At 49.2% G+C, this 71,239-nt stretch overlaps 2 protein-coding genes across 2 annotated transcripts; both read right to left on the bottom strand.

Moving 5' to 3' along the window:
- Positions 1-29,461: 29,461 nt before the first annotated feature.
- HEXIM1 (HEXIM P-TEFb complex subunit 1) lies at positions 29,462-30,569 on the bottom strand. Its single transcript, XM_056863323.1, has one exon. It carries the CDS (start codon positions 30,567-30,569, stop codon positions 29,469-29,471), a length of 1,101 nt encoding a protein of 366 aa, XP_056719301.1. The 3' UTR covers positions 29,462-29,468.
- An 11,780-nt stretch (positions 30,570-42,349) lies between these two features.
- Positions 42,350-70,725, bottom strand: ACBD4 (acyl-CoA binding domain containing 4). Its single transcript, XM_056863325.1, has 9 exons — positions 70,644-70,725; positions 68,785-68,908; positions 68,209-68,293; positions 66,063-66,183; positions 54,284-54,384; positions 51,068-51,200; positions 45,429-45,590; positions 43,027-43,079; positions 42,350-42,460 (listed from the first exon to the last, which is right to left on the bottom strand). The coding sequence occupies exons 1-9, from the start codon at positions 70,723-70,725 to the stop codon at positions 42,350-42,352; spliced, it is 972 nt and encodes a 323-aa protein (XP_056719303.1).
- Positions 70,726-71,239: the final 514 nt, after the last annotated feature.

Below are 71,239 nucleotides of genomic sequence, written 5' to 3'. Positions count from 1 at the left end.
TAACCAGCATCATGGGGCATTCCTTCCTTCTCCGTTTGTGTGAAAATCATGAACTTAATAGTTGGGAAAAGCCTGCCTGACCTTTGCACATCTCACTGCGAGGCCTGCAAGGTTTTATCAAGATGATGACTTGGCCAATACAAAACAAATAAGGCTTACAAATATCCGAAGGAAACAGCGATTGTCTCTGAAACACACAAAATGGGAAACTTACTGGCTAAAAAGCTGGTGTGGTTTCCCAGCATATTTCAAGGTGTGTGTGTGGGCGGGGAAGGGGAGACAGGGATACCTTGTGAAAAGTTCTGTTGACACTGCAGCTGGTGAAATTATCTATCCTCTCTCCCTCTCCCTCTAAAGATCATTGCCAGAAAGAAAGAAAAATGTTGCCTCGGGCTTCAGCAAGTTATGCTGAAGAATTATTTTCACCATAGGGAGAGGCCAATTCCTTGACAGTTGGAGAGACTGTACAGCAAGGACTGATCACCGGGTCCTTTGGCATGATACCGTAGGTCAAGGCAGCGTGCACCAACTGGGGTTAAAGACTTTGTTAGTTTAAAAGGACAAGCGTGGCACAGCTTTCTTTCTTGACAATTCTTTATGTTGTACAGGCAGGAAAATTCAGGGTAAGAAAGTGGGTTTAACTTATTTAATTGCTTTGCCTTCTTATTTTTTAAAGCAACCTAGTTGAGGGAAGAATTTGATTGGGACTACACCACTGTACATAAAAGACTGTGCCTTTCCCCACAAATAAACACCATCCCCGAAGCTGTGACCCTCTGCAGCTGGAAGAAAGACCTGCTGGCAGGGAAAGAGAGAGGAACACAACTTGAACATGGAAGCCAAGGACAGCCCTGGCCTCAGAACAGATTAGGGCAGCATTTTCTGGACAAGATTGGCTAGTCCATATTTTAGGCTTCAGGATGCTTTTACGGTTACTTGGGGTTGTTGAGTGCACTGAGCTTTACTGGCTTTGGTGTGACTGGTGTGAACTGCTGAGTGAGGCTTCTGTCTCTTTTGCAGCTGTAAGCCGGCAGATACAGCAGTGGGAGGGAAGAGATTTATCAGAGATGGCCAGTGGAACCTGTCCCTGCTCTCCGGTCATCTAATCTCTGTCCCATCCTGAGAGAGATAGGTGCAAGGGCCCCTGTTCCCTCTGATGTGGTGCAATACTCCTGTCTGGGTTGTTGGAGGGGGATGAGAGATCTGCCTTGCATGATCAAGACATGGCTGGAAGGAAAAAAAGGAGGTGTACTTATTTCAGTTAACTGTGCGTAGAGGGCCGGCATGGTGTAGTGATCAGGAGCGGTGGTTTGGAGCAGTGGACTCTGATCTGGAGAACCGGGTTTGTTTCCCCACTCTTCCACATGAAGCCAGCTGGGTGACCTTGGGTTAGTCACACTCTCTCAGCCCCACCCACCTCACAGGGTGTCTGTTGTGGGGAGGGGAAGGGATTGTAAGCCGGTTTGATTCTGCCTTAAGTGGTAGAGAAAGTGAGCATATAAAAACCAACACTTCTTATTTCTTTATTTCCTTCATTTATACCCCACCATTCTTGCCAGCTTAAGTTGCTCCCCCTCCCTCTCTTCTATTTTATCTTCACAACAACCCCCTGAGTCAGGTCAGGCTGAGGGTGTGTGGCTGGCCATAGGTCACCCAGCAAGTGTCCATGGCAGTGTGCGGACTAGAACCAGGAGTCTTGATCCTAGTTTAACACTCAAACCACTACATCACACTGCCTTTGTTCATCTTTTTTAAAAAATTGAAAACATTTTTTAAAAATTAAAGTGGCAGAACATTTCTGGAAAACAGAAGGTGCTGTTGTGATATTGCAAGTGCTAGAAAAATTGGCATTATCCATTGCTGCCTTTTGCCACAAAGTTGTGGAACTTTTAAACAGGCCATAAAGACTGGCCCTGAGGAGAGACAGAGAGAGGGATTTGCAATGAACCCTGTAAATATGTGCCCTACACACTTTGTGAAGTTGCCAGCTGACCAAAATTCCTGGTCCGGCCTGTTCTTCATGACTAACAGCAGCGTGAGCCGCAGAGGTCACAGGTGAAGATCACATCACACAAACATTGTAACCTGCTAATGGACTCACGTTGAGTTTGGTTAAAAGGTTCAGGTATAGAGTCCAACTGCAAAATGGCCACCTCCAGCATTGTTAGGGTTGCCAACCTCCAGGTGGGCAACAAACCAAGAACCAGCATGGTGACCAAGTTGCAATTAATTATGTAATGAAAACCTCATAATATGCAAGTAACATACAAAATTACAAAAATCCACAAGGTGGATAATTTGCAAAATCTATAAGAAAGTTGTGTAGCAAACTGTGACTCTACAAATTGCATGGAGTGCTATATAGCCAAACAAGTCTAACATACAGTATGCATTATAACATGCTCCATGGCAGGTGGGGCCTGGAGATCTCCCGCTATTATAGCTGATCTTCAGATGACAGAGATCAGTTCCTCTCGAGAAAATCGCTGCTTTGGAGGATGGACTCTATGGCATTGTACCCAAAAATCTCTAGGTATTTCTCCACCCAGAGTCGGCAACCCTGTGCATTGTGAGTTCCACTCTTCATCAGGAGCAAATTTGATAAATCGCCATAACACCAAATGGAGTTCTGCCTCTATAGTATTCTTGACATTCTCAGTCAAACCATATCCTTATTAATAGAAAGTTTCTCTTCAGAATCACAAAGGATAAAATACAGTTAGAAAAAGGAAGTAAACTATAAATCAAGAGAGCAAGGTCATTTCCTTAGAAGAGGAAGGTTCACCTGTGATAAAATAGTTGCCTTGTAATGTCACATACAGTGGCAGGATACTCCACATAAATATATCAAGTAATATTTTAAAGAAGAAGAAAAAACCAAATTAACACGCTGGCAAGCAATTAGTTGTGAGATACTTTTTATATTTAAATTCTAATTATAACACATTTACAACAGAGGGACGGGGCGAGGAACAGAACCTATTTTTATACTATAAAGATGGGAAAGTGTGATCTTACAGTTTCTTGTCAACCATACTTGTATTGTCATATATTACAACATTTTAATAAACATATAGTAAAGCTATAATTTAACTGCGTATAACTAAATTTAGATGGACATACCATATTCTTTCAACAATTCTGGATATGAAATAAACTGGAACAATGTTTCTGAGAAATCTGAGGTATAATTGGGATTTTTCAGACTTTCCAATTGTGTCAAGATCTTTTCCATTATGATTTTCCACATGTCATTATACCAGCTTGGGTTAGTTGGTGTTTTTTCTTCCATCCCTCTTCTTGCACCTAGGAGTTTGACTGCTGTCTGACTTGAGGGATTGTTTTATTGTCTGAAACACTCAACAGAATTATGTTGGTTTATAGAAGAATGGATGTAGCTGATCTGGGGAGAGGTACCATCTAGTATATACTTTAACTGTTCTCTCTTATGTTAATAGAAAATGAGGTAAAGACCAAATTAAAGGCCACATCTTAGGACCTACTGGAGAACCAAAATATCTACCCCATTTACATTTGTATCTTGCTCATATATGATCTCCGAAAATTGTATTTATCAGAGATGGCCTTTTGCAGATGTATAGACCCGTTTTGTAAAATGGCCTCAAATCTTTTAGGGTCTTCGTTAAGCTGTTTTCTATTTATTGGACTATTTTAAATTGTATCTCTGGAGATACTGATAAAAGGGGATTTATTTCCCAGTGTGGTGTAGTGGTTGACAGCGGTGAATGCTAATCTGGTGAACTGGATGTTTCCCCACATGAAGCCAGCTGGGGGATCTTGGGCTAGTCACAGCTCTCTTAAAGCTCTCTCAGCCCCACCTACCTCATAGGGTGTCTGTTATGGGGAGGGGAAGGGAAGGTGATTGTAAGCTGCTTTGAGACTCCTTAAAGGTAGACGGAAAGCGGGGCATAAAAATCAACTCGTCTTCTTAATTGCAAAATCGTTTTGGTAACATTATTCCATGTTTTTGATCTCACATATTCTATGTATATTACTCCCCCTCCCCGTTTAGAAAGATCCCTTAATATATTGGGGTGGGGGGGAGGACATCCTGGCTCCAAAAAGTAGGAACTGGGGATAGACCGAGTGCAAGAATTTTTCACCATCTTCCCCAGATCAGGAATACTGATGGTAGAAATGGGTTGTTGATTATTTCTTTAAGATGTTGTCCCGTTTGCATCCAAGTTACTTCTAATGAGTGGTGCATTACATGTTATTTTTCTATAGCCAATACATTGATTTCGGGGACTACCTTACATTTACATCAACAAGGTTCTCAATTACTGGTAGTATAGTTGTAGTTATGTGGCTCCCACTTCACCTTTACCAGGTGGACATCTGAGGGCTGGACTAGTGAACTTGGGCTTTTCCCCCTCCCCGTATAACATTATTTATGATTCTGTGCCATTCTTTGAAAGTTTTAGCAGGCACATATATTGGTGGATATAAAGCATTTTGGGAAAGAACAGCATTTTCACTGCTGGAGTGTCCCTTTTTAAAGTAAGCATGGGGTAGACGCCCAACACCCCACCCCCTGCACTGGCAGCCCATGTGAGGAGCAAGTTCTGTTACCAACGATGCAATTTTGACCACATCAGGAGCCACAGGCCACAGAGCAATGTTCAGTTGTCTGGTTGGCTGCACCAATTCTGACCGTATCAGTTCTCCCAGAATCCTCTGCAACACAGGAGTTTCAGGTACACGGTGATGCTCACTCCTTTTGAACACATGAAGCTACCTCATACTGAATCACACCCTTGCTCCATCAAAGTCAGTATTGTCTACTCAGACAGGCAGCAGCTCTGCAGGGTCTCAGGCAGTGAGGTCTTTCACATCACCTACTTGCCTAGTCCCTTTAACTGGAGATGCCGGGGACTGAACCTGGGACTTTCTGCGTGCCAAGCAGATGCTCTACTGCTGAGCCATGGCCCTTCCTGTGGTTCAATGGGGGGGCGGGGGGAGGGAATACCCCTTTGGCTGAACCCCAAAAAGCTGACTCTCAACTCAATGACAGCCTTCTCCAACCTGGCTATTTAATTTCTGGTGATTTAGTAGAAACACACAATTTCCTGTTTTTGGAGACTTGAAAGTGCATACAAGGCTCTTTCCCAGCAAAACCCACCATGCAGATTCTGTTCAGTGCCAACACATATGCAATTTGTAAGTTTTTTTTTTTTTTTTTAAGCTGGCAAAGATCTCCAAATCTTGGCACATTTTCTTCTAGGACCTCTCCTACTCCAGTTGAGACAAGAGTTTTTTTTCCTGAGAGCACACAAGAAGGTTTGCGTGTACCGGCCCAGGCTGGTGAGGAGACGTTTGGTGATAGCAACACTACTCACAACTTGGGTTGCCAGGTCGAGGCTAGGAAATTCCTGGAGATTTGGGGGTGGAGCCTGGGGAGGAGGACAGGGACCTCAGTGGGGTACAGTGCCACAGAGTCCACCCACCCTCCAAAGCAGCCATTTTCTCCAGGGGAACTGATCGCTGTAGTCTGGAGATGAGCTGTAATTTTGGGGGATCCCCAGTTCCCACCAGGAGGCTGGCACCCCTTGTCCCAATACAGAGTTTTGGAAAGTCTGTGGCGTGGCGCTTGTCTTCCCATTTTACCAATTGGGGGGAGAGGAGAACATTGGCAGCCCACCCCAGGCCAAGAGTTCAGGAATGGCTACAATGCATGACTGCTTTTATTTGCAGAGGTATTTATAGCACTCATCCATCTTTGCTCTCAACAAAGAATCAGAGTCATTTGGGCAAAAAAAGTGAGAGAGGTTTGGAACTGGGGCACCAAAGGCCTTCTCCTTGCTCCCCCCTGCATTTAGAATCATAAGAACGTAAGAAGATCAGAAAGGCCCTGCTGGATCAGACCCAGGCCCATCAGGTCCAGCAGTCTGTTCACACAGTGGCCAACCAGGTGCCTCTAGGAAGCCCACAAACAACGGCTGCAGCAGCACCATCCTGCCTGTGTTCCACAGCGCCTGATATAGTAGGCATGCTCCTGGAGAGAATAGGTATGCATCATGACTACTATTCATAGTAGCCATGGATAGTTTTATCCTCCACGAACATGTCCACTCCCCTCTTGTGTGTGTGTGAAGTGCCGTCAAGTCGCAGCCGACTTATGGCAACCCCTTTTGGGGTTTTCATGACAAGAGACTGAACAGAGGTGGTTTGCCAGTGCCTTCCTCTGCTCAGCAACCCTGGTATTCCTTGGTGGTTTCCCATCCAAATACTAACCAGGGCTGTCCCTGCTTAGCTTCTGAGATCTGACGAGATCAGGCTAGCCTGGGCCATCCAGGTCAGGGTCCACTCCCCTCTTAGGGCCTTCCAAATCGGCAGCCATCACCACATCCTGGGGCAGGGAGTTCCACAATTTAACTATGCATTGTGTGAAGAATTACTTCCTTTTACCTGTTTTGAATCTCTCACCCTCCAGCTTCAGCAGATGACCTCACATTCTGGTATTATGAGAGGGAGAAAAGCTTCACTCTTTCCATACCATGCATAATTTTATAGACCTCTATCATGTCTCCTCTTAACTGCCTTCTTTCCAAGCTAAACAGCCCTAAGCGTTTCAACCACTCATCTGTCCCATGAGACTCATTGTGGCCCTTCTCCATAAATATGCAGGAAACACTGTAAAAAAAATTGGTAGGCAAACATTCGGTAGCATTCAGTTGTGACAGGATCATGTTTTAATTTTTTCAGCATTTCAGAGGCACGTGAGGGTCCCTGCCAAGACTGAGCAGTGGAGCAAGAGTGCCAGTGGAACCTGCAACTCTCTAAAATGAAAATAATAACCCAGCACCCTGCATTCTCAGAACAGAAGATCTGAACTGTGCTTAATTTCTCAAGCAAGCAGGGCAAGGACTGAGCCCTGCAAGGGAGCCCTGCCAGCCACACACAATCCCTAACTGCACACATTTGAACAAAATCACTGTTTGTAGCCAAAGCATGGATCCACTGCGGTAATGAAAATGGCACACAAATATCACAGCCTCGAAATGCAGACACATTGGATGCTTTTCCAGCTCCTTGTGTCGCTTCTGAAAGCCAAACATGATGCTGTCCTCCTGCACGGCTGCGTCTCTTTCAACAAGAGCAGGCATCCCACAAACGCTGGTGGTGCACGGCCTCTCCTTCCGGTTTAATCAATGTTTCCATTGTATGTACTTCCCACATGCCTCCACACTGGCTGGCTCTCAAGGCACTCACGTCAACTGCAGGCAGGAACTTGGCACACCAGAGGGGGCAGAGTCCAAAAGGAGGAGAGAAAAAATCCCTTGTAGCTGGCAGAAAAAGACCTTCCCAGATGTGGCACGTTGGCTGTAAAGAAATCACAGTTCTCTGCAGCGGCAACTACTGTTGCCCCTCCCACACCAACACACCACCCTTCCAGCCTCCTCTTTTGGCACCTTTCTTAGCACTGCATGTGGACCGAGGTTGTGCAGATTTTGGTGGAATGACTGCAAACCGCTTTGAACAAGCAGGCTAAAATATTTCGTCAACAGTAAATGCCACGTGCACTTTTGGGGGTCATCACTAAAGATCTCTGCCCCCTTGCCGGCTTCCATAACTTTAACAGCAGGTCGAGACATCAAAATATAGCAAGTAAAGCTTTTCATGTCACGTCTTTCTCCATGGCAGGAAAAGCTTCACCTGGCCAACTTGCAACAGCATGGCTGACATACAAAGATACAGGAGCAGAGCCGGTTTCAGAGGAGAAATACAGGCTGGCTTGTGTGGACTCAGGCTGGTGATCCCGGGTCTTTCGAATCTTGAGGGTCTCTTCATGATCGCCTGGCATCTCTTGGTTGGGGTTGCCCAAGGCCTGACTGGCGATTACTGAGTTATGCTGCTCCTATCTCTGGATAGGAAAAATGAGGTGGGGAAATGGGCTGCACCTAGGGTTGCCAGGTCCCCTCTGACCACCAGCAAGGAGGGGTAGGGTTGCCAGCTCCAGGTTGGGGAACACCTGGAGATTTGGGAGTGGAGCCTGGGGAGGACAGAGACCTCCGTGGGGTACAATGCTATAGAGTCCAGCTTCCAAAGCATCCATTTTCTTCAGGGGAACTGACCTCTGCTTTGGATTACCTCTGTAATCTGGAGATGAATTGCAATTCTGGGCGATCCCCAGGCCCCATCTGGAGGCTGGCATCCCTAGCTGCACAGAGTGTGACTACAGGAGGAAGAGGATCATGTTTTGGAACATTCCTGCTTGTTAAAAACTTGCTCACAAACAGAAAATTTGCACCTCAAGCAAAGGTGGGGAGCAGAAGCTTTCTACCTGCTGTGCTGGCTTTCTGCATGCAAGGCTTTACTAATTTATCTTCAAGTATTTGAAGGGTTGTCATAAAGCGGATGAAGTGGAATTGTTTTAAGTTGCACCAGAAGATCAGACCAGAAACAATGGGTTGAAATTAAATCAAAAGAGTTTTTAGTTAAACGTTAGGAAGAACTTCCTGGCAGTTAAGAGTGGTTCCAAACCAGTGTGGTGTAGTGGTTAAGAGCGATGGACTCTATTCTGGAGAACCAGGTTTGATTCCCCACTCCTACACAGGAAGCCAGCTGGGTGACCTTGAGCTAGTCACAGTTCTCTTATCTCTTTCTGCCCCACCTACCACACATGGTGTCTGTTGTGGGGAGTGGGAGGGACGGAGATTGTAAGCCAGTTTGGTTCTCCTCAAAAGGTAGAGAAAATCGGCATATAAAAACCAATTCTTCTTCCTCAGTGGAATAGGCTTCCTGGGGGGGGGTCTCCTTCCTTGGAGGTTTAATACGGAGACTAGATGGCCATCTGACAGCAATGCTGATTCGGTGAACTCAGGCAGATCATGACAGGGAGGGCAGGAAGGGTTGCGTCAGTGCTCGGCTCTCCTGGCCCTTTCTTGCGTGCCCAGGGTAGTGCCAATCGCCACTTTGGGGTCAGGGAGGAATTTTCCTCCAGGCCAGATTGGCCAGGGATCCTGGAGGATTTTTGCCTTCCTCTGGTCACAGAGCAGGGGATCCCTGGGGGAGAGGGGGAGGCTGTGAATTCCCTGCATTGTGCAGGGGGTTGGACTAGATGAATCTTGAGGTTCCTCCCAGCTCTATGTTCTGGTTTCTATTTTTTATTCAAAGGAGCACTCAGAGGTAGAGTCCATCCACAGTCCGCTCTCCTGCAGGTGTAAGAAAGGGCCCAGGTCACAGCCATCCTCCCCCCCCCACACACACATTTGTATGTTTTATTCATCATGTTTCCCCATTATACTGTGCAGAGTCTGAGCCCCTCCCTCCCCAGCTACTTCCTCACTCAGGAAAGGGGGGAGGAGAGAAAACCCTAAGCTTTAAGGAAGGGGAGGGCTGCCTCCAATGCACCCCCTCCTCCTTTGGCAGGGGTCGGGCGTCCCACCCGTGGCACAGTTTGCATGGCAGGCAGAATCCGACGGGTCTGCCTCCCCCTTCCCAGACCAGAGAGTCAGTGGGCGGAGGTCACACCTGTTGCACCGTTGCCCGTCGCGCACAGCTGCCCAGGCCAGCGGGCAAGGAGGAGGAGCGAGGGATGCCAGCCTCCAGGGGGGGCCTGGAGATGCTCCCAGAACCACAACCCATCTCCAGACCTCAGAGATCAAGTCCCCTGGAGTAAATGGCTGCTTTGGATGGTGCGCCCCACTGAGCTCGGTCCCCGTCCTCCCCAGGCTCCATCCCAAACCTCCAGGAGTTTCCCAACCTGGAGGTGGCAACCCTAGCCCCTTCCCCCCCCCCCCCCCGCCCCGAAGAGCAGGCCACCGTCTCGCTCACCACCGTGCCCTTCCTCTCCCTCGAGAGGAGGCGGCGGTGCTTCCGTGCGCTCCTTCGCAGTGCCTCCTGGAGGGTCCCCCAGCAGTGCGGGCGTGGGGGGGTCAACCTTTCCTTCCTCCAGCACATGAACACACGAAGCTGCCTTCTGCTGAGGCCATCGAAGTCAGTATCGTCGACTCAGACCGGCAGCGGCTCGCCAGGGTCTCGGGCAGAGGCCTTTCATATCCCCTGCTTGCCTGGTCCCTTTAACTGGAGACGCCGGGGATTGAACCTGAGACCTTCTGCAGGCCAAGCAGAGGCTCTACCGCAATCCCTTCCCCACAGCGCTCCCCAGGGTCTCAGGCAGGGAGCTCAGGCTCTCACGTCACCTACCTGCCTAGTCCCTTTAACTGGAGATGCCGGGGACTGAACCTGGGACTTTCTGCATGCCAAGCAGATGATCTACCACTGAGCCATGGCCCCTCACCATGGCTCTCCAGGGTCTCAGGTAGAGGTCTTTCCCATCACCTACCTGCCTGGTCCCTTTAACTGGAGATGCCAGGGACTGAACCTGGGACCTGCATGCCAAGCAAAGGCACTACCACTGAGCCACAGCCCCTCCCCTAGCCTTTCCCTAGCCTTAAACGACTGGTGGTTTTGGGTCCTGCATCCGCCCTGCTGGGCTGCCTGTTCCTGCATTCTTGCTCCTTTTTTGTTTAATTTTTATAGTTACTCTGTGGTTCAGTCTCTGCCCAACCCTGACTTTCACCTTCCTAGCATGGCAAACAGATCTGTCACCACACTACTATATGCAGATGATACCATCATTCTTTCTGCCATCAAAATAGGGCTAAGAAGAGCCCTTTGGGCATTCACAGCTTATTGTAAGGAGGAGGAGCACTTCACTATCATGCTTTCAGAAACTAAAATTATTGTTTTCTCTAAAAGATCTCCGACCATAGATGGCAGATTGATGGTCACAAGACTGAGCAAGTTCAAACGTTCAAATATTTAGGTGTTGTGTTCCAATCATCTGGCTCATGGTCAGTCCAGTTATCCCATGTATCCGAGGCGGCCCAATGATCGGCCTCAGCAACTTTAAGATTCTTTTTTGTACAAAAGGGGACTCCCACATACCTTGTGCATTGAAGGTTTTTAAGGTAAGGTGATTCCACAACTCATATATGGCTCCCAGATATGCTTCTATAAAGACTATCATAAGCTTGAAGAAATTTAGGCCAAATTTCTCAGACCCTTATTCTGAGTACCTTGCTGTATCCTGAATGCCTTGCTTAGGTTAACTTCATTAATTCCTGTTGATCATTTCCCATCAAGCTGGATGAGAGCAATAGAGGACCAGCTCCATCATCTCGGCTATAGCTTTATTACAGCTTGGGTACCAAAGAGCCAGAACATTAATTAAACAAGGGCTATGGTTCAAGTTGATAGATCACGGGCTCACTCCTTTTCAGCAGTGAAGGATCGTAATAAAAATTTTGTTCCTTCAAATTATCTTTATATACTAGAATTTCCCAAGCAACTAAGAGCCTTTACCTTAGCCTGATTGAATGCACTCCCATCTGCCCTTATTGAAGGGAGATATGCACACGCCCCTTATGCACAGTGCCCCTGCCCTTCTTGCTGACTGCATTAATGAAACTACCCTTAAGGTGACCAGATTTTGCTCATTGGCATGTCTAATAAGGCAGAAGAAGGTGGCCTAAGGTATTATTGTTAAATTTATCGTTTAATTAACTGCACTCTCTGTATAGAGCTCTATGTGTATTTAAATGTAATTATAGTTAACACTAAATGTAATTTTAGTTAACACCAAGTGTATGTGTATGTATGCATGTAAGCATGCATGTATAGAGATATGACTATGCCTGTAATGTTGGAGTAGCACCTAGTAGCCTATGCATTTAGATCAGGGAACGATTATATTGCTGTATTAATATTAGACAGTTTTAACACATTTTTGGTATTGAATCAGATTCTGCTGGTCTTTGACTGTAAATAAATTTGACTGCCTGTTCTGGGAAAGAGCATTTTGTTTTTGAAATGTGAAACAGCAAATGAGCCTTGGAAACACCTGAGTCTGTGGCCTTTTATGCACAGCTGTTTCCCTCGCCGACGCCCCTCCAACGACTTTGGGTCTTTATTCTGATTCTGCACGCCGTTTGTGGAAGCTGAGCCAGGAGACAGCTGTCCAGCCCAGCCACCAAGAAAACTGCTTGGGGTGGCACAGTGCAAGGCATGAGCCGCACAGATGGAGGTGGGCATCCCCTCCTGGACCTGCGTCACTGCCAGCCTGGTCCAGGGGTTGACTGGGGTGCCAACGTCCAGGTGGAAGCTGGAGATCTCCCAGGATTACAAGTGATTAAAGAGATCAATTCCCCTGGAGAAAATGGCCGCTTTGGAAGGTGGACTCTATGCCCTTTTATGCAGGGATGTTTCCCCCCCACCCCGGTCACCCCTGCCAACTGCTTTGGGCTTCCTTTTGATTATGCATGCCTTTTCCACCCATCAGAGGTTGCCTCGCTCCCCTCACACATTTTGCCCGTGTGATCCAGATGCCATTTTTGACAAAATCTGGAAAACGCGGGCAAAACGCATGGGGAGAGCGAGGCGACCTCTGACTGGCGGAAAAGGCATGCATAATCAAAAGGAAGCCCTGAAGCAGTCAGCGGGGGTGACCGCAGGGAAATGTCCCTGCATAAAAGGCCTATGGCATTATACCCCCTTGAAGTCCCTCCTCAAACTTCTCAGGCTCCACCCCCAAAATACCGTAGCTGCGGCTTCAATGGCCCAAAAAAGAAGCATCCACAGAAGCCAAGCAGTGTTTGCCTTGTAAACAGGGACAAAGACTTTGGAGTCTTTGCTTCTCCATTGGAGCAAAGGGAGCCCACCAAAGAGCAACCAGAAAGACTCTGAGACAGGTATGCAAGATGCGGGAGGGAGAGCAAAATGCTCCCATTTGCAAAATGCTCCCACTTCCCTGCCTGCCTCACTGAGGCCACATCACCAATTGGAACTCAGAAGGAATCAGATACACCTCGTACTACAAGCACCTTATACACAAAGTGGTTTTGGGAATATTAGTCTTGTGGCAAAGCTTTGCAAAAGATTTCCTTGCTTTACAAAAATCGCTCAACACCCCTTTTGGGGAATGGAATCTGAGCCCCTTAGGTTGCAAGAAAATTAGTACAGAGCTGCCTACCAGCAACCGTGAACAAAAGATATCTGGTAATGTCCGGACTCCTCCTACCGTAAGTGTGATTCAAAGGCAGAACAAGCCACGAGTGACCACACTTTGGCAAAGCAGTTGGCTTATCAATACTGCAGCGGATGGATTGCGCTGTTTTTTCCCGGGCTGTTACACGGCATTGCATGCGACTCCCTCTGAACAAACACATGTCACAGCATAGTTACACTTGGTGAGCAAAAGGACACACCTAGGTAGAAAAGCGAATGAAAGGCAGCATTTGAACCAGAACGTCCTCTTTAGATTCACTCAAACTGCTCCAGCTGGGGAAGGGGAGACCCCCCCCCCCAGCTGTTGACAGCAGCCATGACCTTTCGGACAGGCGGTTGGTCAGGCTGAGGAAGAGCTGCAACCGAATCTCATAGCCCCCCCGAATATGAGCATTATGATTACATCTCCTAACTTGTCACACTACCACAGGTAAGCTGCTCCCGTTGAGCCAGCAGTGACTAATGGAAATGCCACTAAGTTACAAAACCATTTTAGGGCCCCTAAGGATTATGCAGCAAAGGTGCCGTCCCAAGATGTTACATGATCCTTCTTGAACCCCATGGGCTTTAACTCTGCTTAGGATGACACTCCAAGGTATCTGCAGGCTTAGTTTCTTCACACAGAAAGCCCAAAATTCGACAGTCTGCACTGATTTCTCACACTTCAGCATTCTGAATTTCTGTTGGAGAAGTTGCAAACTTCTTAAACTGGCCCTTTCCCCATGCCCTTAAAAACAACCTGACTCCAAATTTTTGTCGGTGAAGTTTCCCCCTTCTGCATGCCAAGAAAAGCTTCTTGTACATCTCTGCACATCAGGCCACTGTAAATGGTACAGAAGCAGAATCAGGCAAAAAGTTGGTAAGCGGAAATTTGTGCGTGGGCATGCCCGACTGTAAGAGCTAAATTATTGTACAGGATTTGACAGGAGTTGGCTGTCAGTGGATCTTCCCTTAAAAGTAAACAAGGCATGGGGGAGACCGATGTCTCCAGGATGGGATTGGGGGGGGAGTCCATATACCAGGGGTCCCCAACCTTTTTGAGCCTGTGGGCATCTCTGGAATTCTGACACAGCAAAAGAGGCACAGCCAAATAATGGCTGCCACAATAAAGATCATTGTGCAGTGGTGGTGGCAGCTGCCAAAGCAACGTTTTAAAAAATCTGCACAGCCAATCAAATCTCCAATGGCTAACCAGAAGTCTTGCTGGGTAAAAGCCCCGCCCACTTTCTAAAAACCCTTGATGGACACCCAGAAAGATGCCGGTGGGTGCCAGGGCGCTCATGGGCACCACATTGGGAATCCCTGCCATAGACTATGAGCAAGTGACTTCTTAACCCTATAAGGAGAGAGGGCCGGAAGAGGACAAGGGGTGCCTGGTTTCAGACTGGGGCTTCCTCCCGCCCAGTAGAGTCCTTGAGATGGGAGGGCCTTTTAGGCCTTCTCACCCAAACCCCTGCGCCGGACAAGACACCCTGGCTAGAGCATTCCTGGCAGACGGCTGCCCAGCCTCTTCTTGAAGTCCTCCAGTAGTTAAGTTTGGTTCTCAAGTTCTTCAGTAGACTAGCAGCCTCTGAACGTACGCAGACTGCCTTCCTCTTACCACCGTCCCGTGCCCCACAACCGGAGAAACGCTCCTGGGACAGAAAGCACGTACTTTGCTCCCTTAGAAACCAACATGATTCAGGCTGGGGACCGCAGAAGACCTTGCTCTGGACTGTGACGCTTCACAAACAGGTCCAGCAGCCCCACCCAATGGCCTCTGGCCACGATTCTCTCCTACGCATGCTGCAGTCCTGCACCACTGTGCCGCATGCTGTCCAGCTCAGTAACTAATACACTCTAAGACAAACAAGTCAGTGTAAAGGGGGGATTTGAATTCCGGACACAGTCCCCCACAACCTCTTCTCCCGCTGGACAGTCTGTAGCCACCGATAAGGAGACCACAAGGTTGTTTTAGCACTGGTTAAAGAACATTAGAAACAACAAGAGAAGCAGCTATAGGGAATACTTACCATGTTTTCACTATTTAAAGCTTACAACAGCCCCATAAGGTGGTCCAATATCTTAACCCCATAATAATATTATCACCCTCCGCATGGAAAAAGAATGTTTAAGCTTTCCTTCCTTCCCCTAGTTTTCCTGACCTGAAATGGTCCCAGAGAACTGATACTTGCCCAACTGAGGAAACGTGTCTGTGGCCACCAGTACCAGTAAGTTACAGCGGGCCCCCAGGGCTAGTACATAGTAGGCCCTCAGTCTGGAAGTGATTCCAGTAGGATAGCCATGTTAGTCTGTTGTAGAAAAACAAAATGGATGTCTGGCGGCACCTTAAAGACTTAACATTTATTCTGGTGTGAGTTTTCGTGAGACGGGGTCACTTCTTCAGATACAAAAGGAGAAATAAACCCTGTGGTCTCAGTTTTACGGAAAGAGAGGAAAGAGCTGTGCAGAGAGAGGCCTAGTACAATAAGCCAGGAGAGATTCTCTATATGGGGACTTGATCCTCTTGGGAAGTTTAATGATGAATGAAGGGAGAGGTCCGAGGTTCTGGCTGGTCTCGCATGTGGTGGAGAATAACGAAAGTCCAATGAAGCGGGGTCCATAAAAGTCTTTAAGGTACCACTGGGCTTCTGTTTTGGAAGAGAGATGGCCATTCCCAGGTCAGACCTGACTCCGGGCACCACACCAGAAGTTTGGTAGGACTGCTATAAGACAGACATTCCACCCATGTAATACCTAGGCTTGTGTTGTACATAATGCCCCAACCTACACAAGCACTCCCTGCTATGAGCCTCCTCCGTCAACTAGTAGAAAAAAACAGTGTAGTGCAGACAGTTTGACTTGGAATGGTGATGTGGATTCCAATTCCTTGCTCAGCCGAGACATTTATGCAGCCATAATCAGACCACTGATTCACTCAAGCCTCACCCATGTCACAAAGGTGATGAGAAGATACGAGATAGCCCTCCTGTTTATTCCGCCAGGTGGCCCTTGGAGGAAGGCTGGGCTACCAAGGAGAGGAATACAGCGTGAAAGAAGGAAGTGTGCAGAGGCTGTCTAGCGGTGGGGAACTTGTTCATAGGGTTCGAGTTGATATCCACACACCTGCATGGCAGTTGAGGCTGAGAATGACTGGCCCAGAGAACTTCATCGTGAGTCTTCAAAGCTCATGCCCATAACAGATGCTCCATGTTGTGCAGACAGCACTGACTGAAGATTTTCAGATCTGTAGCACTATGTCCTGTATTTGGCCAGGAGCAGGGGACCACAACACTTTTTCCTCAAGGGGGGGGGGATTGTATGCTGTTCATTATGACCCATGTCACCCACAAAGTGTATCTATTAAGCTGTGTTGCCTCTTCCCCAGAGGCCATCACAATAACAACCCATTCACTAGCCAGGCGAGACTACTGCTTCTTCCACCCGGAAACAAAGCTTTGCGCTTTGAGTGTTGTAGAATATGTAGATATTCCCCCAAACTGCAATCTCGAGGAGGCAGCGGTGTACACAAGCAACAGAAAAGGAATTGAGCATGTTAACAGTGCAATAAATGATCACACGGAAGGGCCTGGTGAACAGATTGAAAGGAAAATGGGCTATTAAAAAGAAAGAAAGAAAATAAGACACGTTTGAATTCATCTTTCTTTCCCAAGAACAATTATCTCTGGATTACGCCTACATTACCGCTCCATCTGCACTTCACCGTCTCTTTATGCAGCATATTAATTTGGCAGTGCTGGGTTTCCCCCCTCAAATCTTTCTTTGAAAGGGAGCTTGTATGGAGCTTCACACCTGAATATCTGTGCGGTGATGATCGATCAGCTCTGAAGGTAAGAATGGAGCAAGGCCTTTGAAACAAATTGGTTGAGGCTATGTTGAAGTTGTACCTGTGAGAGATGCTCTGTGATAGCGCCTTCACACCCTGCATTGCACCAGCGGATGCTGCATTCCTTGATCACGGAACATGCTTGCACTACCGATCCTAGAAAGTTAGGAGCAGAGACCCAGATCTGCCGAGTACCCCAGCTAAACATTAACTGGAAGGCAATTGTGCCCAAGGAACAGCATTAGGGGACGGCTGCCCCAGTGGTGATGAGAAGCTATATCAAAGCCATACCAGCGCATGCACCAAAGGGTTTTGTTGTGGAGGACAGTTTTGGGAACAGCTACTAGCCACAATATCTAAATGGAACCTCCGTAGCCACAGGCAGAATTCCTGATTACCATGCAGAGGACAAACACTGGGGATGGCCATCCTCTCATGCTGTTCATGTGTTCCCAAGAAATAGATCTTGCCATTATTTTCGGATTCAGCAAGGCAACTCTCAAATTTATGAGTATCAAATAGGAAGGGTAAAAAACTGAGAATTTTTTTAGACAGCTTGATATTTTTTCTGACTTCCACTGAATAAATTGGAGGAGAGAACCATGTAAACTGCTTTAGGCAGGGTATAAACCTAATTCAAAAAAATTAAGTTCCTGATTTGAATTGAAAGTTGCAGTAAGATCAATAGGATCTCTGTCATTGGTATCTTGAAACATTTGTTTTGATCTTTGCTCCCACCCAATATTCTCAAATGGATAAAGTGTATTAAGGAGTGAAAATGTCTGCCAACAAACAACAGGGAAGAAATGGTCCATGAGAACAGAAGAGCAGCCCTGCCAGATCAGATAATTTGCCCCTCTAGTCGAGCATCCTGTTTGACGCAGCAGCCAACCAGATGACTTCAGAAGGCTACAATCAGATGACAACCTCTCAACTAGTTGCTGTGGAATGACTGTCATTCAGAGGCCTCTAAACGTTTATTCATCCTGGCTCATGGCCATTGATGGACTTCCCTTCCAGAAATTTGTCTCATCTGCAATAAACCTGGGCATAGGAGTTCTTTTTTGCCACTGCTATACGACACTCTCATTGAACCATCCACCATGACTCCAGAGCCTTTTATGCATGGCTGTTTCCCTCATAGTCACCCCTCTGATAACTTTGGGTGTTGATTATGCATGCCATTTCTGACTGTCAGAGGTTGCCTTGCTCTCCCCCTGCGTTTCCCCACATTTTGCCCGTATTTTCTGAGATAAAACAGGTCCCTGAAAATGCGGGCAAAACATGGGGAAATACAGAGAAAGAGCGAGGCCACCTCCGACGGTCGGAAATGGCATGCATAATTAAAACAAGACCCGAAGTTATCGGAGGGGTGACCGTGATGGAAACAGCCTTGCATAAAAGTCCTAAGATATGTTTCCTCCAGACCAGATTGGCCAGGGGTCCTGCTTTTTTGCCTTCCTCTGGGCATAGACCATAGGCCAATGGAGGAGTGGGAAGGTAGTCGTGAATTTCCTGCATTGTGCAAGGGGTTGGACTAGCTGACCCTTGAGGTCCCTTCCAGCTCTTTATTTCTCCATGTGTTTGTTAATCCCGTCAAAGAACTCCAAAGGTTAGTGAGGCAGAACTTCAATTTACAAAAGCCATACTGATGCTTCCTCAGTTGGGCTCATTGCTACATCTGCTTACTAATTCTGTTTTTAACAGTTTCTGCCCATTTACCCAAAGCCTACATTAGGCTAACTGGCCCAAAAGTTCCTGGATCCCTTTCTTCAAAACTAAGTAGCGCTTGCTACCTTTCAGTCCTCTGGAAGGAAGGCTAATGTTGCAAGTTAAGCAGGTTGACAGCTTTGTATTTTAATTCCTTAACAATTGCCCAGGGTTTGCTATCTAGACCCACTGACCTGTAAATGGGCAAATTAAAAACTAACCCTAAAACTTCATGTCTCACCATCACTTGTTGACTCAGTTCTTCCAACATCCTTTCTGAACAGTGTGGGTAACTGCCCACATTTTCTGCAGTAGAAGCAGACAAAGAATTATTTCAGGTTCTCTGCAACCTCCATCTTCATTCAGCAACCTTCCTTGTTCAAGGCCCGATACTACTCTGCATAGCTTCCTGCTTATTAAAAAAAATCTTATTGTCCTTTTAGCAATATGCTTTTCAGTTCAAAGCAACATTTTTAAACAGGGGTGGTGTGAGGGTCTCTGTCTTTGTGTCTCTGCTTTCCATCACCTGCGGTATTATCAGTGAACTCGTAAAAGCAGTTCACACCTTCTGGTCTCAGGCGCCAGGCCTGATGGCCCATGTATCTTCCCCCCCGCTGTTTTCCTGCCAGTACTCCCTCAGGCCGGTGCGGCCTTGGAAGTGTGATAGCCGCACCAGACTTCCTGGGATCCGTCTGATGTTTTGTATTATGCCAAGCTTGTAACTTCCCATAACAACAAGTGTGAACCCCAGTGCCCCAGTGCCCTGGAGTCAATATATTCTGTAAACCCGTATAGCCCCTCACTTGCAACTTTCTACCTGTGCCTGTCTCATCTCCTGAAGGCTTCAATAAATCTATTGTTTCTGTATCAACGTCTGAGCAACTGATTTGGAGAAGCAAACTCAGAGAGGGGGATCTCTCACATTAAGTTGCAAGTCCTTGCCTCTCGGACTGCAGCTGTACCGCTTTGGACAGAATGTCAGCCGACGAGGATACCACCCCTATCCCCGATGCCCCCAAGGCTCCGGACGAGCCGGAGAAGCCGGACCCGAAGGAGGAGGGAGCCAAGCCAAAGAAACCGAAGGGTCGCGCCCCCGACCAAGATCGGGACGAACGTCCCCGGGGGCTTACTTATTGGCTGGACTCTCCCAAGGGCTGGTCGCTCTCGCGGACTGCGGCGAAGGATCGTCGGTTGGCCTTCCCCAGCACGGGACTCGAAGGGGACCCGGCCCGCAAAGAGGCCCTCATGGAGGAAGAACGAAAGCAGTGGCAGGAAGACCGCCGGGCTATGCAGGAGCAGATGGAGACCATGCAACGCGTAATGGGTGAGATGGCCACGGCCCTAGATGCGCTGAAGTTGCAACCTCCAGCCGGTGCTCCCCCAGACGGGGCGCCGGCAGTTCCGCCCGCAACCCCTGCCCCCCCGGCCCGTCGGGACCTGAAAGTCACGTATGACGGGTCGGGAGACCAATTGACCTTTTTTATGGTCCAAGTGGACATTTTTATGCGGGAACAAGGCCGAACCTTTGTTTCTGAGGAGTCCCGGGTGCAGTACGTGGCTTCCTTACTGCAGGGGGAGGCGGCTGCCTGGATGGTGTTGCAGTATGAACTCCGCTCGCCGGTACTGCGAACCCTGGACGAGTTCATGGTAGCACTCCGAAACCGTTTTGAGGACCCGACTCTGGGTGAGCGGGCTAAAGCCTCCCTGATGCAACTGCGCCAAGGGACTAAGTCGGTGGCGCAGTATGCAAGTGAGTTCCAGTCACTGGCTAGCCGAATTCTGGACTGGAGTGAAGCTACCTTGGTACAATGTTTCAGGGAGGGTCTCAACCCAGACCTCCAACATTGGGCCTTCATGCAAGGGAACCCCCCGGATGTGGAAGGTTGGGTTCGCCATGCTGCTGACATCGAGAATCGCAAGCAACTCCTGAACTTGTCCAAGCAACGGCTTGGGCGAGACCCCAGGCCCCGAGGTGACCGTGGCCGGGAACTCCGGCAAGGGGGTGGCGGGGGTCTCTCGGCCGCGGAACGCCGCAAGCGGTTCGAGGCCGGCGTCTGCCTGATCTGCGGGGGAAAGGGTCACTTTGCATCGCAATGCCCCTCTCGCTCAGGCCGTCCGACCCCCCCCCGCCAAACCCAGGCCGAGCCGACGAAACCGGCCGCCGACAGCCAGCCTCGCCGTAGAAGCGGACCACTGAGCCGGCGCTCCGGCGCACCCTCCGCTCTCCACGCGCGCCCCCAGGATGGGGCATCCGACTCTACGGTCCCATCGGGGTCCCGGATTACAAATACCGTCTTTGATTCGGACGGCTCCCCGGAGGCCACCACCCCGTCCCCCTCTTCCAGCGAGGAGGAAGAGTGGGAACAGCCGGCAAAAAACGCCGTCGGTCTGCTGTAGAGGGGGCTCCGCAGCAGACCGTCCCTATCGTTGTGCAAGGAGCTCCACCGATGGTAAGCGCCCAAGAGGACAATGTATTTGTGCGTGTTCATCTGTCCCTACCCAAAGGGGGTCCCCCGTTAGAGGTCCCCGCGTTGGTCGACTCGGGGTGTGCCCGCACCATGATAAATGAGGAAACTGCTAAGAAGTTGGGGGTCCGGCGCAAGCGGCTTCCGGGACCCCTCCGTTTTTCCCAAATGGACGGGAGTGACTTTAAACGGGGCCCTGTGACCCACAGAACTGCAGCCGTGATTATGTCCGTGGGGGAACATTGGGAACGGTTGTATTTCACCATCGCCCCAATCGTAACCCCTGTGGTGTTAGGGATGAACTGGTTAAGGGGACACAATCCCTCCATTGATTGGGTTAAACGGGTGCTTTCTTTCCCCGAAAACCCCTGTGGGTTGCATGACAAGGAACGGGTACTCAGAACTCCAGCCGCCGCACTGGTAGGGTCCCCCGCCCCAGTCTCTCCACAGTTACCCTCTGAGTACTCGCAGTTTACTGATGTTTTCGATGTTAGAGAGTGCGACGAACTGCCTCCCCACAGAGAAACGGACTGTGCCATCGAGATCGTAGGGGAAGGCAAACTGTCTAAGGGAAAGGTTTACCCCATGAGCCCCAGTGAAAAGACTGTATTGCGGGACTATCTGGATGTCAATCTGGCGAGGGGTTTCATACGCCCCTCCAAGGCTCCTTATTCAGCCCCAGCTTTCTTTGTAAAGAAAAAGACGGGAGATTTAAGACTGTGTATTGACTTTCGCAGACTGAACGCAGTCACCCAGTCTAATGCTTACCCCCTCCCTCTTATTCCTGACCTTCTAGCACAATTAAAGGAGGGCCGAATCTTCACCAAACTGGACTTGGTAGAAGCCTACCACCGCATTCGCATCAAAGAAGGAGACGAACCCAAAACGGCCTTTTCCAGTTGTTTTGGGATGTTTGAGTACCTGGTCATGCCGTTCGGACTTTCGGGGGCTCCGAGTGTCTTTATGCAATTAATTAATGAAGTTTTGCATGATTTACTGTTTCGGGGGGTGGTGGTATTTCTCGATGACATTCTTATTTACTCTGAGACCATGGAAGAACATGTGCGCCTAGTGCGAGAAGTGCTCCAGCGGCTGCGGGAGCACAAACTGTATGCTAAGGTGTCCAAGTGTGAATTCCACCAACCTTCTATTACATTTTTGGGGTATGTGATTTCCCACCAAGGGTTAGAAATGGACCCCGCCAAGGTCCAGGCGGTGCGGGACTGGGAAACCCCCACTACCCGCCGCCAACTTCAACAGTTTTTGGGGTTTGCCAACTTTTACCGGAATTTCATTCCCAACTTTGCCCAAGTTGCGCTTCCCCTCACTGCCCTGTTACGTACCAAGGACAGGGGGGCTAGCGCCGCACTCCCCTCAGCCCGTCTGCAATGGTCTCCCCAGTGCCAGCAAGCTTTTGAACGTTTAAAGCTACTTTTTTCATCCGAACCCGTTTTGGCTCACCCGGATTGCACCAAGCCCTTCGTGGTGCAGGTGGATGCCTCGGATGTAGCAATGGGCGGGGCCCTATTGCAGAGGGATGAGGGGGGACGGTTAAGGCCGTGCGCCTACTTCTCCAAGAAGTTTTCCCAGTCCGAAATCAACTGGGCCATTTGGGAGAAGGAGGCAGCAGCGGTCAAACATGCCCTTACCATATGGAGACACTTCTTGGAGGGGGCCGAACTGCCGTTCGAAGTGTGCACAGATCACAAGAATCTTGAGGCTCTCAAGGGAGCTAGAAAACTCAATGCCAAACAAATTCGGTGGGCCCAATTTTTTGCAAAATTCCGGTTCACCCTCAAACATGTCCCTGGCAAAGAAAATGCCCTAGCTGATGCTTTGTCACGACTTCCCCAGTATCGCAACGATTTCGATCGCCCCGTCGACTCCCTGTTCACTCCCGAACAGCGAGGGGAAGTTCCTGGCTTAGCCGTCACCACCCGATCCCAAGCCCGCCAACCGGAGACCCCCCCTACGCTCAAAGGTATCCCGGAAGTGTTCCAACAGCGACTCCGGGACGCCTCCTTGCAGGAGGAGGAGCACAATCTCCTCCCTCCTGGCTTGGAACGAACCAACACTTGGTGGGTGCAGGGGGGGAAACTATATGTCCCATCTTCCCTTCGCAAAGAAGTATTGGGACTTGTACATGGGGCCAGGCTGGCAGGTCATTTTGGTTTCGTGAAAACGCTTCACCTGGTTCGAAGGCAGTTTTGGTGGCCCGGTATGAGATCTGATGTGGAGTTGTATGTGCGCAGCTGCCCCACCTGCGCCACAGCCAAGAAACGGATGGGAAAACCCCCGGGGCTTCTCAAACCGCTTGAGAACCCCTCCCGTCCCTGGGAAGTCATCGCCATGGATTTTATCACCGACCTACCTCCAAGTCGGGGGAAAACGGTTCTCTGGGTTATCACAGACCTCTTTTCCAAACAGGTTCATTTCGTTCCATGTGCAGGTCTTCCTTCAGCCCAGGGCTTAGCTAAACTGTTCATCACGCACGTCCTCAGGCTACACTCGATCCCGAGGAAGGTCCTCTCCGACCGGGGGGTCCAGTTTGTTGCCAAATTCTGGCGGGCTTTCCTAAAGTTAATGGGAGTGGAGGAACAGGGCCTTTCTTCCGCCTATCACCCCCAAACGGATGGTCAAACAGAACGAGTAAATGCGGTAGTAGAATGTTATTTGCGCTGCTATGTAAATTTCCACCAGGATGACTGGGTTGACCTGCTGCCATTTGCCGAATATGCGTACAACAATGCGCCTCATTCCTCTACCGGCTTTAGTCCCTTCCAAGTTATATACGGGACGGATTTTGGCCCTTTCGGTTCTGCCCCCGTCTCGCCAGAGCTCCAGTCTACCCCTGATCTTCAGGAGTGGATTCAGGTGGTTAAATCCACCTGGCCATGGTTGCTCAAAAATCTGGAAAGGGCAAAAAGCAAGTACAAGGAACAAGCGGACAAACACCGGTCTCCGGGATGGGAACTCAAGGTGGGGGAGCAAGTTTATTTGTCCACCAAAAACCTCCGCTCTCTTCGCCCCTGCAAAAAACTGAGCGACCGTTATGTAGGACCTTTCCCCATTACCAGAGTAATCAACGAGGTTACCGTGGAACTGAGTCTCCCTAAGACACTCAAGGGGGTTCATCCAGTCTTCCATATAAGCCTCCTCAAACCTTATGTAGCAGCTCCCCAGTTCCACCCCCCTCCCGCTCATGAGATTCCTACCGTAGTAGGAGGGGACACCCATTTGGAAATATCCAAGGTTTTAGATTCCAAATGGAAGAAAGGGAAACTGTTTTACTTTGTTCGCTGGAAAAACCTTGGCTCCGCTCATGACGAATGGGTGGCCGCACCCCACATGGCAGCTCCTCGCTTGGTCCGAGAATTCCACCTTGCTTATCCCGATAAGCCTCATCCTCCCGGAGGGGGGCCTTAAGGGGGGCAGAATGTGAGGGTCTCTGTCTTTGTGTCTCTGCTTTCCATCACCTGCGGTATTATCAGTGAACTCGTAAAAGCAGTTCACACCTTCTGGTCTCAGGCGCCAGGCCTGATGGCCCATGTATCTTCCCCCCCGCTGTTTTCCTGCCAGTACTCCCTCAGGCCGGTGCGGCCTTGGAAGTGTGATAGCCGCACCAGACTTCCTGGGATCCGTCTGATGTTTTGTATTATGCCAAGCTTGTAACTTCCCATAACAACAAGTGTGAACCCCAGTGCCCCAGTGCCCTGGAGTCAATATATTCTGTAAACCCGTATAGCCCCTCACTTGCAACTTTCTACCTGTGCCTGTCTCATCTCCTGAAGGCTTCAATAAATCTATTGTTTCTGTATCAACGTCTGAGCAACTGATTTGGAGAAGCAAACTCAGAGAGGGGGATCTCTCACAGGTGGCAAATTACCCCAACTCCTCTTGCAGTCATATATGCCTCCCTAGAGCCCATGATAGTTGGGTTTGGGGAGTAAGGTACCACCTCCAATCAGCAGGTGGGCTCTCTCCAGCATGGCCTGTTCTTTACGGAGGTCTATCAGGTCTTTTTTCAAAAACACAGTGAAGTCCTTTCTTTTTTGAAAGCTCTTTCAGGTGCTAGAAGGCTTCTACCACATTCTCTTGCCCATTTCCCATCTCTACTGGTTCCAGGTGAATGGCTGCTGGTGTTTGACAATGTTATGGCCAGACTTATTCACCCTTACAAATAATTATTTGCCAGCAAAAAATTGAGATTTTACCAGCTTGGCTGCTCTTGCATACTTACAGCAAAAAATGGAGATTGTACTAGCTTGGCTAGTTCCAGTTCCAGGCATACCGAAGGAGACACAACCTCTTTGAGTATAACAAGTGTTTTCCTACATGGTGAGCTGGAGGAAGTTCTTGCCATAGGAGAGCTGGTGGTAACTGCCGATATACAAGCCCCAATTGATCACAATTGCACCCCAACCTGATTCATGGAAGAGTAATCCTATGGTGTCATGTTAACTACTCCGTGAAGCCCATTTGACCAGTGGCTGGCATCTCAAAGCGACCCAGCCAATACTGCATCCACTATACCTCACCAGTTCTTGACTTTATTTCAAACCACTATTAGAGGTTGTATGGAATTTAAATATAATGTTTACAATAATGAACAACCCCCACCCCTTTAAATTGTAAAAAGAATTTGAGGGTGTGTAATTCTCAAGCCCTCCAGAAGCATGGACTCCAGTGCCACACAACAGATGATGATGAAGAAGAGTTAGTTTTTAAATGCCAACTTTTTCTACTACTTAAGGAAGAATCAAACCGGCTTACAATCACCTTCCCTTCCCCTCCTCACAACAGACACCCTGTGAGGGAGGTAAGGCTGAGAGAGCTCTAAGAGAGCTGTGACTAGCCCAAGGTCACCCAGCTGGCTTCATGTGTAGGAGTGGGGAAACCAACCCAGGTCACCAGATTGGTGTCTGCTGCTCATGTGGAGGAGTGGGGAATCAAACCGCTCCAAACCACTACGCCAGGGAAGTGAGCCAGCAGGGAAGTGAGCCAGGCAGGGATAATGAAGCCACAAACAGGCCCAGCTCTTCTCCAGCTCTCCAGAAAAGAGGGACAATGGAACCAAGGTTAAGAGTTTGAACTGCACAAGGCAAAAGATACAAGTGTTGAAGAGCTTTGTGTAACTCCAAGGCTTACATCCTACTTTACCAGCCTATTTCTGTTCCCTGGGGTCAGCTCTGGAAACTTCCCTCTCTGCTCTTCCTCCCTGGGGTACAGAGAGGGCCTTGAATTCTTTCCCAAGGTATTTCCCTCTTCATTCAGCGTCAAGGGGGTGGGGAGACACCTTCAAAGAGCTCTTACCAGCAACAACAACAAAATCACACACACACACACACACACACACACACACACACGGGACAGAGAGAGACAGACAAACAGAGGTAATTCTACTAGGCCAGCTTTCTGTTGACTTGAAAGGATACAAAATGTGGAGGTCACACAAACAAATCTGCAAAATGTGCTTTTGCCCCCTCCACAGTGAAAGGCCGTTCTTTCCTGCTCGTGTCCCACCAACACTGAAATTTGTGGATGAATTGCGTGTGCAGCAAGGCATTTATTAATTTGAGAGATCAAAAACCCAACAGCTTGGATGAGCCATTAATCCTGCCCAGTGCCCTGGGCATACAACACACACCAACATACTTCCACACTGAACAAGAACCTCCTTTATGTCAGTGGTGCCACAGCAGAAATCTATGAGAAGTACTTCAGCGTGCAGACCTCAAGATCTAGCAGATTTCTTTGCTCGTGTCCCACTTCCCATTCTTATTTTCCTGTGGGGTAGGGAAAGGGCCACATCCAGCCCCCAAAGTGATTTCTGACTTGTCCTGGAGAATGTGTGGGTTCTGCTCGGAGAAAAGCTGCCTCCTCTTCCCCAGGGTTAGCTGGCTCCTTGCATTGGGCAGCCAACACATGCTGTGGCAGTGGCTGGCATGCATCAGTGGTAGAGATACCCTGTTCTGTATTCAGTGTACCCAGATTTACACTGTTGGCATCTCAGGGACTGAGATCTTGCTGCACTCAGACGATCAGCATGTGGTGGCAGCATCAGGAAATCCTGAGCAGGCAGAAGCCACCCCCGGCCACTGAAGACACGCTGCCAGGAAAGGGGTGCGTGCGCACGATACTAATGTGCAGATCGCCTGGTAAGAAAAAGCGTGCCCATGTGACCCCTAGCGCATATCCACCATACAGAATTGTAACTGTCATAGCTCTCCCCGCACATACACAAAGAATTCTGGGAATCTTATTTTGGCAATGGTGCTTTCAGATCCCTGCCCCCCCACACACACCCCAGGTTTCCTGACGAAAGAGAGTGACTTTTAAACCAGGTTTAAGTACAGAGGTAGAAATGCCACAGAGTCCTTGCTCTTGGGGATCGAGACACTGACCTTGAGTCCCCTGCTGTCCAATTTCCAACCTGCAAGCGTTCCTCCTCCTCTCTACACAGTTACAGCTAACCACAGACCAGTATGGCGCCTACTGTAATGTTTTTGCCAACCCCAGTGGGCTCCAAACCCTTGACTGCAAGCCCTCTTCTAAGGCGTGGTTTGGAATTAACTGCAGTTAGTCAAAACACTGGCACAGGCATAACGCAGCCCTAGGGGTAGGGAGGAGGGAAACCCACATGTCAGAGGGAGGAAGAAGCCCCTACTGATCTCCTAGTCAAGATCTGGAGAACAAAGAGTGCAGATGAAGTCTGTCTTCATGCCCTTCATATTTGGGGCAGAAGAACTCTTGAAAAAAGAACCACCAGAAGGCAGATGCTTTTGCTTTATGGTGAGCTTGAGTTACAGTTTTTAAAGTTAACTCACAAAGAGCCCCTCCTCCCCAGTTATTCAAAATATGCTATACCTAAATAGTTGAGGGATATTCCACCTGCAGGCTTATTTATGAAAGGATCACTTACAAAAGGAGCTCAAGGCTACCTCCTGAAACTTAACCCTTGAGAAAATTATTAGGAATATTAGGAATTATGAGGGGCTTTACAATCCTATGGATGTGAATATGATCAAGTTCAAAGGCAATTCCTCTCTCAAACAAGAGCACATTACAGCCGCAGAGCTGTCTAATTCAAACTCAACCCTTCAAGCCCCCAAATTTTCATGTGCAGAAAGCAAAAGGGAGACGTAAACTCACCACACAGGTTGTTTACCCATAAAAAGAGATAAAAACTATTCAGCTGGCTGAAGCAAGTAAGCCAAATTATGCAAGACACAGAAAGGTGAAAAGCACGCATATAAAAAAACTGCAACCACTCACAACAGGGTCACTGGCACACCTCAATAAACCTCTACCTCGGTTATTGAATGCAAAGCAAAACCTGTCCATCAGAGCACTCTCCCCAAGGGAAGATCTTGTTTCCATTCTCTGTGATTATCAGTGCAGAAAGAGGAGGAATCTTTCCCCCTCCAAGACGCTGATTTGAATCTCCAATTTAAGGAGAGAGATTACATGCTGCTCCTTCTAAACCATAATATTGTCATATACCATAATAATAAAACTGAAGAATGCTGTCATATTATTCATAGTGAACACTTCGCATGGGGATAGAAACTTTAGCCACAAGAGCTAAAATTCTCTCCATCATGGATATTGTTGGGCAAATCATAATCTCCCATTCCAAAACTCTCAGTATATAAAATGCCAACAGTGGTCTACCCCACAGGGCCGTTGCAAAAGCAAGCACAGCGTGAGAGCAGCGCTCGCTTTGACAAGCACATACAGAAACACACAATGATTGTTAAGGCACACAATAAAATGACAAGACTGTAATAAGAAGCAATATTAAACGAAGGATTTTCTATATTAGGAACCCAACACAATGGCAGAACTTGGCTCCAATTTGTTTTCCATTTAAAATTAAAAGGACAAAAACACGAAGACATCCAAAAACCACCTGGAAAAATTATTCACAATATTCTCTGGCAGAAGAGAATATTTTGAATTATTTTTCTAGAAATCCACACCAGAATTGTTGCACATCCTTAAATTTATTGGAAGTCTTATCAGGAATCTGTATAGCCTTTCCAGAATGTGACTGACATTTTACCCCCACTCCCACCAATAGCCTCTGGTTTAGAAGAAACATAAAATGCAAGTTTCAACAAGTCTGAATTACTGAAAACCCTCCCATGAACACTAAATGTCTCCTTAGAAAAGAAAAAGAAAAGCAGCCCCCCACTCAAACTCCCCGATTACACATTGTTTAAAAAAAAAAAAGCACACACTATGTTATAGCTATATATTCAAAAACAATAAGAGGTTTTGATTTTATTCTGATTAAGTCACCAAAAAAAAAAAAAAGAGTCCATTGTCTTTATCTATTTACACACCCACAATATGGATCTTGCATTCTTGTCCTGGGAAAGCCACGGTCCCCCCCACACACAAACACACACCTTCCCCAGTTTTCACAAGCTTCACTCTTTCGCCTTGGAAAGAGGCTGCTCTTGCTGTCTGCTAAGTTCGTTCTCTTTCAAGAGTTTTTGGTTCTCGGCTCTCAACCTGTCCAGCTCCTGCTGCAGCTCCCTCACCCTGTCGTCCTCTGCCGAGTCCCCGGAGAATTTCTTGTTCTCCATCCGCAGCCGGTTGTTCTCCTCCTCCATCCTGGAAAGGCATTTCTCCAGCTCCAGGTATTCCTTGATTAATTCTTGCTTGCTCATGTTCTGCAGGCTCTCCACATGGTACCTCTCGTAGGTCTCCGAGAAGTCCTTCTGAAGGAACTCGCTCCCGTCCCCTCCCATCCCATCGCTGCCGCCGTCTTCCTCCTCCATGAAGTCTTCTTCACTGGTATCGTCCGACTTGGTGGCGGACCTCTTAGGGTAGAGGCCAGTCTTCAGGTCCGGCTCTTCCTGGTCATGATCCTCCATCAGGAACTGAGTGGTGTTGTAGGGCGCGACCGGCTGCCCCTTGGCAAACATCTCGGCCCGCAGCCTGGAAGCACGCTGGCTCTGCTTCTCGTCAAACTTCTTCTTCTCTTCCCAGCTGAGCTTGTAGTAAGGCTTCCAGTGCCGCTTCTTCTTGGAGGGGCGCCTCCGATGCTTCTTTTTACCAAACTGCCTTTCCTCCTCCCCTCCTCCAGTTTGGGGCCTGCACCTCTGGCCCCCAGGCTCACAATATTCTTGGCAGTACAGGTCTTCCTGGGACCCCCGATGCCCTCCGCCTCCCGCCTCCTGGATGTCCACCTCTGCAGCATAGTTCTGGCCTCCACCCTCACCGCCAGCACCTTCCGGGGTGTCGGAAACGTGGCTCACCCCGACTGGTGGGGGAGCCCCTGCACCTTCCATATCTGGGCAGGCATCCTCTCCGCTCACCGGGCTGCCACCCTGCTGCATGGCCTCTCTGGGCTGCCACCTACCGTCCAGCTCTTCTCTTGGGAGCAGCTCCTGATTGGTGGGCGGAGACTCCAAAAAAGGTCCCCCTCCGCTGCCATCGCCGCCACCTGCGTGCCTGCAAGGGGAGAAGGGAGACGTTTTGCCATTGGGTTGCTGCCGATTGGCAGAGAGGACCGATTCGGCCATGGCGGACTCCTTTGGCAATTTCCAAGAGTGGATGATGGTTACTGGTTTGGCTTTGTGGCCTAAGTCCAAGGGAGCAGCTCCCTCTGCTCCTTCAAGGGGGAAACCAGCAACGCCTTTAACCTTTGAAGTCCCACTGGTGTCGCTGGGGCGGCCAGCTTTACCCTTCTCAGGAGTTCAGTACCTCCGGGCACTCTTCGCTGGTAACCCCCGGCAGTCCTCGCCCGGCACAAGTTCTCACGATCGCTCGTTTGGGGCAACCACCACCATTACCCCTTGCAGAAGGCCAGAACTCAACAGCTGTCTTCTTTGCCCAGTGGCCTCTGGACGGGCACCAACCCCACCGCACCGGGCAGCGCCTGAAGAACCAGATCCTTTTGGTCTCTCCTCCTCTTCTTCGTTACAACAGCCGCTGCATGCCGAGTTTCCACATCTGGAAATCCAAAATGGGGATAAAAACAACAGATGTTCGAGGCGGGACACAAAGCCAAGGCAACAGACTTCCTAGATTCCCCCAAAAGCAAGTTGCGAAGAATTAAGAGAAAGGTAATCCAAGAGGTGGCGGAGGGTTAAGCAGCAGGCATCTTCTGGACTGCAAGCCACAAAGGGTTAAGTTGTTCCAATCCAGGTACCCCAAGGGTTAATGCCGTTCCTTTGCAGGCACCCAAAGGCTAAACGCTGCCACAATGACCCGGGGCGTGCTGGCAACAGCCTTCCCTGGCCACAACCGGTTCAAAGCCTAATAAAAAAATAAGGAAGGGGGGAAAAATCTTCCCCGGATCGAGCTTCAGAGTTTTAACTGAGCAGAAGAGAAAAAGGATCCCAGTCTAACCTTCAAAGGGTTAAAAGAGCTGGCCAGCAAAGGGTTAACGCGGGCACGAAGGGGTTAACCGTTCCATGCATACCCTGCGTTCTAACGCCCGCCCACTCGCGACGTTAGCCCCGCCCCCGCTCCAGGCTCCTGCTCCCCTCACCAAAGCGCCGCCAGTTCTCAACTGCTCCTCCCGGCTCGCTACCTCGCCTTATATAAACGAGCCAGCCCCCACCTGTCATCGCGCAGGCGCCTCTCGTCCCCCTTGTCCCGAGGTTTCTCGGGATTTGTGGTTTCCTACTCCGATCGATTGCCCGGCTGGCTCTCGACGGAGCGACTACAATTCCCAGGATTAAACCTGGGACGCGCTCATCAGCCAATCGGTTCTTGGATAAGGCGGGAAGGAAAATGACGGCTCCTCTGATAGGCCTCCTAAGTACGTGAGCCATGAATGGCTAGAGCGGACGTCTTTCATTCGTATCTTAACCAATGATAGGAAGAGAGAAAGGAGGCAGCGGAGGAGGTGGGGATGGGAACGTACCATCTGGTGACACTGGTTAATGACCTTCATGGGTGCCGGGCGACTCTGAAGATTCTCCTTTGGGCACCTAAAAGAGAATATCCGTCACCACACGCACTCTGTCTCCTTCGTGGCGTCGATATTGGGAAACAGCACGGTGTTCCTACCCGCACAAGAAAAAATGGTAGCGCCCCAAAAGTAGTTCTGACCGTATTCCAAAAATTAATAACATTTCGAATTTGCTTGCCCCGTTTAGAACCTGAAATCTCAATAACATGTCGTAGACATGGGAGCTGAGCGGGTGTCATCTAGGGGCGGAAAGGAGAGGGGAGTGGGAAACCCTCGTTGGCGGAAGGACACCTCTCATTGTGCAGGGCAGAGCTCCGCGACAACCTATGACGGTGACTGATCCGCGTGGAAGGAGTTGTCAACAAACCGAAGACGGAAACGAGTGCCGTCTTAAAGAGACAGTGTCCTTTCGAGCGCCTGTAACAGAGACGCCTAGGTAGAGGATTGCGGTTAAAGATGCGGAGCCCCGACGCTTCCTGCCTTATTGTCTGCTCTTGAAGAGATGCATGGGGGTCGAAGCAGAGTAGGGGAGTGGGGATGGGCTCCTGGGATAGCGGGGCCAGCAAGAGAAGGTTGCAGTCTGCAAGCCTCTTGGATTGGCGCGGGCGAGCAAATGATGTTCCGGGTGGAGCAAACCTTCCTGCTCTGATACTAAAACGTTGGGCCATGCATTGCAGTTGAGGAGCAGACCCCCAAAAAAGGTGCAGAATTCACTTACGGAACTCACTGCCGCAAGATGTGTCCCTGGTTTTCTAGCTGCAGGGGAAGGATGGGCTGTACCACTCCAGACTGCAGGTGAGCAGGTCGCATTTTTCATGCTCTCCAACGCAAAAACTCCCCCAAAAGTGCCTTGGGGCCAAAGGTGCTAGTTAAGTTTTCCACTCAGAGGGGATTAGAGAAACTTTGCAAAATGTGATGCGATTTGGGGAGAGTGAAATGGTACAGTCCATTCGACACCTTTGTTCTGCAGGCCTAAGATGGCTGTAAAAGGGAAATAGACAAACGTCATGGAGTTGTTAGCCACAGCAGATGCATAGAACCTCCATGTTAAGAGGCAGTATGCTTCTGAATGCTAGTCGCTGGGGTGGGGCAGCTCTTGCCTGTTTGGTCTCTACATGACTCCCTGAAAGGGAAACGGGATCCGGGACTAGATGGAGCTGTGCTCTGACCCAGCAGGGCTCTTCTCATGGACTCTCCTCCCCACCCACCCAGATGTTTAGCAGCAGGGTAAACTCATTCAGTGCTCAAGGAAATGCACTGGGCATGTGCCGAGAGGCCCTGCTCTGAATGCATGCCAGAGCGGGCGAGAACTCACATCCAGGCTGCATCTGCATGGAAACAATTCCCCACTGTGCAGTCACTGGCGTTGCGAAGGCAGGGGCATTGCCTGGGGCAACAGACCTTTTACATGGGGGTATGCGCTGTACTTCGTGCCCACCTCCAGGCTTTTAAAAAACTGGCAGTTGCTGTAGTGTTACAACTCTATAGCAATATAGCAACTGCTGATTTTTAAAAAGCCCCCTGCTGAGGTGGGGGATGGCGGACGCGAGGGGGTGACGGCAGTAAAATGGTGCTGATGTCGGTGGGAGGTTTAGAAATGCACACCTTCCTGCCTGGACGGCATGCTGACCTGCTTTGACTGGCATCGTTTAGGAAAGAGCAAAGGAGTGGCACAAAGCTGAAGGATCGGCACAAAGCTGAAGGAAACCAGAAAGTGGACAACTGGAGGATGGAGTCTTGTGGCTCCTCCAAAAAGCGCTGCTCCCGCCTGGAAGCTGTGACAAAAGAGCCACATGGATGCCAGCGTGGCATAGTGGCTAAGGTGTCAGGCTAGGACCTGGGAAACCCAGTTTCAAATCCCCACTCGCGCCATGGAAACTTTGCTGGGTAACCTTGGGCCAGTCACACGCTCTCAGCCTCAGCCCAGGCAAGTATTTGGATGGGAGACCTCCAAGGAATACCAGGGGCATGACCTGGTATTGAGGCAGGCAATGGCAAACCACCTCTGAACATCTCTTGCCTTGAAAACACTAGGGGGGTCACCATAAGTCAGCTGTGACTTGACAGCAAAGCCCACACAGAGAGTCTTGCTAGTGCCCTGTTGATGGCTCAGGTTTTTTCCCAGCGGTCAACTGAGTCCAGGCTGCCACTCAGGACTTACTTTTATGCAGCCCTGCCCCAGATGCCCCGCAGTGACTTTACTTCTGTGCACACACTCTGGCAATGCGTATAGGTTGTGGCCAGCTTGGTTGTTGCCCAGGCCTGAACCGCACCAGAAGGGGAGAGGCCCTGTTTTTCCTGTTGTGTGTGGGGGGGCAGGAGGGGGGGCAGAATCTCAGCTGGGTAGAAAGCACATAACTGTATGCAGACAATCAAAGAATAGTCTCACCCCTGCATTCATGAGCTGCGCTGGGGGCAGCTTTGGGTGTCAGGATCTGGCCCACAAGCATCTACCCACTTATTTCCCCATAAGTGGATTTAAACATAATTGGCCAAAAATGGCTACCCTTCCCAGCAGCCAAACAGACGATTGATTGTCAGATCTGAGAAAGCTCAAATGATCTCTGTGGTGGTGAACTGGCTCTCAAAAATCAGGGGACGTTTGGAAGTGGCAAAACTGTCGCCAGTTAAAAGTTGCCAGGAGGTCAGGGCAAGCCAGGGAGACGTCTTGTCTCTGGGGCTCCTTTTTTTCATCTCTTGTTGGGTTCAATAAGCCTGCAGCGCCACTGTGTTTATGACGAGAACCTGTGCATGGCTGTGCTGGATCAGTCCATCCAGACCAGCATCATTTCCCACAATGGCCCTGCAGATGCACCTGCAAGGCCCACAAGCAGGGCCCAGAGGCCAAAGTCTCCTTCATTCTGCCCAAAAACTATAAAGGAGGGTGCCTTCCCAACAGGCTTACCTACATACATAAGAGCTGTCGAGTCACAACCAACTTGTGGCAACCCCAGCAAGGAGCTTTCAAGGCAAGTGAGACGCAGAGGTGGTTTGCCATTGCATTCCTCTGCAGCATCTTCTTTTGTGGTCTCCCTTCCAAGTACTAACCCTGCTTAGCTTCTGAAATCTGGGGGGATCGGGCTATACCATGCTGCCTTCCTTCTCTACCAGCCTTGTGTGTGTGTGTGTGTATGTGTGTGTGCCATCAAGTCACAACGTAGGGTTTTCGAGGCACAAGGCATTCAGATGTTGTTTGCCATTGCCTGCCTCTACCTGGGCTGAGAGAGTTCTGTGAGAACTGTGACTGGCCCAAGGCCACCCAGCAGGCTTCATGTGGAGGAGTGGGGAATCGAACCCAGTTCTCCAGATTAGAGTCCGCTGGTCTGAACCACTACACTACGCTGTCTGGCTCTCTCAAGAGCACCAGAAGAAAAACTAAAGAACAAACAAACAAAAAACCAGTTGTCAGGAGAAAACAGTTTCATCATGAGTGGGGTATGAGGTGTGTGCATTTGTACCTTTTTGTGTGAAGTAATTTCATTATTCAGAAGTTTAGAGAAGGCGATCTTGCTAAATATTTTACGTACTGATATTGTATGCTAGTTTTATGCCTTACTGCTGTGCAGCTTCTCTCTGAACACAATGATCTTCCTGAGAGAGTTGTAAAATATAATGTGGAAAAATGTTCAATAAAATAGAGAGCATCAAATAAAATATTGGGTGAGCGCAATGCAAACAGAGCCCCAATGTAGTGTTTTTTGTGTCTTACAGTGCAATCCTATGCAGAGTTACTCCAGTCTAAGCACACTGAAATGAATTGTCTTAGACTGGAATACCTCTCTTTAGGATAATTTTTAACACGCTGGAAAAATCTGTAATTTTCCCCATCTGCTCAGAACAGCATAGTGAGATTTGAACATTATAATAGAGCCAATAAAGCCCTGCTTTGCCGACTGGGGAACTGACACAGGGCGGAGGGGCTAGCGCCTCAGAGTATCTCCGGCTTAGCTTTTCCGCAAAAGTGCTAGCTAGCATTTTTTTTTATACCTTAGAGGTAAACTATTTGGGAAAATAGATTCAGCACTATTTATCTTAATGTACTTGCAAAGAAGTGGAACCATTCTCACTCTAGAAATGCAAGGTTTATTTTAATAAACTTGCAGAAGCGCTGAAGGCTTGCAAAGGGCTGTTTTCCTTTTGAATGTAGCCAGTACAAAAAAGCATATCCTGCTTGCCCCAAACACAACTTATGAAACTTCAATCAGAACAGAGGCGAGGGCGGGAAATAAAATGTCCAAGAGGATGACTGGCATCTGACTGCTAAGAATTCTCCGGCCTGCATTACATATGGAGGAACTAGTTGGGATATTTTAATTTTCCCGGGGCAATGAATCATGGCGGCATGATACAGGCAATCTTCAATATGTCAAATTCCAATTCTGTTGTACTGGATTAGATAAGCCTTCCATATACCAAATTTAGGCATCTCTTGGACTCTCTTTGTAATCCAAAAGCGAGTCTTTCTGCCCGCGGAGCCACCTCAGGCCACAAAACAGCACGTCTCCAGGTTGGCTTATACTTGCTGGGCCAGAAAATGGAAAGGTCTTGCACAGAAAAAGCGGTGGTTCAGGAGTCTGAGAACTGAACGTGGATTTGGATGAACTGAATTTCAGTTCTACATCTGCAGTGGTCTTGCTGTACAGGTAGGGTCGCCAGCTCTGGGTTGGGAAATACCTGGAGATTTTGCGGATGGAGCCTGAGGAGGATGGGGTTTGGGGAAGAGGAGGGACCTCAGCAGGGTATAATGCCAGAGAGTCCACTGTCCAAAGCAGCCATTTTCTTCGGGGGAACGGATCTTGGTTGGCTGGACATCAACCCCATGTATAGATTTGCCACAAAGGAAAGTCTTTTTTTCCTGTACATGGGCAATAACAATTGCCTAATTACACTAAGATTGAAAATGTTCTAGAATTTCCCCTCAAACTTTGATCTGGCTCTGATATAAAACGGAATTGCAAGTCCGGTTTCTCAGAAGCGGCTTCTGCTTTCTAGAGACGCTTGGGGGCGGCGGCGGGGGGGTGTCTTTTGTCTTCCAAAAGAGTTGCCTATCGGTATCTCTGACAGCAGAACAGAAAGTCTTTTTCCTGCTGGGCCGCTCCTTTCTGGCTCCCTGAACAGTCAGGCCTGGCTCTTGTTTGGACAGGCTGTTCCCCCTTCTCCGCGGGAAGGGACAACAAGCAGACAGCTGAGCTCCAGGAGAGAACCGTCCTTGCAACCGTCCCCCCTGGCACGGCCAAACTTTCTTTCTCGCTTCCAGATCTTTTGTTCACAGAAGGGAATGCAGGGTCTCCTCCAGGCCAGCCTCTAGACCTCTCCCTTTTCCAAGGAACTGGTTTGGCATTAGCCAACCCACCCCTTTGTTCTGGACAGGTGTAAGTATCCCACTCAGCGGGGAGGAGTTTGATGTGGGTCCAGATCCAGGCAAAACGGTCACGGCCTCAGTAACTCCAGCTTGGATTAGAATGCGCCACTGGCAGAGCAAAACCACCCACACCCACAGTAGGGTTGCCAGCTCCCCCCGGCCCCCAGAGATGCTGGGGGTAGGGTTGCCAGATCCAGGTGGGGAAACTTCTGGAGATTTGGGGATGGAGCCTGGAAAGGGGAGGGACCTCAGTGGGGCACAATGTCATAGACTCCATCCTTCAAAGCATCCATCTTCTCTAGGGGGACTGATCTCTGTAGTCTGGAGATGAGCTGTAATTCTGGGGGATCACACCTGGAGGCTGGCATAGAGTTCTGTTTAACCTGGGCTATTCCCTGGGTCAGCATGGTGTAGTGGTTAAGGTGTTGGACTAGGATCTTGGAAGCCCAGGTTCGAATCTCCTCTCTGCCATGGAAACTTGCTGGGTGACCTTGGGCCCGTCACACACACTCAGCCTCGACCCTGGCAAGCATTTGAATAGATCCCGAAGGAATACTAGGGAAGCAGGCAAGGGCAAACCACTTCCCAAAGTCTCTTGCCATGAAAACCCCACGGGGTCACCATAAGATAGGTATTGTACACACACACACATTCCCTGGGTGAAGCCCTGGCTCTGATTCTCGGCTCGTTCCTCACGACAGTAACCTCCCAGCACTTGGCATGATTCCCCAACTCTCTTGGGATCTATTCACACATTGCTGCATGACCTCACTTCGGTGTACTCCTCTCGACAGACTTGCAGAGGCCAGAGGCCCTTGCTCTCTATGCATGCCCATGAGCAGCAGGACTGTCCAAAAAGCAGCAAAATAAATAAATAAAATGGTGGCGCCAGAGGATCTCTTGACCCAGCAGAGGATGGAAGGTGACCCACTCTCCCACAGGATGGCCTGTGGGCCTCTGTCTCTGGTACGGGCAAATCTGAGACCCACACGCCCAGGCCCCATGGACAGTGGCCCGATAGGGACTGCAACGTGTCTGCATCCAGAAATAGACTGTTTGCCCCTCTCTTCAAGAGTCCTATGCAATGTATGCTGCCCTCTCCCCACAGTATGTCACCAGATAAGATAACAATTGCAGGGTTGTGTGTGAAGCCAAAACACACTACAAACCAAAAGGTGCTGAGCTGCGACCCTCCTCGAATTAGGTTATTTGAGCCAGGGAGTGGGGATTTGGTGGCGGGGTGGAAGGGAAATGGGGGGGGGGTGGATTGCTATTTGCTGCAGTGTTCTGCTTTTCTCATCTCCCCACGTCATCTTTTTCTTCACTCTTGCCAGCCTGCAGAACCCCGGATGTCTGACTGCAGTGCATTGGGTCTGGCCATACAGCTGCCAACCTCCAGGTGGCACCTGGAGATCTCCCACTTTTACAACTGATCTCCAGATGATCAGTTCCTCTGGAGAAAATGCTCCTTTGGAGGGTGGACTCCATAGCATTATATCCTGCAGAAGTCCCTCCCTTCCCCAGACCCCACCTGTCACAGGCTCCACCCCCAATATTTTCCAATCCACAGTTGACAACTCTATCTGGGCAGCACCCCCCCCCATGGTGAGGGTCCCGATGGGCAGGAGGTCCTGATAGGCAGAAGGCAAGCAAGGGAGACCTTTCCTCATATTCCGAAAGAATTTAGCTGCACTACATTTATTCATTTAAGTCAGGGGTGGGGAACCTTTTTCCAACCAAGGGCCACTTGAACACTTATAACATCATTCGGGAGCCATACCAGGTGTAGATCTCCCAGTGGGGGGGGGGAGAGGCTAGGGTTGCCAGGTCTCCGGCCACCACCTGGAGGTTGGCAACCCCAGGGGAGGCCACGCAGAGAAGGCCTGGAGGGCTCCCCCAGTCCTCCCCCCTCCCAGGCGGGAGGGCAGCCAGTGGTGGGCCTGGGCAAACGAGGCGCCAGGGAGGCGCAGCCCGCGGTTGATCGACAAGGGAGGAAGGAAGGAAAACAGAGAAACAGGAAAAGGGAGAGAGGGTGAAAGAAATGGAAAGAGGGGAAGAAAGAAAAGGACAGACAGACAAAGAAAGAGACAGAAAGAGAGGGAGAAAAGCCTTCCCCCCCACACACACCGGCCCCACGCGACCTGGCCCCAGGCTTCATGTCCTCCCTGCCCCAGAGTCCACAAAAGGCCCCCTGAAGCCTGATAGGCTCCTGCGCGCTTGCTCTGCTGCCGGGAGCCGCGGGCCTCTCCCCCCCGCTTCTCACTGCTCAACAGCCGACAGGCAGCAAAAGGGGCTTGCAGTGTGCCCTGGCATTCCTGCACGCTGTGGCTAGAAGGGGCAACTTTGGGAGAAGCGTCCCTCCCCCTCCTCTCACCGACCAACAGCCGTCAGTCGGCGAGAGGAGGTCCAAAGGGCGCCGCAGCACCCCTGCAAGCCGTGGCCCCAGGAACACCCTCAGGGAGGGCCGCCCTATGCAGCGCCTCCGCGGCGGGCCCCTGGAGTTCCCGAGGGCCACAAAAAATGTCCTCGGGGGCCGCATACGGCCCCTGGGCCTGAGGTTCCCCATCCCTGATTTAAGTGGAAAACGTGTATTTCCTAGGAGGCATGAACTATAGATCTACACATTTCCAGATTTCTTTGCAGGAACATACTGGCTGCAGGATCCATGGACTGGAATTGCTCAGACTACCCTCTGAAGCCAGTTCAAACGTAACTAGGTGGGAGCATTCCTTGCCACACACACACATGGGGATGAAACGTTCGTACAAACCTGATACGTGTAGCAGTGGTCAAATGGAGCTGAAATCTTTAATCAGTAGATTAACCAACAATTTAGTCAGCTGCATGGGACCATTTTTAATTTTACCAGGCTGAGAATGAAGGGCACCTTTGTTTTATGATCTGTATGATCTGTTTTTGGATGTGTATTTTAGGGTAATAATATAGTAAACAGCAAACATTAACGAAGCATGATCTCTCTAGCTTCAACTCATAGTTTCCCTTCAGTAATGATTTTTAACATTTACCAGTCTTAGCTGGGCACAAACAACTGGGCATGGCTATGTGCCGTGCTTTGCTTGTGGGCTTCCGGACAGCATCTGGCTGGCCATTGTCAGAGACAGAATACTGGGTTCACTGGACCTTTGGTTTGAACCAGCAAACCAGCTCTTCTTGGTTCTTATGGGAAACCCCGCACCCACTGCTCTAGGAGCAGAGATTGGTGGCGATGGCTCCATGTCGAGGGAAGGAGGCCTCTGCTCTTGCACGGAAACACCACCCAAATTATGTGCAGAGGAATGCACAATATGGGTGGCTCTTGATGACTGAGGGTCAAACTCCAGCTTCAAGAATGGACTGCGGGAGTGAGAAGCCGGCCACGTTACTCGTCGTGTTATACGGGCCATCATGTGGACACAGACTCTTGAGCTTTGCCAAAATTCCAGTTTGCAGCTGATTGTGAAAGGACCGCTGGACAAATGGCATTGGAAGGCAAGAAAGTGCCGGGGGGGGGGGGCTCTCTTTGCCAATTTTTATAGTCCCTTGAAGACCCTGAGGACCAAGCCATGCTTAGGAGAAGGAAGCGAGACTACAGTTTTCTTTATTAGCATTACACCACTTCTCCTGGGCAGAGTGGCAACGATTCACCTGAGACCAAAGGAGCCAATCTGCAACCCCAAGATTCAACCCCTCCTCTAAAGGGGTGGGAAACAGAAACAAAGAGGAGCACCTCCTGGATTAGACAAGAGGGTTTCCACATAGGTTTTCTCCATTGGTTCTGGCCCCATACTGCTTTCGTTTATCCTCTGATTTCCGCGTGCATTTTTGTTCCTTTCGTTTTACCTCTTTTGGGGGGGTAGTCCCTATTTTTTTCTGGATCTTTTGAAACCAGATTTGCCCTGATCTTTTTCTGGAAGCCAATTCGGAGTTGGCTTTTTCGTGTGTAATGTTAATGTTGGGTTTCTTTGTCTTACACACCTCCAGCTCACTTTTCAATAATTAGACCATCAACATCGTGAAACCACTCTCTCTCCTCCCCACCTTGAAGAGGAGTAGTTTCAGGGTTGTTGTTGTTTTTAACTGGCCCTAAAATATCGATATACTGATACAATGTTGTAATGATTGTTTAAGCAGATTCTCTAAATTCCCAGCTTTCATTATTATTATTATTATTTAAAGAAAGCCTCTAGCCTTTTCCCCCCCTGGCGATATGCCTTTTCCCTTAAACAAGGGAACAGGTTAGAGACTTACATTTTTAAAAATGAAAGGTGGGAATTCTAAGAACCTGCTTAAACTATCATTACACCACTTTATTGATATATCAACATTTTAGGGCTTTAAAAAAAAATAAGGGGGGGGGAAAGCTGTGACACCGCCAGTGTCGACCCAGATGAAGACAGCCCCCTCCCTTGAAAATTCTTATTATTGAAGACACATGTAGAAGAAGGGCAGATGTGTGGAACAACCGCATCCAAACCAATTCCAATTAGGGATGCCATGTTCCCCTTGGTCACCAGCAAGGAGTGGGGGGGCTGCTTGTGGGTCAATGGCCAAGAAAATAAAGAATAAGTCGAGCACCAGGAGAATAATAAAGAATAAGTCGAGCACAAGGATCCAGGAGAGCCTTGCCTGCCCCCAGCTCCAGTCGAAAGTCTTGCAAAGGCAAGTGCTACATGTTGCAACGCACATTTGTCCCGGGATTGTCCTGAGAAATCACATCCCTTGAGCCCTTGACTGTACCCTCGTTAATGCTGATGGGAGATGCTCCTCGCTTCATTTCCCCCAGGCGGCCCTTTCTCCCCAGCCCTCCCCTTAATCAGAATTATGAACCCCCTCCCCTCCCCACCCCAGAAGTGCAGCGATGAGGCTCGGGCCCAGAGTGACGTGTGCAGTCCTTGGCAGGTAGAAGCGTGGCAGGAGTCCAGTGTTTACACTTCCAAACCGTCCGGTCTTTGCTGCCAACACTGTGGGTTTTTAAAGGCAGCTTTAAAAAAGCAAAAAAAAAAAAAAAAATGGGCCGCAATTCACCTCTTCCAGCTCTGAAAACGCCCGAGGAGCCACTGAACGAGGAAAGGCCAAGCCAGCAGGAAAAACAAGGTGGGCGGAGTCAGGTGTGCAGGCTGATGGGGCAGTTCCTGTACGACCCAGAGACAAATAAATAGGGGTTAAAAAACCAGGCCTGGAAGGATGAGAGGGTGTTGGGAGACGAAGAGGCTCCCCCTGCTGACTCCTGCCGAGACCCACACTTAGGACAGTCAGTTTTTGCAACTGGCGCTCTTTATTTATTGTCAAAATGCCCCTGCCAGTTAATCAGGGGAAACGCTGACAGCAAGAAAAGACCGGGAGCAGCGGAGGTCCAAGGCCTTCTTACAAATGCTCAGAGGCACCCGTGCTTGTTTTTGTTATTACTTCCTCTGTTTTTGAGGCTGAACTCCTGCATTCAAAACTCTTGCATTCCAGAGAGAAGCTCTGGCTTAAATTACGACTTGTTGCGTCCCCCACCTCAGCGCCTGCAGCCAATCCCGTTTAGATGCCAATGCGGAGGTTGCATTTGGAGTACCAGCCATAGTGTGCTACGTGTACACACCTACTGCCTGTTCTTTTTTAACTGGAGGTACTGGGGATTGAATCTGGGACCTTCTGCATAGAAAGTGGAGGCTTTTCCTCTGAGCCACAGCCCCTCCCGAAGGTGTTAGCCTACCTTTGCCACGTGCAATTCGCTGGTCTGGCAGTTCTCTGACTTGGATGCCTGGCAAAGAAAAGGAAAGAAAACTCTCAATTAGCAACATCCATCAGTACTTCAGTGCTAATTATTGTCAGCCAAGACTGCCCAGTTGGGGGAGGCGGGGGGGGGGCAAAATTCCAGGGGTCCTGGTCTCCCAGGGGCCCCATGGAGCTGGGCATGTCAGGCAATAATGTTTGCATGATAGTTGGGTTGGGCCTCTATAGCGTTGCCAACCTCCAGGTACTAGCTGGAGAACTCCTGCTATTACAACTGATCTCCAGCCGATAGAGATCAGTTCACCTGGAGAAAATGGCCGCTTTGGCAATTGGACTCTATGGCATTGAAGTCCCTCCCCTCCCTAAACCCCGCCCTCCTCAGGCTCCACCCCAAAAACTTCCCGCCGGTGGCAAAGAGGGACCTGGCATCCCTAGGTCTCTATGATATAAGGGGTGTGTGCTAAAGAGGCTCTGGGGGGCACGGTGACTCTCAGCCGCTCTGTTTTGGGATGATTTTCATACAATACATGCTGCAGGCCTGTGTTCTATCCCAATCTGTGCTCTGCCTGGGGCAATTCAGCTTGAATCCAACCTGCAGCGGCAACCATCAGCCCACATCGCAGGGGCTGTTCGGCTTAGCTTGCTCCTGGCTGCCAGTGGCCCTCCAAGGGCCCTTCCTGGTATGTTTTCAAGGGTGAATCCAACCTACTTGTGTTTTTGTCTCAGGTTTATCATCTATTAAAAAAACAAGTCTGACCGTTGAACAGATGGACTTGCACACAGAAAGAGATTTCTTTTCAATGTTTTTCTTGTCTTTGGTTCTAAGTTTGCATAGTTCAGCCTATTTTTCAGTTTCTTAACATGCTTCCATCATTTCTCCTCTTTTGCCAAATTCTTTTGCCAACGCCACCATGCCAGCAGGGAATTCCCGGAAGGGAAAGCCCATGCCGGTGTGTGTGTGCGCGCACGTGTGTGTGTGTGCGGGGGACATTCCCGGGGCGGAGCTGCCTTTAGGCAGTTTCCTAACCCCTTTCGCCCCAGGAACACCCCCTCAAGCAGTGGCGTTGCTACGTCACCTTTTTGGGTGGGGTAGCCTCGCTTTGTTCTATGGGGGCATTTTCCCTTTTGAATTTTACTAAAGCCTTTTACTTTATTTTCAGCGGCCAGGAAGCCTCCGTGGGGGCCACTCCCTAAATACCCCTCTTTTAGGAATGGGCTGTAGTGATTTGTTCATGCTCTATATTTTATTAACCTTTCCCCCCATGTATTTTACAGTTCCCTCAAGACCACCATTGAGCTGTAGTGAAACACTGCATACCAGTAAAGAATCTATCTCACAGTATACTTTCTTTATTAACAGGTTTGTCTATATAACTTTTAGATAAAACACCTACATATAATACAGATTTTTAAATAAAATATATACATAAGCACACACAGCAAGAGGGTCTTTATTGAGCAGGTGTGCAGTACAATTAACAATATAAGCAAGCAGAAAGCAAGTAAACTAATGATCGGACTCTGCTTCCTGGCATCGTCCTGACAGCTAGCTCTTCTTAGGTCTGAAACGTTGCAACCAGCAGAGTGCTGTAACTATGGGCTGGACCCAAAGGTTCCCTTCCACTAATGGTTCACCCTGATCTCTTGAAACTGTTTGGTAACGCAGAAATGTTTCCACCTGTTAAAAGATTCCTGTATTTAGGGAGCCAGTTTTCCACTGCAGAAATATTTTCGCTTTCCCAAATCTGACAATCTGAAGATGTTTATGCCCCAAGTATGTCTGAAGAAGCACACGTTGAGGAGAGCTGAGAATTGTAGGTTTTGTTGATCAGTTATTTTTTGTCATTCCCTTCCTACAATCCCTTTAGGTCTGCCTCCCCAACCTTTTTGAGCACATGGGCACCTCTGGAATTCTGACATAACATGGTGGGCACAACCACAAAATGGTGGCCTCAAAATGGCTGCTGAAGGAGGCGGGGCCAACCACAAAATAGCTGCCACAGCTTACCTTCACTCACACAGGGAAGATCCTTGTGCTGTTCTGGCAGCTGATGTGCTGTGGCAATTAAAAATCAAATCTCCAATGGCCAATCAGAAGCCTTGCTGGGCAAACGCACCACCTGGCCCCACCCACCCCCTAAAAACATTTGGTGGGTGCCAGAAAAAGTGCTGAGAGCACCATGGCACCCACGGGCACCATGTTGGGGAACCCTGTACTAGCCTGTCAAGCAGGTGCAGCCCACCACCTTACATGTCCATTACTTCGGCATTTTCCTTTCCCATCAGTCACTTTGAGAGCTTTTATAGTGAAAAGTGATAAATAAATGTATAAAACAACTAAATGCCACCCGCCCACCCCCAGCTTCAACAATGACTGACATACTTGCAAAGAGGCCAACGATTCCAGGTGGCTGAGTCTCCTCATCACTTCCTCCATGTCCTCCTGCAGGGCCCGGATGGTGCTCCTCATGTGCTCATCCACTTCCTGCCGGACTGAGACGCTTGCCGTGTCAAAGTCCCTCTCAACAGGAACGGTTTGCAGATCTATGGCACAATACAGGGGGAAAGGAAGAAATCTGCAGCAGGGAAATGCCACGCCCTGGTCCTGGAGACAGGGGTTCATTTGTCAAATGAGAGATGCCAGGATTGGTATCTCTCTGAAAGCGTCATCCATCAGCATGAAAAACTCACTCTCCTCTGACATACGATGTCTGATACTTTCCCCTCCCAAATACCTTGGTGTTGTTTTCCAATATAATGGAAGGACTGCTCATACTCAATCAGTAACTGGCTCTGCACAAAGGAGCACTGCAGCTATCCTCAGATTTTATCGTACAAAAGGGGGAGAGTTTATGCCTGAAGCCAATAAATTATTGTTAGCTAAAACTTTACTACAACTCACCTGGGGTGCCCAATTGGGCCCCTATAATTTTTTTATTATTTTAGAAAAAACGCAATCAGGCTTTCTTAGGGCTCTCTTCCATGTTCCTAGATGTACCGCCAATGCAATATTACGTCAGGAAGTGGGATTATTAAAAGTGGAAACTAGGACTTGGATGGTTATTAACTATTGGCTGAAAGTACACCTTCATCCAACATGTTTAATGCCTTTCCTCCTTCCTCTCATCCCTTAATCTACTTGGAGTGAAGGGATAGGTAAAAAATTGTTCACGTTAGGCATAGACCTTGAACAATTATTGGAACTAGGATTCAGGAGGGTGAAACATTAATCCACCAATACCTTACTGATATTGAGATGCAAAATGAGACAGCTCTCCTTCCAAATTCATACAGGATATCAAAGTCATGGGCAGGAATCTCTGCTGCTCCATATTTAGCAACTAGCACCTTTTCCAAGTATCAATGGGCCTTTTCTAGAGCCCGATTTAATACCTTCCCTTCAGCCCTGCTCAGCAGATTTCAACACTGGCCTATGGAGGCATGGTTATGCCCCTGCAACGCTAATGAGATCGAGCCAGTCACACATACATTATTGAATTGTGAATTTTACAGGGATATTAGGGATCGCCTAATTCTACCTTTGCTGGCCAGGTTTCATGAGTACTCTAGTTCTTTTAGACATGCTAGCACTTCGATGGCAAGTTTTCTACTCGAAGATGAGAACACCACTGCTTCACACACAGCGGCGAAGTTCTGTTACGTTGCCATCCGAATACGGAGATGGTTGTTGGCACGAGAGACAGCCCGATAAACATGGGGTAATTGTATCATATTAGTGCAATTGTTATGCTGGTCATTGACTGTATTCAATAAATGATGATGATATTTTTTGCATTATTTATAATTTTTGTGATCTTAATTTGATCTCACTGTTTTATAGATGTCTCGTGCTTATTGCATTATAATCTGCCTTGAGTCTCAATGAGCAAAGTAGGCTATAAATAAAGTAAATAAATAAAGTAAAACTCTACATGGGTCCACAATGAGGAGGGGACAGACACTGGGTCCCTTGTTTGGCTTTTCTCTGATCTCACCCCCCAAGGGTGCTGTGAGGGTCCCCACTGCATTGGAAATAATGTCCTAATTTCTAGCATGAGAGTTGCTGGGGCTTAAGCCTGCCTCAAATTTACATCTTTTGTCCTACACCACTAAACGTTTGAGCTATTTGCACCCAGAAGGTCCCTGGGTCAATCCCTGCCACCATCAATTAGATCTCTGCACGAGACTCGTTGTCATATATTAATATTAATCATCTGTAGGGTTGCCAGCTCCAGGTTGGAAAATACCTGGAGATTTTTTGGGTGGAGCCTGAGGCAGGCGGGAAGGACTTCAATGCCCTAGAGTCCAATTGCCAAAACAGCCATTTTCTCCAGGTGAACTGATCTCTATCGGCTGGAGATCAGTTTTATTAGCAGGAGATATCCAGCTACTACCTGGAGGTTGGCAACCCTACTCATCTGCCTGTGTATAAGGCAGCTTCCACTGCTCAGTGTTGAAGGGAAAGGGCCTTGTCCCTTCTCAGAAGATTCACAGCCTCCACAGCTTAGCCCCTGGCATCAAAACACACATTCTGGGGTTAGCCTGTGACTCAAGTTTGGAGAGGGCTTACAGAGGCCCCTGAGTGGCCTGTGCGTTAGCCCCCAACTCATTCTAATTAACCCACCACCAGCAGACCACAGTTCCATGAAGAGGTGGATTGGAGGTGCTTTGGTTTGACAGCTCCAGGCATCCAGAGAGCTCACAGAAGCCAGGAGCAGTTTCTGCTCCTCTGAATCATAGAATCCTAGAGTTGGAAGGGACCACCAGGGTCATCTAGTCCAACCCCCTGCCCAATGCAGGAATTTCACAACTACCTCCCCCACACACACCCAGTGACCCCTTCTCCATGCCCAGAAGATGGCCAAGATGCCCTCCCTCTCATGAACTGCCTAAGTTCATAGAATCAGCATTGCTGACAGATAGCCATCTAGTCTCTGCTTAAAAACCTCCAGGGAAGGAGCACTTACCACCTCCCAAGGAAGCCTGTTCCACTGAGGAACTGCTCTAACTGTTAGAAAATTCTTCCTAATGTCTAGATGGAAACCCTTTTGATTTAATTCCAGCCCGTTGGTTCTGGTCTGACCTTCTGGGGCAACAGAAAACAACTCGGTACCCTCCTCTATATGACAACCCTTCAAGTACTTGAAGATGGTTATCATATCCCCTCTGTCTTCTCTTCAGGCTAAACATACCCAGCAACTTCAACCTTTCCTCATAGGACTTGAACTTCCTTGAGTAGGGTTGCCAGCTCCAGTTTGGGAAATACCTGGCGATTTTGGCAGTGGAGCCTGAGGAGGGTGGGGTTTGGGGAGGGGAGGGATGTCAGTGGGGTATAATGTCGCAGAGTCCACCTTCCAAAGTGGCCATTTTCTCCAGGTGAACTAATCTCTATTGCATGGAGATCAGTTTCAATAATGGGAGATCTTCACCCACCACTGGGAGGTTGGCAACCCTACCCTTGAGGTTTTCTACACTTTTTTCTTTGGGGGGAGATCAACTTGAGACCGCTCAGAGGGTGGTATCTGAGTGGCATCCTTTGCCCACTGATAACTTTCTGTTTGTGTTATTTTTGGACGGGGTACTCAAATTCACAATCTGAATCGCCATTATTTCTTGTTTGTTCTGAAAGGAAAGGTAAAACAGGGCCCCTGTTGGGTAGCAGGCAACTCCCCTGGCAAAAACACCGGGCCAATTTAATCAAGAAGTACAAAGGGTGGGGGGGGGGTAGCAGCCGAGAGACTGGGGGATAGAGAGGAGGGGGGAACAGCCTGAAGTTGGCAGCATTAGATCCAGCAGGGTCGTTACTAATTAACCTCTCTTAAGGCCAAGAAGTTCTGAACGGAGGAGAAGAGGATTCCAGCGTAACAGGGGCATTCCTGTTGATCAAGTGTGCATGGTGGGGGAGGCAGAGAGAGGACTCACAGGCACTCTCAGCCAGCGTGGTGTAATGGTTAAGAGTGGTGGTTTGGAATGGTGGACTCTGATCTGGAGAACCAGGTCTGATTCCCCACTCCTCCACGTGAGCTGCCGACACTCATCTGGTGACCTGGGTTGGTTTCCCCACTCCTACACATGAAGCCAGCAGGGTGACCTCGGGCTAGTCACTCTCTCTCGGCCCCACCTTCCTCACAGGGTGTCTGTTGTGGGGAGGGGAAGGGAAGGAGATTGTAAACCAGTTTGTGTCTCCTCAATATGCGAGAAAGTCGGCATATAAAAACTAACTCTTCTTCTTCTTCTTCTCACTGTGCCTTCTCAGTCAAAGGGTGCCCTACAACGTCAGCCCCACTCCGAGGCGCGGTTGAACGCCCTGCAGCCTGCCTCAGGCAGGGGCATCATAGGCAGCAAATTAGCCGGTGTTGTTTCAATCTGGAGGCGGCTCCGAGCATCCTCGCTGGCTCCAGTTTCTTGCGGCAGCAGCGGGGGTGGTGGGTGGGGAAGCAAACGGGTACCACTAGGATGGACAGAGATGCTCAAGCAGTTTTCCTAGAATGGCTGCTTGAGGCTTGGCACCACATGATCCAAAGAGACCCAGGGCCCAGATCAGCAGCTCTAGGGAACCCCTGAACAACAAGAATGCCTGCAGTGGCTCTGGGGGCCGGTCCACCCACTACTGCTGGTGCCACAGGAGGCCAAGCAGAAGGACAGAAGAAGATGGAGGCCAGTGAGGGGCTGGCTGAGTCTTGGGAGGGGGCAACTGAGATGAAACATCCTGGTCAGACACGCAGCAGAAGGAGGTGGTAGAATCCTGTACAGCTTCAGGCTGTAGGTAGAGGATGCCATTTTTTACTGCTGTCCTAGATAAGAAATCCCCCACAAGTAGAAAATTAGCACCTCAGGAAGAAATATTCCAGTCCAGCCTGTTCCCTGTCATGCTAGTTTTCAGCCTGAAGGGACATTTAATGCAAGAGAGAGAAATGGAGGGGGAGGGAGAAGGAATCCCCTGAACGGTGTGAAGTAACAGTCCAGATCACCTCAGGACTGTACCAAATCATTCTGCTCCATGTTCAAATCAAGCCCCTTTGTACAATTTGAGGTGACAGAATTTTGGACTATATAATTTCAGACTGCATGGGGAGGGGGAATCATATTTTCGAATGATCCCATAGGTAAATACTTTCTGGATGTCCAGATACTGCACTTGATCTTAGCCCTGGATGTGCAGGGAGAATTGTTTTTAATAAAAGAGATGGGTTTTTAAAAAGTTCCCCACCACAATCTGAAGTGGTACCATCCTATTCAGCATTAACATCAGACTGATTCTGAGCCTTCTGTTCCAGTCCTTCACCAGCCTTTCACCTGTAAGCCCTACTCAAACGCCCACAGTGCAAAACCCAACAAAACACAAAACCAAGAAAGAAAAGTCCAAATTAACCAGTGGCGGATGCTGCAAGTTCTCCTTGCCCTGCTCCTGGAGAAATAGTTGTGAACTGGCTTTTCAGGATTTCAAAACTTTCCTATCTCTTACCATGCTCAGAGTGCCATTCCTTTTCACTTCAAGGTTCTGTTTCTTTTGTGGGAACAAATGGGCAGCTTTAACTTAATGGCAGATCTGTCTTTTTACACATTATCTTGGAAATTCAGGTATCTTGTCACACCGTTATTTCAGAATCCACCTGAATTTACTGCACCCAGACTTGTTTCCATCTTAGGTTGTCAGCCTCCAGGTGGGACCTGGGGATCCCCCAGAATTACAGCTCATCTCCAGACTACAGAGATCAGTTCCTCCGAAGAATATTAACACTTTGGAGTGGGGACTCCATGCCACTGAGGTTACTGTCTTCCTCAGGCTCCATCCCCGAATCTCCAGGAGTTTTCCAACCTGGATCTGGCAATTCTACCCCCCACATCCCCCACCGGCGGCCGGGGGCAGAACGGGACCTGGCGGCCCTATTCCACCCGCAAATGAAACATGCCCTTTTCCTTGCCAATGCAGTCTGCTGCATAACTAAAGACCTGCCTCTCCCCCCTGCTGGGTTCTTTTTTTGAGACAAGGATAATTCATATCTGGGTTTGGTATTTACCGCTTTCGCTCAGCTCTTCTTCCCAGGATGAGCCTGGCACGCGCTTGGGAGGCTGAGGCCCGCTTGTCTCTCCCGCTCGAACCTCATGAAGATTGTTCATGGAGGGGCTTTCCTTTGTCGACGGCCTCCTGTCCTGTGAAGAAGAGAGTGTGCTACTCTACAGTGGGCGCGTACATGAGTTTTATACCACTTTCAACTCTCATGGCTTCTCCCATAGGGACCTGGGGATTTTATTCAGGGGGATGCACTGATGGTTCTGTTACAGATTCCGAGCTTCCTCTTCAGAGGATTACATTTCCCAGGGATCGCTAGAAAGAGGAAATCGGTTGAAACAGTTTAAGGGTCATGCAGATCTATCTCACTATCCGCATGTATGCAGATTTTTCTTCTGCAGGGCAAGCTCTGCTTTTCCCTGCTTCCACTCCTCTATTGCTGTATTTATATCATGCTCAAGCCTTTCCCGTGCTTCAGGCAGGCTTTGACTGTTCTAATACATTTATTCAGCCATTTATTAAATGTTTACTTGACGCCTCCCCCCCCCCAAAAAAAGCAGCAGCAGCATATCCATTGTTTTTGTTATTTAGCAGGAAATGCTACTCTGGGGGCAGGAGGGGCTGCCCTTGTGATTGGCACGAGGGTCAGCCAATCAGTAATACGCACAGCTGGCTGCGGCTGGCGGGAGGGATGAGGCTCTGCCTGTCAAGAGACCCGCCCAGTCAACCCCCAGCCCAGCCAGCTGGAAACAGACACAACGGTGGGTGCTCCAGAGCTTGATTCGGTCTGCAGCCACACCGCTGTTTCGTTGCGCCTGCCTTCCAAACAGGGATGGCTTTTTGTTTTTCAGGATCCACATATCCACATCCTCCTATTGTCTACTTTCCAGGATCTCCCCGGCTTTGCTACCATCTTTTTCAGACCTGCTTTACTACAATCTTTCAGGAAAGACTGCAGTCAGAGCAGGTTAGCGTACCGTCTGGACGGGAAGGTGCATATTTTTAAAGCTCTCACCCATCCTGGCACCATTTGACTGCTGTTGTGCCCTTGCACCTGATAGTCCACCCTTCCCCTCAAGCCAACAGGGAGCTTTTTGCTACTTAAAAGAAAACACAGCAGTTGCTTCAACATTATAGCCACACAGAAACCAACTCCACCTGCCAAAGCTAACATTAAGCCCTCCAGTGGCCCAAGGAGTGAGGAATGGCTTGCGGGGCAGGGGGAGATGACCACAGAAACCACAGAGAATATATATATATTTATTTGCATGCAGGGTTTTCAAGGCAAGAGACATTCAGAGGTGGTTTGCCATGATCTGCCTCTGGGTCACGCCCCTGGTGTTCCTCGGTGGTCTCCCATCCCAATACTCGCCAGGGTCAGGGCTGAGGGTGTGTGACCGGCCCAAGGGCACCCAGCAAGCTTCCATGGCGCGAGTGGGGATTTGAACCTGGGTTTCCCAGATCCTAGTCCGACACCTTAACCACTATACAACACTGGCTCTCAGAGAATACCCCCATGTAAAACTGCACAATGGGGGAATTGATCCCCTGGGAAGTAGGGTTGCCAGGTCCTCCCTCTTCACCAGTGGGAGGTTTTTTTGGGTAGGGTTGGGCAGCCTCATGCGACGTGGTTACGTCACTGCCAGGTTTACTCCCAAAAGTGCGGCATCATGACAGGACGCTTTACCACTCAAACCCTGCAAATGGGGTGTGTGTGGGGGTTGAGTGGTAAAGCGTCCTGTCATGTTGCGGCACTTCTGGGAGTAAACCCGGCAGTGATGTAAGCAGGTCACACGCGTGGCCACCACTCCCAGCAGCCTGCTGGATCGGCGGGCAATTGCTCGCCGGTTCCAGCAACCTGGCAACCCTACCAGTAAGGCAGCCACAGTTTGTATGCCTGAATAAAGAGGAGTGAGTGTGGATCCCTTGTGGGTTCACCACATCTTTGGGTTACAGGGGGTGTAGATATGCTTTAGAAGAGAGTACTAGCGTGATCAAGGCCAGTTCAAGGTATTCCACAGCCCTAAACAGCAGGGGCTTGACTTGGACGTAGCTGGAAGTGGCACAAGCCAAGAGGGGGTGCCAGTCGCTTCCTGTGCTGCTGTTGGCTGGGAGCAGAGCCCCGTCAGAGCATCAGCGCGCTTGGCTGGTGAACCGACCCGGAGCGTCTGAATTGTTCACGCTGTTTTCCATTTCTGCGATCCTGGTCCTAGTGCATTATTCACTGAATGTCTTTTGCTGCATGACTGATTTTTTAAAAACCCGTAATCCACCTTGAGTCCCATCAAGAAAGATGGGCTATGAACAAAGTAAATAATATCACTTTAGGGTTGCCATAAGGGCCAACAGGCAGGGCATTCCTGCTTCCTGGCAGGGCCAGCTATGGCATCTCAGTCCACAGTCATATCCTCCAAAACATGCTAAAAGCCCAAATTGGAATGCTTCCTGTTGCTCTGTTTTAAGGTTAAAGTGAAGCATTCCTTGGCCTTTATAAACTGCCATAAATTTGCAAATATGACTTTACTCGGGTTCAAGATGCACTTGGCTCTTGAAAGGAGCTCTACTCAGATTTTGTAATCTCATCTTAAAACATCTAAAGCAACGTGGTTTGGAAAATACGGTCTTGCTTAGGTCTTGGTTTGGTTTGCATTCACTAATCCACTGAGGAGCTAAGTGCCTGAAAGAGGGTCTGCCCAGCAGCTCAGGTTATGCAAAGCTCATCTTAAAATGGGGTCTTGAAAATAAACATGGTTTAGGAATTCTCAGTGAGGTGATATACCAGTTTCAAGGGTACCCATTCGTAGCAAAAGCAGAAGAATAAGGCAGGAAATTGGATCAAACAGTGAGCTGGGGGAAGGGAGTGGTTGATTTCAGGCTAATACCTTACTAAGCCTAACAAATCTACTTTTTAGAGGGCAGGTTTTCACTCAGCTCACTTCCTACCAAAAGGTGTAGGCGCTTTGAAGACAGCAGGATCTCTTGCTCCAATCCCATCTCATAAATTAGGGGTCCCCAATGTAGTGCCATGGCGCCCAACACCTTTTCTTCCACCAGCCAAGCGTTTTTAGTAAGTGGGTGGGGTTTTTGCCCAGCAAAAGCTGTGGCAGCCATATTGTGGCTGGTTCTGCCTCCTGCAACAGCCATGCGCCCACCGTGCCATGTCAGAATTCCAATTGTGCCCGCAGGCTCCAAAAGGCTGGGGACCCCTGTCACAGATCATCACCTGTTCTGGCTCCACCTGTTCCAAACTGTCACAGAACACCTCGCTCTCCGAATCACTGGTCCCTTGCGTGCTCCGGGCGCTTTCCTCCACGTGGCCCAGTCCTGCAACAGAAGATGTTTTGGCTCGGAAAGGAAGACTGAGAGGAGGCAGAGAAGAATGGCGATGAGCACACATGTGCAAAAGCTGTCGTATCTAGTAACATCTGACAACCCAAATGTGGGGATTTTATGCTTGTCCTTCTGCTCCAGGAGTCGCCACTCCTTATTCCTAATCTTTGATCGATGATGAAAAGTCAGGCCAAGGAAGCCAAGGTGTGTGCGATATCTGTGTTTTGTATCTTAATCCAATATGTGTACTAAAGCAGAACAAAATAGAAGTACTTACTTCATACTTACTGACCCACATCTCCAGGTATCTTCCTATGTGACTAGGGTTGCCAGCTTCAGGTTGGGAACTGCCTGGAGATTTTGGGGGTGGAGCCTGAGGAGGGTTGGTTTGGGGGAGGGTCTTCACAGGAGTACCATGCCATAGAGTCCAATTGCCAAAGTAGCCATTTTCTGCAGGTGAACTGATTTATGTCGCCTGGAGATCAGTTGTAATAGCGAGAGATCTCCAGCTACCACCTGGAAGTTGGCAACCCCACAGTTTTCCTTCTGGGGCCCTCCCTTAGGACTGTTGGTATGGCAAAAGCCAAATCGCGGGCTTGTTCCTTGGTGGATTGGGTGCGGAGGGTGCATTCCCTCAGTCATGGATTACAGATTCAAGTTTGCCTTTCTACAAGTCTGGCTAGCAATATCTTAGACCTGGGCAGCTCTGTTTTGATCCAGCCACTCAGGTTCAGCAAAACTCAAGAGGGGGCTCAGTGGTAGAGCATCTGCTTTGCATGAAGAAGGTCTCAGGTTCAATCCCTGGCATAAGGATCAGTTAGCTAGTGATGTGAAAGATTTCTGCCTGAAATACAATGCAGGGTCAGAGTAGACAAGACTGACCTTAATGGACAAAGGGTGGGTTTCAGATTCAGTGTAAAACAGCTTCATATGTTCAAGAAAGTCCAAGAGCCAAACCACATAATGAGCCAATGAACTTGCGTAGGATTCAAGCAGTGTTGCAAAGATTTTTGTTGCAATTTATTGAACTTATCCATTGAGCAATTAAATAAACCACAGCCTAGTTTAGAAAGCAGGTCAAACTGGTTGGAATAAAAATTAATGCAGGATATCAAATTTTAGGAGGAAGAGGGAGGGTAGGAAGGAGTCCACTGAATGTTGAGCGCTTGCTGGTTGGAATGGGTGAACATTATAGATCTAAACTGATTTAAAAACTGGCTTAACTGCCAAGCCTTCTCCTTAGAAAACTTGAGAATTCTAGTAGCAATTCCAATTTAGAGATCCCTAATCAACCATGTCCTGGTTGATTTTTTTTAAATCTACTATAGAGGCAGCATGGATTATGTACAAACCCAGACACTTAAAAGAACCGATCTCCGTCTCTCTCTGTCCTTTGCCAATATTAGGGTATTATACATATAATAAACAAACAAATAAATAAAACCAATATAGTGCAAGCTGACTTGAGACTGTAGGTCAAATGAGTCAACCATGAAAGAAAATATTCTATTACATGCTGACATGGCCCAGAAACAGGATGTTGTTGTGCTCACAGGAGCAGACTTGATTCTCTTGATTGGCGTCCCAAGGGGCAAGTAAAGATCCCTTCCCACCGAGGTCCTCAAGGTCGTCCCTTTCCTTTCCTCACAGATAAGTGAACGTGTGTGTGTGTGTTAAGTGTCGTCAAGTCGCTTCCGACTCATGGCAACCCTATGAATGAAAGTCCTCCAAAATGTCCTATCTTTGACAGCCTGGCTCAGATCTTGCAAATTGAAGGCTGTGGCTTCCTTTATTGAGTCAATCCATCTCTTGTTGGGTCTTCCTCTTTTCCTGCTGCCCTCAACTTTTCCTAGCATGACTGCCTTTTCCAGTGACTCTTGTCGTCTCATGACGTGACCAAAATACGATAGCCTCAGTTTAGTCATTTTAGCTTCTAGGGTCAGTTCAGGCTTGATTTGATCTATAACCCACTGATTTGTTTTTTTGGCAGTCCACGGAATCCGTAACACTCTCCTCCAATACCACATTTCAAAGGAATCTATTTTCTTCCTATCAGCTTTCTTCACTGTCCAGCTTTCACACCCATACATAGTAATAGGGAATACGATAGCATGAATTAATCTAGTCTTGGTGGCCAGTGACACATCCTTACACTTCAAAATCTTTTCTAGCTCCTTCATGGCTGCCCTTCCCAGTCTCAATCTCCTTCTGATTTCTTGGCTGCAGTCTCCCTTTTGGTTGATGGTGGAGCCAAGGAATAGAAAGTCTTGAACAATTTCAATTTCCTCATTGTCAAGTTGTGTAATTCTCCTGTAGTCATTACTTTTGTTTTCTTGATGTTCAGCTGTAGTCCTGCTTTGGCACTTTCTCTTTTAACTTTCAGCAGTAGTCGTTTCAAATCTTCACTATTTTCTGCCAATAATGTAGTGTCATCAACATATTTCAAATTATTAATGTTCCTCCCTCCAATTTTCACTCCACCTTCATCTAAATCTAATCCAGCTTTCCTAATTATATGTTCTGCATATAGATTGAAGAGATAGGGAGATAAAATAAATCCTTGTCTGACACCTTTGCCAATTGGAAACCATTCCGTTTCTCCATATTCTGTTCTAACTGTGGCCTGTTGTCCAGAGTACAGATTGCGCATCAAAACGATCAGATGTAGTGGCACACCCATTTCCTTTAAAACCAGCCATAGCTTTTCATGATCCACGCAGTCAAAGGCTTTGCTGTAATCTATGAAACACAAGCTGATTTTCTTCTGAAATTCTCTCATATGCTCCAGTAACCTATTCATTCCTGGGGACAGTTGAAAAGCTCAACTGGTGGACTCTGTTGCGGAAAGGGCAAAAACTGCCCTGGCCCAGATATTGGCTCTCAACTGAAGGCACTGCAGGATACACACACCCTCACAAACAAACCCACACCCCTCTCCAAGGGTCTCTGCAATACACAAGCCGTCCTACCCGCCCCATCATAATAATGGACATTTTGCTAATTTCTGTATCCATATGTCACTCTTGCTTGCATTTGGCAGATGCTAGGGGATACTGGTGTAATGCAGCTGTTCCACTTCAAGGGCCTTTGTAGAGAGAAGCAGCCTCAGTGTCCAGTGTAACTACAAGAGAAAAGCAACTGGGATTCGCTCTTAAGGGTCTCAAGGCACTGTCTTTCAACTGTTCCATTTGCTAAGAAGGGCTTTTAAAGAAACATCTGGTAAATCTTCTCTTTTATACCTTGAGGATGACAGAATCATACTGTGAAATATGGAAGCTGCAAGATAAAAAAAAAACGGACACCCTAATGGGGCATGGCTGTTTTCAAATCTCTGGAATTGCAGGACAATCTGAACATTTTATGAGAATGACTACCAAACAGCAGGGTTCTCAATGAGAGCGGAGACCCAGGCAAAGGACTGGCGAATTAATCTCCTACTGTGAGCACAACAACACACATGAACATACAAAGCTGCCTGACAGCAAGTCAGATCTTTGGTCTGTCTGGCTCAGTGCTGTCTACTGTGACTGGCAGCAGCGCTCCAGGGTCTCAGGCACAGAAAAGCCCTCCTCAACAATCGGAGACTTTTAAACTGGGGACACCAGGGACTGAACCAGGGACCTTCTGCATGTCAAGTGCATGCTCTAGCACTCAGCCATAGCAGACAGGCTTTGTTATAGCCCCCTAGTAATTTTGCAGATGGCTGCTCACTCTTGGAAGAAGAAATTCCCAAGACAGGGTTAAGTCTTGACACTGGAGTTGCCTAGTCAGGTAGCACTGATGGAAGACCAGAGCTGTTGAAATGCTCCTCAGTGTTTCCCAAACGTTGGGAAGCTGAGGAACATCCTTCCAGCAACAAATAATGAGGCATGCTTTACTCTTTCATGGCTGTATAACAATAAGGCCTGTGTGAGGGTCTCTGTCTATGTGTCTCTGCTTCCCATCACCTGCTTATCAGTGAACTCGTAAAAGCAGTTCACACCTTCTGGTCTCAGGCGCCAGGCCTGATTGCCCCAAGTATCTTCCCCCCCGCTGTTCTTCCTGTCAGTACTCCCTCAGGCCGATGCGGCCTTGGAAGTGTGATAGCTTCACCAGACTTCCTGGGACTCGTCTGATGTTTTGTATTATGCCAAGCTTGTAACTTCCCATAACAATAAGTGTGAACCCCAGTGCCCCAGTGCCCTGGAGTCAATATATTCTGTACACCCGATTAGCCCCTCACTTGCAACTTGCTACCTGTGCCTGTCTCATCTCCTGATGTCTTCAATAAATCCTTTGTTTCTTTATCAACGTCTGAACATTTGATTTGGAGAAGTAAACTCAGAGAGAGGGGATCTCTCACATTAAGTTGCAAGTCTTTGCCTCTCGAACTGCTGCTGTACCTTTTGGGACAGAATGCCAGGCGACGAGGAAAACACCCCTACTACCCCTGACGCACCGGACGAACCGGTGGTGCCGGAGAAACCGGACCCCAAGGAGGAGGGTGCCAAGCCAAAGAAGCCTAGGGATCCCATCCCCGACCAAGGCCGGGACGGACGTCCCCGAGGACTTTTTAACAATTGGCTGGACTCCCCCAAGGGTTGGTCTCTCTCCCGAACCGCGGCGAAGGATCGCCGTTTGGCCTTCCCCAGCACGGGACTTGAAGGGGACCCGGCGCGCAAGGAGGCCCTGATGGAAGAGGAACGCAAGCAGTGGCAGGAGGATCGCCAAGCTATGCAGGAGCAGATGGAGACCATGCAGCGTGTGATGGGTGAGATGGCAGCGGCCCTGGACGCGCTGAAAGTGCAACCGCCTGCCGGCAATCTCCCGGACGGAGCACCGGCAGCCCCTCCCGCGCCTCCTAGCCTCCCGTCCCGTCGGGACCTGAAAGTCACGTATGACGGTTCAGGGGACCAGTTGACCTTTTTCATGGTCCAAGTGGACATTTTTATGCGAGAACAGGGCCGAACCTTCACTTCCGAGGAGTCCCGAGTGCAGTACGTGGCTTCCTTACTGCAAGGGGAGGCGGCCGCCTGGATGGTGTTGCAGTATGAACTCCGCTCGCCGGTGCTGCGAACACTGGACGAGTTTATGGTAGCACTCCGCAACCGCTTTGAGGACCCGACTCTGGGTGAGCGGGCTAAAGCCTCCCTGATGCAACTGCGCCAAGGGACCAAGTCGGTGGCGCAGTATGCAAGTGAGTTCCAGTCACTGGCCAGCCGAATCCTAGACTGGAGTGAAGCCACTTTGGTACAGTGTTTCAGGGAAGGCCTCAACCCAGACCTCCAACATTGGGCCTTCATGCAAGGGAACCCCCCGGACGTGGAAGGTTGGGTTCGTCACGCTGCCGACATAGAGAATCGCAAACAACTCCTGACCTTGTCCAAACAACGCATCGGACGAGACCCGAGACCCCGAAGCGACCGGGGCCGAGACTTCCGACTGGGGGGCAGCGGGGGTCCCTCAGCCGCTGAACGCCGCAAGCGATTTGAGACCGGTGTCTGCCTGACCTGCGGAGGTAAGGGACACTTTGCGTCGCAATGCCCCTCTCGTGCGGGCCGTCCCAACCCCCCACGCCAAGCCCCGACCGAACCGCAGAAGGCGGCTGCCGAGGACCAGCCCCGCCGCAGGAGCGGACCACTGGGCCGACGTTCCGGCGCACCCTCCGCTCTCCATGCGCGCCCCCAGGACGGGGCCTCCACTTCTACAGGCCCAACGGGGTCCCGGATTACAAATACTACTTTTGATTCGGACGGGTCCCCGACCGCCACCACTCCTTCCCCCTCTTCCAGCGAGGAGGAGGAGTGGGAACAGCCGGCAAAAAACGCCGTCGGTCTGCTGTAGAGGGGGCTCCGCAGCAGACCGCCCCTGTCGTTGTGCAAGGAGCTCCACCGATGGTAAGCGCCCAAGAGGACAATGTGTATGTGCGTGTTCACCTATCCCTACCGAAAGGGGGTCCCAGTTTAGAATTCCCCGCCTTGGTTGACTCGGGGTGTGCCCGCACCATGATTAGCGAGGAAACTGCCAAGAAACTGGGGGTCCGGCGCAAACGGCTTCCAGGACCCCTCCGCTTTTCCCAAATGGACGGGAGTGATTTTAAACGGGGCCCGGTGACCCACAGAACTGCAGCCGTGATTATGTCCGTGGGAGAACATTGGGAACGCTTGTATTTTACCATTGCCCCTATTGTAACCCCTGTGGTGTTAGGGATGAACTGGCTACGGGGACACAACCCTTCCATCGACTGGGTTAAACGGGTGCTCTCGTTTCCCGAAAACCCCTGTGGGTTACATGATAAGGAACGGGTTGTCCGGACTCCGGCCGCCGCGGTAGTAGGGTTTCCCCCCCCAGCCACCGTTCCTCCTCAACTGCCCACCGAATACTCGCAGTTTGCGGACGTCTTTGATGTTAGGGAATGTGACGAGTTACCCCCCCACAGAGAAACGGACTGTGCCATCGAAATAGTGGGGGAAGGCAAACTGTCTAAGGGGAAGGTCTACCCCATGAGCCCTAGTGAAAAGGCGGTGTTACGGGACTATCTGGATGCCAACTTGGCGAGAGGTTTCATACGCCCTTCCAAGGCTCCTTATTCGGCCCCGGCCTTCTTTGTGAAGAAAAAGACAGGAGATTTAAGACTGTGTATTGACTTTCGTAGGCTAAACGCCGTTACCCAGTCTAACGCTTACCCTCTCCCTCTTATTCCCGACCTTCTAGCACAATTAAAGGAGGGCCGAATCTTCACCAAACTGGACTTAGTGGAAGCATACCACCGCATTCGCATTAAAGAAGGAGACGAATTCAAAACAGCCTTTTCCAGCTGTTTTGGAATGTTTGAGTACCTAGTCATGCCGTTCGGACTTTCGGGGGCTCCCAGTGTGTTTATGCAATTAATTAATGAGGTTTTGCATGATTTGCTGTTTCGGGGGGTGGTGGTATTTCTCGATGACATCCTTATTTACTCTGAAACCATGGAAGAACATGTGCGCCTAGTGCGAGAAGTGCTCCAGCGGCTGCGGGAGCACAAACTGTATGCTAAGGTGTCCAAATGTGAGTTCCACCAACCTTCCATTACTTTTCTTGGGTACGTGATTTCCCACCAAGGGTTAGAAATGGACCCCGCAAAGGTCCAGGCGGTGCGGGATTGGGAACCCCCCACTACTCGCCGCCAGCTTCAGCAGTTTTTGGGGTTCGCCAACTTTTACCGGAACTTCATTCCTAACTTTGCCCAGGTTGCGCTTCCCCTCACTGCCCTGTTGCGTACCAAGGACAAGGGGGCTAGCGCCGCGCTACCCTCAGCCCGTTTGCAATGGTCCCCCCAGTGCCAGCAAGCTTTTGAACGTTTAAAGCTGCTTTTTTCATCCGAGCCCGTTTTGGCTCACCCAGATTGCACCAAGCCTTTCGTGGTGCAAGTGGATGCCTCGGATGTGGCCATGGGCGGGGCCCTATTGCAGAGGGATGAAGGGGGGCGGTTGAGACCATGCGCCTACTTCTCCAAAAAGTTTTCCCAGTCCGAAATCAACTGGGCTATTTGGGAGAAGGAGGCGGCGGCGGTCAAACATGCCCTCACCATATGGAGACACTTCTTAGAAGGTGCCGAACTGCCGTTTGAAGTGTGTACCGATCACAAGAATCTTGAGGCTCTCAAGGGAGCTAGAAAGCTCAACGCCAAACAAATTCGGTGGGCCCAATTTTTCGCTAAATTCCGGTTCACTCTCAATCATGTCCCTGGCAAGGAAAATGCCCTAGCCGACGCTTTGTCACGACTTCCCCAGTATCGCAACGATTTCGATCGCCCTGTGGACTCCCTGTTCACTCCCGAGCAGCGTGGGGAGGTCCCAAGCTTAGCCGTCACTACCCGGTCCCAAGCCCATCGACCAGAGACCCCCCCTACGCTCAAAGGTATCCCGGAAGCCTTCCAACAGCGGCTCCGGGACGCTTCCTTACAGGAGGAGGAGCACCATCTCCTCCCCACTGGCTTGGAACGAACCAACACTTGGTGGGTGCAAGGGGGAAAACTATATGTCCCATCCTCCCTTCGCAAAGAGGTATTGGGACTTGTACATGGTGCCAGGTTGGCGGGTCATTTTGGTTTCATAAAAACGCTTCACCTGGTACGGAGGCAGTTCTGGTGGCCCGGTATGAGAGCTGATGTGGAGCTGTATGTGCGCAGCTGCCCCACTTGCGCCACAGCTAAGAAACGGATGGGAAAACCCCCAGGGCTTCTCAAACCGCTTGAGAACCCCTCCCGTCCCTGGGAAGTCATAGCCATGGATTTTATCACCGACCTACCTCCTAGTCGGGGAAAAACGGTCCTCTGGGTAATCACGGACCTTTTTTCCAAACAGGTCCATTTCGTTCCATGTGCAGGTCTTCCTTCAGCCCAGGGCTTGGCTAAACTATTCGTCACACATGTCCTCAGGCTACACTCGATCCCGAGGAAGGTCCTCTCCGACCGGGGGGTCCAGTTTGTTGCCAAATTCTGGCGAGCCTTCCTAAAGCTCATGGGGGTGGAGGAACAGGGCCTGTCTTCCGCCTATCATCCCCAGACGGATGGTCAAACGGAACGAGTAAACGCGGTGGTAGAATGTTATTTGCGTTGCTATGTAAATTTCCACCAGGACGACTGGGTCGACCTGCTGCCATTCGCCGAATATGCGTACAACAATGCGCCTCATTCCTCTACCGGCTTTAGTCCCTTCCAAGTAATATACGGGACGGAATTCGGTCCTTTCGGTTCCGCCCCCGTCACGCCAGAGCTCCAAGCCACCCCTGATCTTCAGGAGTGGATTCAGGTAGTTAAATCTACCTGGCCATGGCTGCTCAAAAATCTTGAGAAGGCAAAAAGCAAGTACAAGGAACAGGCAGACAAACACCGGTCTCCGGGATGGGAACTAAAGGTGGGGGAGCAAGTCTATCTGTCCACCAAAAACCTCCGCTCTCTTCGTCCCTGCAAAAAACTGAGCGACCGTTATGTGGGACCTTTCCCCATTACCAGAGTAATCAACGAGGTTACCGTGGAACTGGAACTCCCAAAGACCCTCAAGGGAGTCCATCCCGTCTTTCATATAAGTCTCCTCAAACCTTATGTGGCAGCTCCCCAGTTCCACCCCCCTCCCGAACATGAGATTCCTACTGTGGTAGGAGGGGATACCCATCTGGAAATATCCAAGGTTTTAGATTCCAAATGGAAGAAAGGGAAACTGTTTTACTTTGTTCGTTGGAAAAACCTTGGGTCCGCTCACGACGAGTGGGTGGCCGCACCCCACATGGCGGCCCCTCGCTTGGTCCGAGAATTCCACCTCGCTTATCCCGATAAGCCTCGCCCTCTCGAGGACCCCGGAGGGGGGCCTTAAGGGGGGCAGAATGTGAGGGTCTCTGTCTATGTGTCTCTGCTTCCCATCACCTGCTTATCAGTGAACTCGTAAAAGCAGTTCACACCTTCTGGTCTCAGGCGCCAGGCCTGATTGCCCCAAGTATCTTCCCCCCCGCTGTTCTTCCTGTCAGTACTCCCTCAGGCCGATGCGGCCTTGGAAGTGTGATAGCTTCACCAGACTTCCTGGGACTCGTCTGATGTTTTGTATTATGCCAAGCTTGTAACTTCCCATAACAATAAGTGTGAACCCCAGTGCCCCAGTGCCCTGGAGTCAATATATTCTGTACACCCGATTAGCCCCTCACTTGCAACTTGCTACCTGTGCCTGTCTCATCTCCTGATGTCTTCAATAAATCCTTTGTTTCTTTATCAACGTCTGAACATTTGATTTGGAGAAGTAAACTCAGAGAGAGGGGATCTCTCACAGCCTGCCTGACCTCCCAGTAGAGAGTATGCATGATTTACTGTTCCCAGTATGCCTCTGTGCTCCCCTCCCCTCGGATAAGCCTGCAGTGTCTTCAAATTGGTAGTGATTGACTGGTCCAATAAGCTGACGCAACAGAATGACCTCCCCCCAGTAGAGACAAACTGGAAGGAGGAAAGACCAGAACAACAAATTACTCAGAGACACAGCAGGCAGCCTCCTTGGTGGGTGGTGACATTGGGTGTACTTTGGTTACTTTTTAATTTCTTTCTCAGGGCCCAACAAGCAGTGACACCCCATTAGGGGGACTGCTGTTTTGTCCTTGCTTGGCTATTGGCCAGGCCAGCCCTGTCTCCACAAACAGGAGCCAACTGTGGCTCCGGCACATGCGCAGGAGAGCTCCACCGTTTGCCTGAACTCCCATGGTGTGAGCTTGTGTGCAATTTCTAAAGGCTGGGGATGTCATTGCCTAAAGCCTAGGGCAGGGATGTGGTTGCACAGAACACCAACACACTCCTCCCGGTATCTTATCTTCTCAATCATTTGGCATAGCGATTACAATGGACTTTGCAGCATGATGACTTTTCACTGGGGGGGAAAGAACTAAAGTTCAAGGGAACAAAAGCGGGATTGGCAATTGCAGGAGGCTTTGCCACCAAGGCTGTAACATGGATTGGGGAACAAGAAAGAGCAAAAGGATTGCCAAATGGTGGGCCTAGTCAGCTTGGTATGCGGGACACACCAGAGGAGGCTTCCCTGCCAGTCATGGGGAAGCACCTTGAACTGCAAATCTTGCCTTTGCTTCTGCCATTCCTTGCCAACAAAAATCAGGAGGGGGCTGCCTCATTAGCCAAAATCCCATACAAGTCCAAGCAAGTCAGATTTGCTCCGCTCCAAGGTACAGAAAGCAATTTGCCACCTGGGCCACTTCAGGGAGGGATATGGGATGGAGACCCTGCCTCAAATTATGGAGCTGGGTGTGTGTGACATTGCTTACCTTGAGAAAAAATGTGCCATACCCAGGCAAGCCTGAATGGAAGCTGCCACAGAGTTTATGGATAGAAGAAAGTGGCTATACTACCCTCCACTCTGTTCAGCCAAGTTTGAGGCCACTTCTGTTGGTCAAAGACTCCTCAGACCATCCAGAGGAAGGATTGAGACTTGGCCAAAACAGACTTGGCCAACACAGGTAGGAGCCAACACAGTGGGTTGGATCCAGACCACAATGGCAATTTCCCCGGATCCCCCTCTTTCTGCTGCAGACACCCCACCCCACCATGTCATTTCTCAGGGTTCGCTCTCCCTTAGAAGCAACATTTCATGCAGGCAGGGTTGCCAGCTCCAGGTTGGCAAATACCCAGAGCTTTTGAGGGTGGAGCCTGAGGTGGGCGAAGTTTGAGGAGGGGAAGGACTTCACTGGGGTATAATGCCATAGAGTCCACCTTCCAAAGCGGCCATTTTCTCCAAGTGAACTGATCTCTGTCGACTGCAGATCAGTTGTCATCCCAGGAGATCTCCAGTCACCATCTGGAAGTTGGCAACCCTATGTGGAAGTCAGGGGCTGCAGTGGGAGGGGGAGGCAGGAAGGTTTCATCCTGCTGAGGGAAAATGCAGTCTGGATCCAACCCAGTAGGGACAGTGGGGAGGAGGAGGAAGGACTGTCGGCCACAGAGCCAAACTGGGTTCTAACTGAAAACCAGATCAAATTTGGGGGTACAACTTTTATCCAAGCAAGTACCATGAACTTCAGCGCAACATTTTGAGCTGATCAGAGGGGATACCGGCAAGAAAGCTGGTTGGCTCCAACCCACGGTGCCCCATCGGCTTCATCGCAACAGCTGCAGAATTTTGCCCGAACCCTCCCGATCCCCCTCCGTTCACTGCAAAGAGTCATACCTAATTTCTTCTTGAAGAAGGACTCGGGGGGCCGGGGCATATCATCAATCACCTCATAGAGGGGTTTGAAGTATTCAAACATGTCCTCCGACGTCTCATCCAATGGCACAGTGTCAATGACCTGCCAGAAAGTCCCAGAAGGGATTTCAGTGGGCGCAAGGCCATGCAAGGAGGCCCAGAGAAAGGTCTGGGGCCATCTGATGTTGCAGAAGTGAAGAAGCACTGGACCCTCCGCTGCCTCCTAAGAGCCCCATGGAAGCTACACTGTTTTTTTCTGCAGGACTAAGTAACAGGGCTCAGTGAAGACACAGCTAGCCGCAGGAGTGACACGGCCTGTTTCCTGCACCATCAATGTGACCCACGTAGACGTCTGCTGTCCAGGAACCTTTTCCCTTTCTTCCAATATTAAACTAGTTTCAGAATGAGGTATTTTTCAGTATCAGATAAGCGGGGGCAGGAAGAGAAGTTATGCTAAAAATGGGTTTGGAAGAGATCAGGAGGGACAGGAGGAAAGGAGTCAGGTTCCACAAGGGCTATTGGTCATGCAGGAAGTTCTGCCCTCTGAGCAGTGGAGTCTTTTGTGAGTGTTGTATGGCACTCACCCCGGTGCAAAGCCGGTTAAAAAAAAACCTCTTCAGCATTTTTAAATTGCACCCCAAGTTCCAGAAAGAGACCACTGCCCATGAGAAAAGAATACTGATCTTCATTTTGGGGGAGTGTGCCAATTCTTAAGCAAGCCCTTCTACCACTAATTTGCTTGCACCAGCGTGTAAATTTATAATTTCCCAATTTGGATCTCTCTACAACATTCCAATTATTTATGCATGCTGTCACATTGGTACTATTGTCTTTAAAAGGAAAAACATGGTTTAAAATACTGAGCTTGCTAATACTGGTAACAAGAGGTAACATTCAGGGCATGTGTTTGTAGGGTTGCCAGGTCCCTCTTTGCCACCGGCGGGATGTTTTTGGGGCAGAGCCCAAGGAAGGTGGGGCTTGGGGAGGGACTTCAATGCCATAGAGTCCAATTGCCAAAGCAGCCATTTTCTCCAGGGGAACTGATCCCTATCAGCTGGAGATCAGTTGTAATAGCAGGAGATCTCCAGCTAGTACGTGGAAGTTGGAAAGAATCCAGACAGCACTCACACGATATATTAAAGTACTAATTTATAGAAAGTGAAAGTAGGTGCAAAAGTGAACAATATGTACAATAAGATAACAATAAGATACACATATAAGTATATAAATAACAGTCCAGCAGAAGAACAAATTCAATATATAAATGTCCTGAAAATCAGGTAAGTGAGTGTCTATTCCTGAATATCCTGTATAGAAGGTATGTCAGTCTTAATAATCAAATATAGACTTCTCTATGTTTATAAACTGCTGGAAGGCGATGTCCCAGGTGAAAGCCACGGAGGGAAGATGTCCCTCTCACCTGGGACATCGCCTTCCAGCAGTTTATAAACATAGAGAAGTCTATATTTGATTATTAAGACTGACTTACCTTCTATACAGGATATTCAGGAATAGACACTCACTTACCTGATTTTCAGGACATTTATATATTGAATTTGTTCTTCTGCTGGACTGTTATTTATATACTTATATGTGTATCTTATTGTTATCTTATTGTACATATTGTTCACTTTTGCACCTACTTTCACTTTCTATAAATTAGTACTTTAATATATCATGTGAGTGCTGTCTGGATTCTTTCCGTTATCCATACAGCACTGAGCCTTTCTTTCTCCAGTACCTGGAAGTTGGCAACCCTATGTGTGTGTGTGTGTTTTTTTTTTAAGAAATCAAGCAATCACATTTTAGGGAGAAAATTGTTATTGGAACGTCACAAGGCTCAGAATTGATGCAAGATGTTGCTTCGGTTCTCCCTCAGTTGCAGGCTTCGCCCCTTGAGAACCGAGGGCCGCAGCCCCTGGCCTAGACCTCTCCCTGCAAGCCCAAGCCCGGAGGTTTCCCTTGCGGCCACCTCTTCCTCCCACCTCTCCTGCCAAGGACTTCTTTAAAGCAGGGCTCCATGTTGTGCTGCGGCCTACCCCCAACCACAAGTTCCGTTTCCATGGCAACCCAGCCCGGCAGCCCCACAAACGGAGCCTGCTTAAGGAGGGCGATGACCGTCTCCTACCTTCTGGGCCGACTTCTTCATCTCCTGGATATAGGCGACCATCGCTTCCTTTTTGGTCATCTTCCCCAATCGATTCCACGCATCCCTGCCAAACCCCCCAAATAATGGCCGTTACCCAGGAGTCAGCGCTTATGTTTTGGGAAAGAAAGGGGCCACAGGGTAACTCAGCTTGGAGGGCATGCCCTCTGACCGGGAAATTCTCCCCCACTGGTCTTTCGGTCATGTACTGTTCAGGGGCGAGAGAACAGAAGCGTGGCTACATTTTCTTTCTTTGCTAATTTAAAATACTTATAGGCTGCTTTTTCAAATGCTCAACAAGACAAAAACTGTAACAAACGAAACAGTGGATGAATGCCTACCTTTTTTTTTTTTTAAATAGTACACCTTGAAGGAAGACAGCCAGGCACAGCATCCTTCTCGTGTTTAAAAGCCAGTCGTTTCAAAACACCAGAGTTTTGCACCGGCATCCTGCACCCAAGTGCCACTCCTGAATACAGGACTGAGGACTAGCTCAAGAGCCCTCTGGAGACAAATCTTCCCCTAAGACTGAGAGTAGTCCACACTGGCCTTCCTTACCATTTATACCTGCCAATGGGGTCCCAAAACCCTGGCCGAGAGATCTGGCACTGACCCACGGTCGCTTGCTTGTAGTAACTGTAGAAACGCAGCATTTCTTCATAGGACGGGCTGTACGATGAACCTACAAGAAGTGGAACAAGCAGTCAATCACACGCTTGGGGAAAATGTTTAAACTTCCTAGCTGCCAACATCAAATGACTGAAATCCCTGGGCAACCAGGCGCCACGTATTTTTCCAGTCCTGGTAGAACTTAGGAGGCAAAAGTAGACCCCAAGCTGCTGGGAAGATCTGGCAGATCCTCTGGGTGACAGCATCACTTACTTTAGAGCAGTGGTTCCCAACCTTTTTTTAACCAGGGACCACTAGGATTTTTTTGTTCGGTGCAGGGACCCCAAGGTTCAAAATAAAAATTCAGAGAATTTGAAAATAAACTTTAATCGTAACTATTAGTTAAACATTAAACTTAGAATAATATTTGAATATATATATTTTTATAATAGAGAACTTTTAATTGAAAATATTAATTTATTATGGGTTTATAAGTTTGTTTCGCGGACCTTAATTTAGTTATCGCGGACCCCTGGGGGTCCACGGACCCCTGGTTGGGAACCAGTGCTTTAGAGAAATTCTACAAGGAAGAGGCCACCTGGCAAAGAACGAATGCGGAATGAAGAGGCTTTTGGCCTAGTGAGCCAAGAGAAGGGAGTCGTTCTTCCTATTAGTGGCACAGCTCCCCGCATTTAAACCACTATGAACAGCCATGACATTTTTCATTATGGACTCCTCTGGCTGTGCGGCATGTATTTATTTACTTCATTTATGCCCTGCCTTTCCCCCCCAATGGAGACCCAAAATGGCTTACATCGTTCTCCTGTCTTCCATTTTATCCTTACAACAAACCTATGAGGTCAGTTAGGCTAAGAGGAATTGAAATTGTTCAAATTTTCTATTCCTTGGCTCCATCAACATCCAAAAGTGAGATCGCAACCAAGAAATCAGAAGGAGATTGAGACTGAGAAGGGCAGCCATGACGGAGCTAGAAAAGATTCTTAAATGTAAGGGATGTGTCACTGGTGACCAAGATCAAGATAATTCATGCCAAAGTATTCCCCACTACTATGTACAGCTACAAAAGTTGGACAATGAAGACAGCTGACAAGAAGAAAGTTGATTCCTTTGAAATGCGGTGTTGGAGGAGAGTTTTACAGATATGGTGGACCACCAAAAGGACAAAAAATTGGGTTCTACATCAAATCAAGCCTGAACTCTCCCTAGATGCTAAAATGACCAAACTGAGGCTATCGCGCTTTGGTCACATTATGGAAGAAAAGAGTCACTGGAAAAGACAATAACGCTAGGAAAAGTTGAAGGCAGCAGGAAAAGAGGGAGACCCAACATGAGATGGATTGACTCAGTCAAGGGCAAGGCTGTCAATGATAGGACATTTTGGAGGCCATTAATCCATAGGGTCACCGTCAGTGGCAACTTGATGGCACTTAACACACACACACACACACACACACACACACACACACACAGAGGCTGTGACTGGCCTTAGGTCACCCAGCAAGCTTCCATGGCAGAGTGGAGGATTTGAACTTGGGTCTGCCAGATCCTAATCCAACATTCTAACATTACATAGATCCATGACAGAATTGTGCAAGACAAGAATTAGAATATCTGACATAGGGGTCACCTGCCTGAGAGTCAAATGCTTTTTGTTGTTGTTGATCTAAGCAGAAGGTTTCCAGTCCTTATGGCTGTGTAGACAAGGGGGTTGGGCTTGATCCCAGCCCTTGGAAGCTTCTGGGGTCAGTAAGGCAAGTGCCTGGGAGAATCCCTGAGTGAATTCTCACCTTTTTTGGGCAGGCCTTGGATGACACGCACGGCTGCGTCAAACTGCTTCAGGTAATCTGGCTCCTCCACCTTCATCCCCATGGTTGTCAGGACTTGGAAGGTAAGGAGAAGTGTTGGTGTGAAGTGCGGATTCTGGCAGGAGACAGGTGCAGCAGCCGGCTGAATTCCAGCTTTTCATGAGATTCCAGAGTGCTGGGGAGAAGGGAGAGGATGTCCTAACCATTCTGCCGGCAGATACCCTACCTCCCCAGGGCGCTTTAGGCCAGGACTGACTCTTGTTTCCCGCAGGCATGCCATCTACCACTCCCTCTATCAGCTGCAAACCGGCCACACTGGTATAGTTAAACTGGTTTTCATTATATTGCAAGGAAGGCTCCCATTACCAGATGGGGACTGAGGCTAGCAAACCACCCAAGACTGCCTGCCAGTCCAGGAAGAACTGCAGTTGAAACCCAGATCTCTCGCGTCTCCACCCCCCACCCCCAATACCAGCATGAAACTGCAGACAACTGCCGTGCCTCCTCCCAGGGCCAATCACAAGGCTGAAGTGGGTTCCTTATTCTCAGTTCCTTATTTGTGACTCCAACCACTGGTA

This window comes from Euleptes europaea, chromosome 18 (assembly GCF_029931775.1).
Source record: "Euleptes europaea isolate rEulEur1 chromosome 18, rEulEur1.hap1, whole genome shotgun sequence".
NCBI lineage: Eukaryota > Metazoa > Chordata > Lepidosauria > Squamata > Sphaerodactylidae > Euleptes > Euleptes europaea.
Note: the sequence above shows the minus strand (reverse complement) of the source record. Positions and strands in the feature narration are given on the sequence as shown.

Excerpts from the sequence above, each read along its gene's own strand:
- HEXIM1 (XM_056863323.1), bottom strand. The coding sequence starts at position 30,569 with ATGGCCGAATCGGTCCTCTCTGCCAATCGGCAGCAACCCAATGGCAAA.
- ACBD4 (XM_056863325.1), bottom strand. The coding sequence starts at position 70,725 with ATGGGGATGAAGGTGGAGGAGCCAGATTACCTGAAGCAGTTTGACGCA. Across the intron at positions 68,909-70,643 it reads CCAAGGCCTGCCCAAAAAAG|GTTCATCGTACAGCCCGTCC; the intron begins GTGAGAATTCAC and ends CACTTCTTGTAG. Across the intron at positions 54,385-66,062 it reads CTTCTTCAAGAAGAAATTAG|GACTGGGCCACGTGGAGGAA; the intron begins GTATGACTCTTT and ends CTTCTGTTGCAG.